The sequence below is a fragment of the Dendropsophus ebraccatus genome, chromosome 12, assembly GCF_027789765.1.
Source record: "Dendropsophus ebraccatus isolate aDenEbr1 chromosome 12, aDenEbr1.pat, whole genome shotgun sequence".
NCBI lineage: Eukaryota > Metazoa > Chordata > Amphibia > Anura > Hylidae > Dendropsophus > Dendropsophus ebraccatus.
The window spans coordinates 81,165,785-81,237,873 of NC_091465.1; the positions used below are offsets into that span (position 1 = coordinate 81,165,785).

The 72,089-nt window shown below is 44.1% G+C and overlaps 3 protein-coding genes across 5 annotated transcripts in view; all 3 read right to left on the reverse strand.

Moving 5' to 3' along the window:
- Positions 1–13,281: 13,281 nt before the first annotated feature.
- On the reverse strand, positions 13,282–40,017 carry LOC138768815 (myelin-associated glycoprotein-like). The gene is made up of 11 exons (XM_069946771.1): positions 40,004–40,017; positions 39,863–39,918; positions 37,438–37,794; positions 33,787–34,086; positions 30,003–30,272; positions 22,677–22,946; positions 20,242–20,511; positions 17,937–18,030; positions 16,646–16,745; positions 15,771–15,806; positions 13,282–13,700 (listed from the first exon to the last, which is right to left on the reverse strand). The coding sequence occupies exons 1-11, from the start codon at positions 40,015–40,017 to the stop codon at positions 13,632–13,634; spliced, it is 1,836 nt and encodes a 611-aa protein (XP_069802872.1). The 3' UTR covers positions 13,282–13,631.
- A 9,239-nt stretch (positions 40,018–49,256) lies between these two features.
- LOC138769602 (uncharacterized) lies at positions 49,257–55,233 on the reverse strand. Of its 2 annotated transcripts, none has more exons than XR_011359272.1 (4): positions 55,154–55,233; positions 51,451–51,582; positions 50,381–50,599; positions 49,257–49,448 (listed from the first exon to the last, which is right to left on the reverse strand). XR_011359272.1 is itself a non-coding variant. In XM_069948173.1 (4 exons), the coding sequence occupies exons 1-4, from the start codon at positions 54,693–54,695 to the stop codon at positions 49,414–49,416; spliced, it is 1,191 nt and encodes a 396-aa protein (XP_069804274.1). In that variant the 5' UTR covers positions 54,696–54,955; the 3' UTR covers positions 49,257–49,413. The 2 variants fall into 2 exon arrangements, 1 of the variants encoding a protein (XP_069804274.1); XM_069948173.1 differs by lacking the exon at positions 55,154–55,233 and adding an exon at positions 53,891–54,955.
- A 3,143-nt stretch (positions 55,234–58,376) lies between these two features.
- LOC138768571 (hemicentin-1-like) overlaps positions 58,377–72,089 on the reverse strand; it is a 54,612-nt gene continuing 40,899 nt past the window's right edge. For both annotated transcript variants that reach the window (XM_069946484.1, XM_069946483.1), the window contains exons 12-18: positions 69,854–70,219; positions 66,280–66,576; positions 65,399–65,428; positions 64,040–64,294; positions 62,899–63,004; positions 60,742–60,856; positions 58,377–58,990 (exon numbers count right to left, since the gene is read on the reverse strand). In XM_069946484.1, the coding sequence (XP_069802585.1) occupies positions 58,814–58,990; positions 60,742–60,856; positions 62,899–63,004; positions 64,040–64,294; positions 65,399–65,428; positions 66,280–66,576; positions 69,854–70,219 (1,346 nt within the window). In that variant the 3' untranslated portion in view covers positions 58,377–58,813. The remainder of the gene's footprint in view (positions 58,991–60,741; positions 60,857–62,898; positions 63,005–64,039; positions 64,295–65,398; positions 65,429–66,279; positions 66,577–69,853; positions 70,220–72,089) is intronic.

Genomic DNA, 72,089 nt, shown 5'->3' on the forward strand with positions numbered 1-72,089 from the left:
AGTGGGTCGTTTCCAAAATGGTTGACCAAATGGATAACAAAGCTAAATTTTGCAAGTAGGGTGCAAATGCGGCCATCAAGACTTTAGGGCAGTAACCATCATCCAATATCTAGGCATATATCTAGGTTCTTAGCTAACCATTTGTTCAAATAGAGTGTACCATCTCACCACGTTAAGGTGACCTCAGAGAGATGGTCTTAACACTGGCCTCTCTTGGCTTATGCTAAGACTACTGGGCATAAAAATCTAACTAAACTCTGTTTAAAACACCCACAGGAGATGGGTGGAGCGCAATAAAAAAAGAAAATGGCCAGCACTCCAATACAACTGTTCACACTGTGCAGGTTGCAATATACTGTATATAACATAATATAACCCATAATGTGATATTATACAATTCTTCTGAAACATGGTTGTCAGGGCCCCTGGGAACAAAGAGACAGGACAAGTGGGCCCTATGGCTAAGACCCCCCACACTGTCCCTACCTACTTGCCGCAATCCGCCTTAAAATGGTGGCGAGCAACTGGGCGGCGATCCCTGCACTCAAATAAGTGCAAAACACAGACAAGACACAGTACAGGAACAAGATACAATGACAGTAGACAAAGCAAAGTCACACAGAAGGACAGGACCAAGAAGGCAGCGAGGAACAGGGAACCAAACCAATTGAGGACAAAAGCCAGAGATGCAACAAGGTAATGGTGGAGCCGAAGCCAGAGATGCAACAAGGTAACTGTGGAGCTAAAGCCAGAAATACAACAAGGTAACGGTGGAGCCAAAGCCAGAGAATGTAGCAAGATGAACTGGGAACAGCACAAGGAACACAAAACCAAAAGACAAACACTGGAGAGAATCAGGCAAGGGGATAAGGAAACCAAGAAAACAGTCAGAATAGCAAAGGCTGGCTCTAGCAGTACAGACTAGCTGGACAAAGCTATCAAGAGCCCAGACTGAAGGGAGGGAGAAGCTTATAAGGGAGCAGAAGTCCCAGACTCCAAGCAGATAGGCTGAGCAGGAGAAACACACAAGAGAAACACAGAAAGCCAGAGGTGAAGAGACCTGTCAATCACAACACAGCAGAGACAATTAGTGAGGAAGCCACAGCAAAGGAAAGAGCAGGGAGAACTAAGAAAACATGGACCGGAACACAAAAGACATAGGCAAAGAACAGAAGAAAACCAGGCACGGACTTAATGCCAAAAGCGCAGTCTTTGGCGCAGAGGTCGGATTTTCACCACCGAGGGTGGCACTGATGCCTTTTTGGGCACGATCATGACAATGGTATTACAGGAAGTTCATCAATGAGACTCACAGTCATGTGATCAGAGGCTCTCAGAGGACTATGTGATTGGCTGCTCATAGTGCTGCCATTTGAGCACCTGGACAAACCCCTGGAGTTAGGGCAAGTTGCCACTGGAGAGTTCTGCCGCGGAATCCCGCCAGCCTCCGTGTCATACAGGCAATCTATGGGAGGGTTCACTCCTCCTCTTTCCGGGCGGAGGAATTGACATGTCAATTCTTCCGAGCAGAGAGGTACGGAAAGAGGAGGCACGAGCCCCCCCATAGATTGCCTGTAGACATGGAGGCTGGCGGAGTTCTGCTAGTTTTACTCTGTGTGAACTGGCCCTTAGGATTAGAAAGTGAGGTTAGGCTAAGCTTTGAGGGTTCCTGTTAGCCTGTTAGGGTGTTCTTATACCCTTTTCTAAACCCAGTTGATGTTTTTAGGCCGTATGTTGTCAGTGTTTGCCTCATGGAAGATCACACATTTTTACCCCAAAACTGATAAACAGTGCTAAAGTATCCAGAATCCAGATGAGTACCCTATAATCAATTCCAGACTGCCCCCCATAAACAATGCTATAGCTAAAAGACAATAAGAAAGAGAAAAGTGACAATGAGCCAAGATAATGATGGGAATGTGCCCGATAAATAATACAAGAAAAAAAGCTGAATAAAAAGGAAGAAAAGAGAAGGAAGTGATCCTATGTGAATATAGGGGAGCTCTGCGATATCTACCCCTGCTGCATAGGGACAAGACCTGATATGTCCAGGAAATACAAGTCAATTTCAGATTCAGAACAATAGCAAAGAGACAAACACTGAACCTGGAAACTATCTACCTGTTAAAGGAATGTGTCATCAGAAATTACCTATTGTTTGAGTCAAGTTGTTGTGTTAAATATATTTGTAAAGAATTTTTTTTCCCCCCAAAAAAAGTTTAATTTTACTATCTATATTTTAAAACAATGTTAAAATCTTGCAGTTTCTATTCCGGCCACTAGGACTAAAACTAAGCTGAGACTTCCTGTTCTATACTAAAAATTAGAATATAATTTCTCTGCAGTGCCCCCCTTATCATCACAGACAGGAGATCAGTGTCAAGTGACATCGGTATATAGAGGTGCACACAATATCTGCTGTTCACAACTCAGCCCCCCCCCTTCCCCAGTAGAATGACCTCTATAAAGGTCACCAAGCACACCCAGAAGCCTATCTATTGTACTGTCCATAGTTACCTATGGTCCGTTGGGCTTGCTGTAAAGCATGTCTTTAAATGCTGTTAAAAACTGCTCAGGTATGATGGCTGCCCCCATAATAATATAGTGACGAATAATAATAAAAAATTTAAAAACAGATTTTTATATATATATATATATATATATATATATATATTTATTACTTCTGTAAAATATCTACCTGAATGTTATGCACCGTACCTGCTTTTTCTCATCCTACAGACTGCAGCCGTAATACACAGCAGCAGGAAGGTGAGGATTCCTCCAATGATCAGAAGATATGCTGCCCAGTCCACTAGAAAATCCATGATTAGTTATTACAATTATTACATCAGATTGAATTAAATATTCTGGGCAAAAACTTTATAAATGATCAGAATCCTAACTGATGTAATATTGGCACAAAATGTAATGTATAAACAATAAAAACCTAACCCACGTGTGTGCCAACAACTGTCAGGCATGTTTTACTGATAATAAGACATTGGCATGTGACTGGCTTATCCAATGGCTGGACCATGGACAAATAAAGCACTTGTGCCTCGTGTCCCCCCAGTTGTAGTCTGTAACCTCCAGCAAGCAGGTCTTGTATTTTTATTTATTCTAATGATTTAATATTGTAATATGTGAATATTCTTAACTGACTGCCTAACAATTGTGAATCTAAGCCAAGAGTCTTTTTGTGCTATATGGTAATTTGAAGACTGTCATCACAGAACATTAAATTACAGATTTAGATCTGCTATATCTTTTTTACAATAGTGTATGTTACCATGGGCAGGTAGATTGTGAGTCACAGAGCCTTCTACGTTGCTGGCCGTACACCATAGACCTCCAGGAGGCATCTCAGAACCTTCCAGCATGGATACCGTCTTAGAGCCATCAGATGATGAAGTTAGGGAGAATCCAGATACCTTGGCAGCACTGCTATCAGGACTGTGCCAGGTGATATTGGCGGGAGGATTAGCCATTGCCGCACACTCACAGTATATACCACTCAGGTTCTTCTTGCAGTAAGATTCCTGGAGGATTTTCGGTTTTTCTAAACCTGTGGAATATTAAGAAAGTTCTTGGAAATTATTATAGAAAAAACTGAATGATCTAACAGGCAATAAAACTAAGTATACTGTAGAATCCCACTATTTGTTTTTGCTTTCTTCCCTTACACCTTGGTAAAAGTGTCTCACTCTAGTGCCACAGGTTAGGACAGGAGACTGCTGTACCTTACTGCAACCACTAGATGTCACACTCTCACACAGGAGAGCTGCAGCTAACCTTAGGTCTAGCTACACATACATTTCCGGAGCCCATAGTAATTGAGTGCCAAGATGGGCTCAGGGTCATTGCGGCATCCTACCTCACAGGTTTTCTCTATAGTTGGATGGGGAAGCAGGACTCACAAGGTTTTCTCTATGAGTGGGAGAGTAGGTGTAACAGGCTTTCTCTATAAATTGGCGGGGGAAGCAGGACTCATAGTTGTTTTTTTTTAAGTGTGAGAAATGAGTAATCACAGTATTTTCATATATTTGCTATATTCTGTTATAACTGCCTATATCCGCAACTAATGTGTAGCCTCCAGAAGATCGTTGGTTTTTAGACTCTTTTAGGAAACAACAATTAATCCCACCATATCATTTATTATTATGGTTATCACTTGTTACCATAAGTTGACAAGTTCTGGGACACTGAGCCTTCCAGGTTGCTGGCTGTACACCACACATTTCCTGGTTCCATCATGGCTCCTTCCAGCCTGGACACGGCCTTAGAGCCTTGAGATGATGACCTTATGGAGAATCCCAATACCTCAGTGATGTTGAATTCAGGACTGTGCCAGGTGATGTGTCCTGGAGGATTAGCAATGGCAGCACACTCGCAGTGTATTGCACTCAGGTTCCTTTTGCAGTGCGAATTCTGGAGGATTTCTGGCTTATCTAAAATATTCAGCAAAAAGGTAAAAGTTTTACGATAAGAGTCAAATAAACAACAGTAAAGGGGTATTCCTATCTTGTAAAGTAATGGCAATGATGTCATATTTATCTCTTATCAGTCGGCTGCCTTTAAACTCCATTCCGCACCACTCTGGGTGCCTGGAAAAGCTGAATCCAGTCCAAGGAAGCTTCTCCCAGTTTCCCAGGATTGGATCCAGCTTTTCCAGGCACCCAGAGGGGAGCGGCATGGAGTTCAAAGGCAGTCGGCTGCCGAGCTATAAAGAAGCGCTTCGTATAACGTAAACTCCCTCATCTCTAGTCATATTCCTACGATGTCATAACTGTATGTTTGTGGGAGTTGGACCTCTTGGCCCAACATGTTCTTACTAAAAGGGGACCTAGTGTAGCATTGTGTACACATCAGTAATCTTCCTGAAACACCAGTGATCTCAGAAACCAAGCTGTGCAGGGAAACTTAGAAATTGATGACCATTATGGCAAGGGTCCCGGAGGTTGGACTTCGATAATCATAATCTTAGTAACAGAAAGTCTATCTTTGACATAGAAGCATAGAAGATTGTCAACCTAATAACCCCCTGGTCCATCTAGTCTGCTGGAAGTTCCAAGCATCTACTTCTCTCCCCCCAAAAAGTAACCCTATCTGAGTGACATACTGTACGTAGAAGTGAGGGATCCAAAAGCAAACATTTACATGGGTTTTCCTTTGAGTGACAACTATCATTACATAATTTACATTACTCTAAACAGAGCCGGACTGGGGCTTAAAAGCAGCCCCGGCATACAAACCTTACCAGCCCATATACAATAACCACCTGTGAATGTATCCCAAAGGGGTTAATTCAGTGCTACAAAAACATGGCCACTTTCTTCCAGAGACAGCACCACTCATGTCTCCAGTTTGGGTGCAGGTTTTGTAAATCAGTTCCATTGAAGTGAATGGAGCTTAATTGCAAACTGCACCTGAACTGAAGACAAACGTGGTGCTGTCTCTGGAAGAAAGTGGCCATGTTTGTGATCCCTTTAACCCATAGCTGCACCAGGATGTTACTGAACGTCCTTGTGCCGCTATGGGAGTTCAGAGGGGGGTCGCACGGCGGCCAGGGATCGTGGCTATTAGCGGGCACAGTTCGATCGCCGTGCCCGCTAATTAAGTACTTTGAAGCAGCTGTCAAAGTTGACAGCTGCTTCTAAATACTTGCTCATCTCCATCCCTGTCGGTCTAGTGGGGGGATCGCCCCCCTACGGCGCAATTGCGGGGGGGCGATCCCCGCATCCATCCCGGGCCGGGGTGTGCGCCGTAATGGCGCTGATCCCATCCGGCATTCTATTGCTTTTGGCTGCAGCAGCCAAAAGCAATAGAACACCGATCTCATGGATTCATGCAGTATACTAGAAGTCCCCCGGGGGGGAATAACCCCAGGGGGGCTTCTAGTATATGTGTAAAGTAAAAGAAAAATGTATTTTTAATAACACAAAATTCCCTCCCCTAATAAAAGTCTGAATCACCCCCTTTCCCCATTTTATAAAAATAAATAAATAAATTAATAAACAAACATGTTTGGTATCGCCGCGTGCGTAATCGCCCGAACTATTAATTAATCACATTCCTGATCTCACACGGTAAACGGCGTCAGCGCAAAAAAAATAAGTTATAAGGATCTGTCCACACAATGTTGAAACTGAGTGGATGGCCGCCATATAACAGTAAATAACGGCCATTATTTCAATATAACAGCCGTTGTTCTAAAATAACAGCAAATATTTGCCATTAAATGGCGGCCATCCACTCAATTACAACATTGTGTGAACAGAGCCTTTCTGTGTTTTTAATCCACTCCGGGTTTTGGTTGCTATGATGACCTGACGTGAGGACCAAATACAGCCTGAAATGTACGTAGTGTGAACATAGCCTGAAGTTAAGTACCATGTAGACCGAGAAAGTGATCATAGTAAATATGGTATTTTCACCACTAGGTGGCACATCAGAGCGCTCCTCTATACTAACTTCCCTAAAAGTGCTTTGCTACAAGTCACCATTTGTGCTTTTTCTAAATGTTGAAGCTAAATGAAATGCTTCATGCAATAACTCCATTACACGTAAAGTACCATATGAAACAGTGCTGGCAAAGGGCTCCATGTAAGAAGTACCCAAGGGGGGCATGGCACATATTTAATGACAACAAAGTGCCCCCCAATATATAATACAGCCAGGGGAACACAGCTTATATATAGTGATAGGTATGCAGGGCCGCCGATAGGGCAGTACAAGTGGTACTGCCGTATGGGGCCCGGACCCTAAGATACATGGGGGGGGGGCGGCCAGTTATTTTAGGGGCACCTCTGGGGGCATTATTAGTATATGGGGGCACCTCTGGGGGCATTATTAGTATATGGGGGCACCTCTGGGGGCATTATTAGTTCATGGGGGCACCTCTGGGGGCATTATTAACTCATGGGGGCATCTCTGGGGGCATTATTAGTGTATGGGGGCACCTCTGGGGGCATTATTAGCTTATGGGGGCACCTCTGGGGGCATTATTAGCTTATGGGGGCACCTCTGGGGGCATTATTAGTTCATGGGGGCACAGCAGGGAATCCTACATACAGGGGGCACAGCAGGGGATCCTGCATAAAGGGGGCACAGCAGGGGATCCTACATACAGGGGGCACAGCAGGGGATCCTACATACAGGGGGCATCCCACACAGCGCAGTTACTTTGGGAGCCTACAGGAGGGAGAAAGGAAAGGAAGCTGCTAGAAATGTGCGGAGCCTAAATTGTTTGTCTCGCAGGTTCTGAAAAGATGAAACATATCTGGAAGGAATCATCCTGGAGGTCTGGGCCGGATGGAGAGGAAAAGGGAAAGTGACGCCTCAGATCAAAGAAGACGTCACCTGTGAGTCACTGTATGACACTTTTCTTATTTTGTAGAACATCATTTAGTAGGGGCGCCCCGAGGTGACAGCTACTACATTATCTGTACTCAGAGATATCACTGTGTTATCTGTAGTGTTACATAGGACTGCAGGTGACTACTACATTATCTGTACTCAGAGATATCGCAGTGTTATCTGTGGTGTTACATAGGACTGCAGGTGACAGCTACTACATTATCTGTACTCAGAGATATCACTGTGTTATATGTGCTGTTACATAGGACTGCAGGTGACTACTACATTATCTGTACTCAGAGATATTGCTGTGTTATCTGTGGTGTTACATAGGACTGCAGGTGACAGCTACTACATTATCTGTACTGAGAGATATCACTGTGTTATCTGTGCTGTTACATAGGACTGCAGGTGAAATCTACTACATTATCTGTACTCAGATATACCACTGTGTTATGTGGTGTTACATAGGACTGCAAGTGATATCAGGTGATTTCTCCAGGTTGCAGAAGTTCAAACTTCATCGTGCCCTGCTGACAGTTTATTATGGGAGTTGTAGTTTTGCAGCATGTGGCTCTTCAGGTTGCAGCACTACAACCCCCATCGTTTCCAACTGGCAGTTTATGATGAGAATTGTAGTTTTTCAGCTGGAGAGTCAAAGATTGGAATACAATGATTAGACAATGACACAGTACAGTCCATGAATGATAGGGGACAGTAGTGCAGTACATGAGGTGGAGGCAGTGACAGGGCATTAGAACATGGTGGCACATTAGAGTAATTGGATATAACGTTAGATAGGACTTTGCCTGATCGGGTGAGATGGGGGGGGCCCCAAGCTAACATTTTGCATCAGGGCTCATCAGCCTTTAGCTACGCCCCTGGGTACATCTGTCAGGGGCCCGAGCTCAAACAAGGATCCAGGGGGGCCCGGCCATCCAGCCTCCCTGCATACAGGCTCCTGACAGCTGTACCGCACAGGTAGGAAGCAGTAGAGACACAGGGCCCCCTCCCCCGCCCCTCACTATCTCCTCTTCCGGCTTTCACTTGTGCTGGGATGTCGGAGAAGGAGGGGGAGGGGCGGGGAGCTGCTGTGTGAGGAGAGGGACTGCAGCACCTGGGACCTGGAGCTTCCCTGGTCAGAGTAAGTGTGTGTCTGTGTGTTTATATATACATGTGTGCTGGTGTCTGTGTGTTTATATATACATGTGTACTAGTGTCTGTATACATGTGTGCTGGTGTCTGTATGTGTATATACATGTGTGCTGGTGTCTGTATGTGTGTATACATGTGTGCTGGTGTCTGTATTCATGTGTGTTGGTGTCTGTATTCATGTGTGCTGGTGTCTGTATACATGTGTGCTGGTGTCTGTATACATGTGTGCTGGTGTCTGTGTGTGAGATCAATTCTAGAGAACTGGCTCATATATCCCATTTTCCACAGTGGCTTAAAATGTAACCTCTGTTATACAGTTATAAAATTGTAGAAACTAAATGTGAACAAGGTGCAATTCAAATAGACACTTACTTGTATAGCTGTCTCTTGTGCTCTGTATGCAGTGCATTATATTCACCCTTGCAACGTACAATTTATAGCGTGTCTACAAGCCCAGCGGGGCTCATTATGATGGAGACTAAAACTTATACAAGAGTGGGGTAGGGGTTCCCCTGTATTCAGAATGCTGTTGAGTGCTAGGCAATGCCCCGTCTGGGATTATTGAATTTCGAGGGTCTATGCAGAGCAGGATAAAGACACCTCTGCTGCACAAACAGGATCTCCTAGAAAGCGTTCTCACCGCCATGTATTCGCTATCACTGTCTTGGGTGAGCTAAACTAGTCTGCCTGGGGGGGGGTGGGGGGATTTGTATATGCTCACTAACATGGAACAGCCTCAATATATTAGCCTTATCAACATATTCTATGTTAGTGAGCATACCGGGGGGGGGGGGGGGGTATTGGTGAACATATACAAATCAAACAGCCCCCCAGACCCTCGAAATTCAATAACCCCAGACGGGGCATTGCCTAGTATACTGTATAACAGAGAACAGAGGTTACATTTTAAGCCACTGGGGAAAATGGGGTATATGAGCCAGTTCTCTAGAATTGATCTGAACCAAATTATACCTCCCAGCAAGGCGTGGGTCAAACACACAATTTTTTTTTATTAATGTGGGGGGCCCAGACACTTTGGTTGTATGGGGCCCCGAAATTCCTGATGGCGGCCCTGTAGGTATGGGCCCCCAATATATAATACACCCAGGGGAACATAGCATATATATAGTGATAGGAATGGGCCCCCAATATATAATACACCCAGGGGAACACAGCACATAATAAATGACAACAAAATGCTCACAAATATATAATATGGCCAGGGGAGCAAAGCATGGAGAGAGAGATAGATAGGAGATAGATAGATAGATAGATAGATAGATAGATAGATAGGAGATAGATAGATAGATAGGAGATAGATAGATAGATAGATAGATAGATAGGAGATAGATAGATAGATAGATAGATAGATAGATAGATAGATAGATAGATAGATAGGAGATAGATAATAGATAGATAGATAGATAGGAGATAGATAGATAGATAGATAGATAGATAGATAGATAGATAGATAGGAGATAGATAGATAGATAGATAGATAGATAGATAGAGATAGATAGGAGATAGATAGATAGATAGATAGATAGATAGATAGATAGATAGATAGATAGATAGATAGGAGATAGATAGATAGATAGATAGATAGATAGATAGATAGATTGATTATAGGAGATAGATAGATAGATAGATAGATAGATAGATAGATAGATAGATAGGAGATAGATAGGAGATAGATAGACAGATAGATAGATAGATAGATAGATAGATAGATAGATAGGAGATAGATAGATAGGAGATAGATAGATAGGAGATAGATAGATAGGAGATAGATAGATAGATAGATAGGAGATAGATAGATAGATAGATAGATAGATATTATCAACAGCAATGAAAATCCCCCCCCCCCCCCCCCCCCCCCCCACACACACACACACAAAAAAAACAAAACAAAACAATAAACAATACAGCCAGGGGTGCACCGTATATACTGCATACAGTAATAGTAATGTACCCCCAGTAAACAATACAGCCAGGGGAGCATAGCACATATATAGTGATAGTAATGTGCCCCCAAAAGCAAAACAGCCAGGGGCGGAGATAGTGACACCTATACAAATATACCCACAACCACAAATGAGAAAATGCCAGAAAAGTGCCAGGGGGGGGGGGGGGAGACAAGAAACTGCTGCAATATTTGGAGAATTTTTTGTGGTTTTAGGGGAGCATTAAGCAACCCCAAAGTGCATATAAGCAACAACAAAGCTATTAATATATGATAAATATGTAAAAAAAACAAAAACAAACAAACAAAAAACAAAACACATATATACTCCATACTTGTAATCACTAGGATTGTGCCATCCATAAACTACCATGATGGTTATAGACACTCACCTTTAGTGCTGACCTTTAGTCAGCAGAATACAGGCTGGCAGGACAGTGCGGTCTTCGGCAGCTTGTATCACCATCCATAAGCGGTGCCCACCAGACAGTCAGCACCTAGACCTAGCTAAACCATGGAGCCCAGATAATTGTCCATCACCAAAACGCAAGGACAGTTTATTGCACAACCCTTTCCTCTTTCCCAGTCCTCACAATACAGAATAGTATGGCTTCTGATTCTGGGTCCTGAGATAGCTGAAATGATGGCCGTGTGCATCCATGGAACGTCGTCTTCTTTGCATTTGTCTAAACAGAGGAACCATTGTCAGTCGCACAAGTGACACAGGAAGTCACAGGTTTCTAAACTCTACCTGACCACAGCAGAACTGAAAACCTGACTGTGTAAAGTAGAAAAAATACGTAGACCTTAAGGCTATATTCACACTACGTAAAAGTACGGCCGTTCTTGCCATCGGCAACACTGGCCGTACTTTGTACGCCTGTGAACACTGCCTATTGATCTATGGGATCCCGGCCGGAGCGTATACACATCGTATATGCTCCAGCCGGGATCCTGTGAGGACTCGCAAATAACTGACAGTCAGTTTTCTTTGGCCGCAATTCAAATAATTGCGGCCGTAGGAAACCTTGTCAGTTCTCACAATAAAGGGAGTGGCTCCGGCCACTTGCTTCATTGTGTGCAGTGGGAAGTTCTGATGCGGGCGCGAGCTGATGCGCCTGCATCAGAACCCTGCGGCCGGAAACATCATCCGGCCGGTATTTAAGTAAAGGCCGGGATGATATGGGCAGAGATCGCCCGTTCCTTAACCCGGCCGGGATCACGGAACGGACGGTCGTTCACGTTGTGTGAACATAGCCTAAAGTTGTGTTCTAATTTTTTTAGTATCCTTTTGTGCTAGACAGTGACATCTACAGTGCTGGACAAAAGTATTGGCACCCCTGCAATTCTGTCAGATAATACTCCATTTCTTCCAGAAAATGATTGCAATCATAAATGCTTTGGTATTAATATCTTCATTTATTTTGCTTGCAATGAAAAAACACAAAAGAGAATGAAAAAAATGTCAAATCATTGGTCATTTTACACAAAACTGCAAAAATGGGCCAGACAAAAGTATTGGCACCCTCAGCCTAATACTTGGTAGCACAACCTTTATACAACATAACTGCGAACAACCGCTTTCAGTAACCATCAGTGAGTTTCTTACAATGCTCTGCTGGAATTTTAGACCATTCTTCTTTGGCAAATTGCTCCAGGTCCCTGAGATATTAAGGGCGCCTTCGCCAAACGTCCATCTCTATGTTCTATGGAATTCAGGTCTGGACTCATTGCTGGCCACTTTAGAAGTCTCCAGTGCTTTCTCTCACCACCATTTTCTAGTGCTTTTTGAAGTATGTTTTGGGTCATTGTCCTGCTGGAAGACCTCTGAGAGAGACCCATGACCTCTGAGGGAGACCCATGACCTCTGAGGGAGACCCATGACCTCTTAGGGAGACCCATGACCTCTGAGGGAGACCAAGCTTTCTCACACTGGGCCCTACATTATGCTGCAAAACTTATTTGTAGTCTTCAGACTTCATAATGCCATGCACACGGTCAGGCAGTCCAGTGCCAGAGGCAGCAAAGCTACCCCAAAACATCAGGGAACCTCCGCCATGTTTGACAATAGGGACTGTGTTCTTTGAAGGCCTCATTTTTTTCTCCCTGTAAACTCTATGTTGATGCCTTTTCCCAAAAAGCTCTACTTTTGTCTCATCTGACCAGAGAACATTCTTCCAAAAAGTTTTTGGCTTTCTCAGGTAAGTTTTGGCAAACTCCTTGCTAGTTTTTTATGTCTCTGGGTCAGAAGTGGGGTCTTACTGGGTATCCTACCATAGAGTCCCTGATCGTGGTTTACCAAGACAGCATAGCCTGGTGTTTCCCTGTGTTCCTAGGGTCAATACTCCACTAACATATCTGTTTCCAGTTCACCCCCCCCCCACACACACACCCACCCCCCCACACCCATCCCTAGAACGTTTTGTGGAAAATGAATGGAGATCCAGGCGGCTGATAACAGTCACTATTGGTTTAAGAAAGGAGTCACAAGTGTAGCCGATGTAAACCAAACAATGGCTTTTATTTGTGTACCAAATAATTTACAGGAATTGTTCACAAATAATTTCTGTACAATTCTAAACATGCTTAAGGGGGTTGTCAAGGGACAAAGTATATTTAACAAAGGGCCCCAGGTGCTGTAAAAATCTAAAATGAAGCATACTCACCTGCCCTGACCACCCTCCACTGCTGTCCAAATGGCTTCTGATCCCTGGCCTTCTCATCTTTTTGCTTCTGCTGACATGCTGACCCTGCAAGAACTACCTTCTTAAATAATCACTGGTCACATTTCCTACAGGGCTGGCACATGATTGGAAGCAATAAACAAGTTGAGAAAACCAGAAACCGGGACCTTCGGAACAGCAGTAGCGCAGAATCAGGGGAGGCGAGTAAGCTTGAAGCGAGTCTATACCCACCGTGACCCCTCCAAACCCCTAAATGGTGCTGTTATTTAGCTTGCAAGAAATCATGTTCCATTCTGGGATCCAAATCCAAGGCAAAATAAACATTCTCCTACAATCGGTAATCACAAAAAGAATAACAGCATAAAACATAATGTAATACTCAAATGTGTGTAATGCAAATGTGCTGTTTTTTTAGGGATAATGGGCAAAATGTACAAGGACAATGTTTAGAAAATCAGTTCCCTCCTTTTTGGTTACATTTTTCTTTTTCCTTTTGCTGCCGTTTTTTCTTTTTCCATGTTGGTGTAGACATTTTTTTCATTCTGCACAATAAAGATATTGACATTGTAAGAGTCAAAATTAACCTCAACGGTGAGATTCTGGTTCAGTGCTTCAGCTTCCGGTTAACCATATACTCCACCAGCCATCTATTAGCCTCACAACATTTACAGAAAGTCTCACATCCCTTTTTAAACCTCTCTAAAGAATATTTTCTATATATCATATCTACTGAGGTCCATCTTCATGTTGTTGACTTCCATTAAGTCCTAAGCAATCCCTTTAATTTCTTCTTTATGCTACAACCCTCTAAATCCAGACCTGACTAAGTCTCATTTAGGCTTCAAGCAAGACATACCATACTGTCTTCTGTTGTAAGATCTCCTTCTGGTGTTAGTTAGGGGTTGGAAGGCTCACACTGTCCCACCAGGGCACCAGAAGATCTCCTGAGCTTCCACTTAGTTATATCATACATGTTCCAGCAGAAACCACCACCAACTTTGTGGAAATCACAAGCTCGACAAAGTTTTATGGTCCTTTTTGACGGAGCAATGATTTTGAATGAACAATGTGTTTTTTTATAACGATCAGCGTTTAGACGGAACGATACATCGTACGGAAAAATCGTTTTGCGATCGCTTAAAGAGAACCAATCATGGGCGGAAATTAAAAATTTTTTTTTCGATAATTAGATTAAAATTGTTATTTTATTAATGTTTGTAATTTGAATTAATTACTTTTAGGGCCGCGTTTTCGCAATATACCTATTTTCTTTTCGTGTCTCGCGCCGGCTCTTTTGAAAAGAGCCGGCGCGCGACAGGAAGCTCCCAGCATGCCGAGCGGCAGGAAGGGCTCCCATGAGCCTTTGCCACCGCTCTGTAAGTACACAGTGATCCCGCGCTATACAGCGCGAGATCGCTGTGTATGAATATCCTAACTGGGCCTATTAGTCTATTCCTGAAGATACAGACTGCCTGTGCAGTCTGTATCTTATTCTTTTACCTATAGCTGTATAGCGGAGCGGAGCGGAGCAGTAAGGCCGGGGGCGGCCATCTTGATGACGTCAGTGGTGCGTTCCAGCGCTGGAACGCAAGGGATGTAATCAAGATGGCGCCCGGCTTTACTGCACCGCTACAGAGGAGTGGGTAAAGTATAAGATACAGACTGCACAGGCAGTCTGTATCTTCAGAAATAAACTTCATGAAGATACAGACTGCCTTTGCAGTCTGTATCTTATACTTTACCTACTCCTCTGTAGCGGTGCAGTAAAGCCGGACGCCATCTTGATTACGTCCCTTGCATTCCAGCGTTGGAACGCACCACTGTGACGTCATCAAGATGGCCGCCCCCGGCCTTACTGCTCCGCTATACTGGATTAGGTAAAAGCATAAGATACAGACTGCACAGGCAGTCTGTATCTTCAGGAATAGACTTATGGACAGAGAATCTTTTATTATAGGGACAGTTAATTTCAGGTGATTGGTTCTCTTTAAGCCTATCTCACACATAGGTGAAATCGTTGAAAGACCGTTTACATGGAACGATCTGCGAATTTTATGCGAACGATCAACGACAATTTGAGAACATGTTGAAAGATCAAATGAACGATTTCTCGCTCGTCGCTTGATCGTTCGCTGTGTTTACACGGAACGATTATCGCTGAAATGCGATCGTTATTGTGCAAATTCGAACGATAATCGTTCCGTCTAAAAGGACCATAAGATAGGATTCCTTTCTACATGGGAAGCTCCACTACGAGTCTCTGTTGCAAATTCCAGTGAAAAAATTGGACAAAATGTACTATGCACTCTTTGTCTGGTAAAATGCCAGTTACTGTGAAGCAAACCCAATGGGCCCAAAGTCTGGCATTAAAGCTGATGAGGGCCATGCTGGGCCAAAACGTGTACTGCTGTAATATTGATTAATTCTGTACTAAATAAATGAAGCATAAGATTTGGTGAGTGCCGAGCTTTTCTTTACATATTGCTGGTTATTGCCTCCTCGAGTACCGCCGGAGTGCTGTCCTCTCTTTCCTACTAGGGAAAATCTGACTTCCCGTAAATTATATCCTCATGTCTAGACAAGAATAAATTTATTGTCTAGTAATACAGTACCTGAAAGATCGAATTTGCATAAATGTTTTCTGAATCCTGTGTTGGAGGAAAACATGAGAGAATATTAGAAATACAGTAAGTACAAAGATTAAAGGGGTTATCCAGGCTTACAAGTAATCACAGAAAATGATCTATTGTTTCAATCAATTTTTTATTATAAAATAATCCTGCAATCTTGCAGTTTTCATTCTCACCACTAGTTCTTAAACTAAGCTAAGACTTCCTGTTCTACATGTGATGATAAGGAGGAGGCTGCTAAAAAGTGATCTGTACAGCATTACAAAAGTCATTTGACACCAGTGGATAGAGAAGACAGTAGCAGCTTCCTGTGGAATAACCTCTTTTCTGGTCACAGATTATGTTTTACATTAATCTCAAGGGGACAGGTCCTGTCTATTGTCGTCTATGTCCATGAGGTTTGCTGTAAAGCATGTCACTAAATGCTGTTAAACAGGGCTAAGATAAGATGGCCGCTCCCATAACATTGTACAAAAAGTGAAACAAGTAAAAGAACAGTCATAAAATAGTTTAAAAACAACATGTTTTAGTAGCTGACTCATGCCATGTGGGATTCAGACATGCGTAAACATTCATGAGCCAAGTAAGAACGCGATGGTGCCCATATAAGATAAAGGAGACCGAACGATGGATCTGTAACACAGTATAACCCTATTATGTGATATCACATAGTTATTCTAGAACTGGAAACTAAAGGTTCACGCATTTTTATTTATTTATTTTTTTTTTTCATTTTCAATCATCTCTATTCATGAAACACAAGAACTCAATACATAGTTCTGCAATCCTAAAAAAAGCCACAAATACTTCATCTCATATGAAAAAGCATCAGATACATCCCTAGAGCATTTACTTACACAAGTATTCTTCATCTGATCCTTGCCAATGAAATCATTTTGGTATATTGCATCAATCGCTATGTTACTGTCTGGTGTTGGTGGGTTCTCTTCCTCTGATCTAGAAAAAGTATAAAAACAATAAAAGTATAAGTATAATACATAGCACAGTCTATAATTCCACATAAAAAAATTAAAAACAGACAGTTAGGGTGTCCAGATAAACAATGCAATCGATATCATACAAAACCATATAAGGCTGAGGCGAATTTTCTCACGATCTTTCCTGATCTTGCCGTTCAGTAGGGAGAGTGACACGAGCAGGGACAGCATCTGAATTTAGTTAAGCAGCAATATTCACAGTGGTAGTTAGTCAGTGTAGCTGACCGAGTTGTGAAATTGTCAGTGTAGGGAGGGTGACGGAATCCACTATAGCACTGTAAGGATTCATTTCTTAACCCTATAGTGACCGGGCGTCCATCATAGTCCATCCTGTCCATTATCTTCCCAATATATTTGAGTTCTCAGAGGCCTAAAGGCGAGGCTCGCTGGGACATCTTAACTTGCTGAGCTGACTGTAGGCTGCGGCCTAGCATTCCTCGCACGTGTTGCGTGAATCATGTATGTATGTCATTGTGTATATACGCATGGGCAAATACAAGATACGGTAATGCTACTCAGCTCGTAATTGCTCCACTATTACCTATTTTACGCTTTGCATCTGATGATCTGTGCGCACCAAAAGATACGCTTCTAGTGTATGCTCATTATTTGTTTGTGAATGTGCGGCGAACACGAACTGAACCGATCCCAATCATTTTTTTCTTATGTTCATGTTCGGGATCTGAACCAAGCATCAGAATGTTCGCTCATCACTATTTAGGACACACCCAAAAAGTGCCAATGTGCCAAGATATATTGTGAGAATGTGTCCTGAAAAAGTGTCAGAACATCCCAGAACCAATGCCAATGTACCCATTTAATGCTGCAAGAAAACAGTGAATTTGTAATACAATCCCAGAGAATTAGAGAGTAACAAGCCTCTGTGTGCCAAGATACATGGTGAGGATGAGCCCAGATAAGTAGTACAGTCAGGAGAATGTAGAATAAGAACTATAAGAGTATGAAGTGACCCAATGTAATTATAGAGGAACTCAACACCCATACTGCATAGGAACTGGATCTTACACTGAAGTCAAGAGAACATCAAAATCTAAGTTCAAATCCAAAGTAATGAAGTTGAGGCAAATACGGCCCCTATACCTTATATATTAAGATAAACTATAAAAATATTCATCAGGATGGCATATACCTGTATTTTCTGATCACAAAGATTGCAGCGGTAATACACAGCCCCAGGAAGGCGAGGATTCCTCCAGCGATCAGGAGAGGTGCCATCCTGTCCACTAGAAAAGAAAATGTAATTGGTTTTACATTGGTTACCAGGTGTGACTACGTCTCCTCTTTATCTATGTGCATGTGCAGTGTCCCAGAGCCGGTGTGGCCTCTGCTATGTTCTTGCCCACTTGTAGTAAGGTACCTTCTTATAGGACCCTTTGGGTGAAGGGAATCTGCACTCTACCTATATTTCCTATTAATACCTGTATTTCCTATTTCTGCATGCACTTCCTATTTTCTACCACTAGATGTCAATGTATTTTGTGTACTGTATGCACAGCTGAAGGAAAGGATTAACTGTCCAACTGCCTGACGGTATTTTTATGGGGTGTATGGGGTTATTTCCCCTGAACAATCCCTGAGCTGGGTACCTCATGTTATCCCAACAATCACTGGCCAGCGTTAAGGCCTTCCAGTTGTTTTTGCCCATTAAAGAGTAGTTTATTCCCTGAGGGAGATCTAGTCAGTTGTTCCAGTTAGTTGATCCAGTCAGCATTTCTGTGAGGGAGCTGCTGCTATGGCTTCCATAGACAGAACTCCATGCCACGGATGTCTTCTTTATTTCTTCTCAAGGAACCCCATGTTGGCTATAGCTGGCTAAAAGGACACAAAGGAGGAGGCCAAGGTGAACAGGGGCTCAAGGTAAGCAGATAAAGCTAAAAGACTCCACTGTTGTTACTAGGTTTCCTTATGCATTCCCCCAACAGCTAGCTCTGCTCATGAGGTGGGACCTACATTCCTGTTTTTATGTCACTCTGTGCCCATAGACAGCAAAAGGTAGAAATTCATACCCATGGGCATAGGTACTCTTTATTTAAACACCCCCACAGCTGAGTACCTTAGGGTCTAGGAAGGGGCCCCTCAATATCCCTGAAGTAGCCTTCAGTCTACTCCTCTCCTCCTAAAGCCAGCCTACTAAACTAAGTTCAAGCTAAAGTAACACAGCGACTTTTCAAATAAATAAACTATTGTTCCTACAGCGAGAAGCTGTGTTCAATTATATTCAATATTATATTATATTATATACAATATGTCCAAGTACCCAGCTCAAGGAATTGATTTTTATCTATTGCACTTCTACTAAAAAGAGAGAACTGTATACTCTGTACTGCACTTTTAAGGATCTACAGTAAATTGGTTCCTGTTTAGTTGATCAGAGACTATGTGATTTCTTCACACTACACCTACACCTGTACTAACTAAAAAGTGTATGTTGATACATCCAGGGGTTGGCGCATGCCACTCCTGGCCACCATGACAAGTGCCTCAGGGGTACACCACCATCTTGCCCAGCTATACACCACCTGGCTCTCCTAGGTTACCACACATGGACTGGCCGAAAATGTTTTTCTTCATTAGGAAGCAGATGAAGAGAGACAATAGGAGGGAAAAACATATTGTGTCAGGGACATGATGGAGGGAGAAGAGCTCAATTTTTTTTTGCGTAGCTTGTTACTTGAGAAGGAGACCAAGGCTGAAGCTTCATATAATATAATAGCTATTGGCAATGATTGGAAATCTCATGTTGAGCGTATGGTGCAGTGGAGAAGCAGGGGTGCAGTCACTGCATTGGTTGGTGGAATCCCCCATTGATCAGAGACTTATATCCACAATAGGTAATAGGTGATACAGGAGAGGTAATACATTTCCATGTTGGCATAATCCCAAACTTAGGCCAGAGATTAGTTATGTATTGGGCTCATTTAGGGCCATCTATAATTGTAGTGACCCCTCAGATGTGAGAAGTATTAAATCTCAATAGGTTTTCAGTCTCTGGGTGTAAACATGAGGGTTCCCATTTATTTACATTAGGAAAGGTTTTGAACTACAGAAGAAATGAAACACAAGGGGGGAAATTTGTTGAAATCTACACTGACCGATAAAGAGTTACAAATGTCTGCCCAAAGCACCGGCTTAGGCAAGAACTTAGTAACTTTTCACTCTGAACCTCACTCGCCAGGGGGACAGGAAGGGGGCATGGTGTTGCACATAGGGAGGCGGGACCTCCTGTGCTCTTGGTCTGTTACAATTTAAAGTAAATTATAGATAATTCTACACCAGTCGAAACGTGCTTCTCTGTAAATCCAGTGAATTCATTTGTACAATTTTATCATTGGGTATCCACTGGATTCTCAGCGATATCACTAAGCTTAGACACTACAGCCATGAAGAACATGAAAACATGCATTTACATCTGCTACATCTATAGTCTATATTACCATGGACAGGTAGGTTGTGAGTCATGGAGCCATCCACATTGCTGGCCGTACACGATAGACCTCCAGGAGGCATCTCAGCACCTTCCAGCCTGGATACCGTCTTAGAGCCATAAGATGATGAAGTTATGGAGAATCCAGGAACCTTGGTAGCATTGCTATCAGAGCTGTGCCAGGTGATATTGGCGGGGGGATTACCAATTGCCGCACACTCACAGTATATACCACTTAGTTTCTTCATGCAGTCAGATGCCTGTAGGATTCGAGGGTTTTCTAAAGTTGTAAAACATTAAAATACTACATAAAGTGTTACTGTCATTTAAATTAACTTTTCATGGGTGCTAAAAGTTAGGATTAGTTACTTGTAGATGGGTGAAGTGCCCAGCAGAAGGCTTCATTTTCCAGCATGAAGTCTCACTGAGTACAGAAGACAGACTCCATTGACTATAATGGAACATGTCTCCTGTAATCAGTCAAACTAAGTACTTCCCAGGCTATAAGTAAAGGCCAGGGATGGATTTGGGTGGAGGGGTTGGTTTGGGGTAGCTTCAGACCCATCATAACCTTTGACGTGTCCATGCAACACATTAATCTAAGTGGCACTAATACTTTAAGTGCAATATTACAAAAATATCTCATTGATGATCGGCGTAATGAAAAACCCAGCTCTGCTACATCATTCTACTGCCTCCAGCTTTAGCCTATTCTGCTAAATCTGAGTGCCTTGACATCTGATAAACTTGTGTCAGCTGCATCTGACAAACTCCACCTTAGGGGCAACACATGTAGGGGTTTCGGTAATTTGATTTAATTATATCATTACAGATGAACTAACCGAATCTTACTTCCACTGTCCCCCAGTGTCCTCCTACGGGTCTCTGCTGTCTTCAGCCTCTTCCAGCCCACTCAGCCAATCACTGACTGAATTTGGACAGCACCGCGGCCACTAATTGGCTGACCAAGCTGTCACTCTCATCCGGACTGACAGCCCGCTCAGCCAATTAGTAGCACCAGCGCTGTCCTGTGTTAGTCAGTGATTGGCTGAGCTGGTTGGTGGAGCCTGTGGGGACCACTAGAGAAGGAGGACACCAGGGAAACATGGACAGGTAAGTAGAGATGAGCAAACAGCTGAACCGCACTAAAACAATGAAATGCCTGCAACTGTATAGCTGTTTAGTGCGGTTTGTTTAGTTTCTCTCATCTCTATTTTTCATGGAAACAGTTATTTAACTGCTGCCGCTGCTTCCTTTCCCACATCTAGAGAAAGCCCCCTTGTCTCGCTGTACTAGTTCCTTACTTATTGATACAGAAAGTGAGTCCTGTTTCCTCCACCCACCTGTAGAGAAGGCCTAAACTCACATACACATAGAATAAGCAGTCCTACCTTCCTGAGGCCATAGTTATTAACTGAGTAAGCGAGTGATGGTCCAGTAGACCCATGCTTGCCTACGGCCTATTATATGGCTCTATTATCGCACAGCTGGCATATTTAAAAAATAATAAAAGTGGTGCTTACCTTTCCGCACTCCCCCTGGGTCCTCCTGGCTTGCTTCTGGATTTCCTGCTCACTGCAACCACGGTTGTCACTTTAGACGGCCAATCACTGGCCCAGGTGCTGTCTCTTCTCGGTCAGTAATTGGCTAAGCAGGCTGTCACTGTAGAGATTGGGTCAGGGGTGGCTGTGGTGAGTGAGGAATCCCAGAAGCAAGTAAGGAGGACAAAGCTGCTGGTAAGCAGCATTTTTTGTTATTTTTTTACACTTTCATCAGCTGTCGGCTGGGCATCAGCTGATGATTTTCTAACATATTGGAAAACAACGATCGGCTTCTTGGTTGATCGTCGTCTTTATTACACAAGACAATTGCCCCTTGTATTAGGGCCCCCTACCCACAGTCAAATAAGCCTGTGGTATCTGCTTACCTGTCAGTACCCTGTTGATTAACCGTTTCTGATAAAGCAGGAGTCCCAGGCTTTCTCTATGACTCAGTGGAGGAAGCAGGACTCACAGGCTTTCTATATGAGTGGTGAAGGAGCAGGACTCACACAATTTCTCTGAGTGGTGAGGGAGCAGGACTCACAGGCTTTCTATATGAATGGGAGGGGGAAGCAGAACTCCCAGGCTTTGTTTATACATGGGAGGGTGGAGAAAACAGAACTCACAGGCTTTCTTTATGTGTAACCAGAGAAAGCTGGATTCAAAAGTTTGAGTTTGAGTTTGAGTAAGTAGAGGATGCAGGACTCGCGGGTTGGCTCTATGAGTTAGTGACACTCTGATAACAAAATATAATTTTCATATTGCCCATACTGTGTACCAATAAACATACATGGCCCAGCTATTCTCACTAATGTCCACAACTTGTATGCAGTTTCTTTGAGAAGATGACTGGGGGAAACTCTTATGGTAAAGAACTACATGTCAGAGTAACCTGACTTGTTACCGTAAATTGTCAGGTTCTGAGACTCGGAGCCTTCCATGTTGCTGGCTGTACACCACACAATTCCTGGTAGTGTCATTGATCCTTCCAGCCTGGACGCTATGAAAGGGCCGTGAGACAATGAATTTATGAAGAATCTAGGTGTCTCGGTGACTATAATATCAGGGCTGTGCCAAGTGATGTTTGCTGGAGGTTTGGCAATGGCCGCACATTCACAGTATATTGCACTCAGGTTTTTTCTGCAGTACGAATTCTGGAGGATTTCTGGCTTATCTAAAACAATAGGCAAACAAATAGCTTTATACCAAGGATAAAATACACAGTTAAAGGGGTTTTCCCATCTGGTAAATTGTGGCAATGAGGACATATTACTGCAATATGGCCTAGCTTTTCATTTTGGGGGGTCGAAGTCTGAGCCCCCATGCTTCTGAAAACAAAGCTTTGACACTATCTTACAGTTTGTGAAGGCCGATGGAGTGGTGAAGCTGAGCTACATATTGTATTAATAATAATAAAATGAGACGCCGTAATTCAAAAATAAAAAAAAGTCAGTAGCTATCTTTACAACATGAAACCTCCCCTAAAGGTGGCCATACACCATCAATAACTGTGGCCGACAGTTATCTCTCCCATCCTCCCCATACACATGAACTGGGTTCCTTTGTGCTCCATGGGGTAGGAAGGGAAAGAAGCAGCCAGACTGCTCTGAGGGTGACATCCCTCTGAGAACAAAGAGGTCAGGCAGTGAAATGAAACTCCATTACACCCGACCCCTATCTCCACCGACATATTCTGCACTGGGCTGGGCCAATATAAGTATAACATTTATGGGAACCTTAAGAGAGTCTCTTTATAGGCATGATCAATAGGGGGCATATTGTACATAGACGTGAGGGGCTCCAGGGCAAACATGAAAATGGGCCTCTTTTAGGACAGGAAATGTTATCTGTTGGTTTCCATTAAAGATGAGTGAACATGTTTGTTAGAGTTCACTATTCACTCAAGTACTCGATACTTGAATGAATACAGAATTCCTATGCATAATCTGCTGATAACACAAAACATGGGCAAGACTAGCGGAGAGGGATGAGGAGGAGGATGTGGGTAGTGATGAGGGTGCAGGCAGAAGTCATAGGCCTGAACGTGTTGAATCAGAGCCTGCTGCTGAGGCCCAACAACATCACGGTTTATGCAGGATCCCTGGCCACCACTCCCTGTTAGCAGAGGCACGTAGTATGCCACTACAGGATGCAGAGGAGCACAAACAGATGTTGGCATTGATGGCAGATAATGTGGCTGTCAGAATCGTGCCTGAAAAGGCATCAGTGCCACCCTCTGCGGTGAAGATCCGACATCTGCGCCAAAGACTGCGCTTTTGGCATTAAGTCCGTGTCTGATTTTGTGATCTGGTCTATGTTTTCTCAGTTCTCCCTGCACTTTCCTTGCTGTGGTCTATTTACTAATTGTCTCTGCTGTGTTCTGATTGACAGGTCGTTTCACCTCTGGCTTTCTCTGATTCTCTTGTGTTTTTCTCCTGCTCTACCTATCAGCTTGGAGTCCAGGACTTCTGGTCCCTCAAATGCTTCTCTCTCCCTTCAGTCTGGGCTCTTGATAGTCTTGTGCAGCTTGTCTGCCTAGCTAGATCCAGCCTTTATGCTATTTTTTGTCTTTTGGTTCTGTCTTGCTTTGTCCTCAGGGTATGTTGCTTAGTCTTCAGTTTACCTCGCTTAGCCCTTAGTGTGCCTCGCTTAGTCCTCAGTGTTTCTTGCTTTGTCCTTATCTCATCTTGTTACTACCTCTGGCTTTTGGTTCTCTGTTTACCTTGTTGCATCTCTGGCTTTCTTCCTCCGTTGGTTTGGTCCCCTGTTCTTCGCTGCCTTCTTGGTCCTGTCCTTCTGTGTGACTTTGCCTTGTCTACTGTCATTGTACCTTGTTTGATTGTACTGTGTCTTGTCTGTGTTTAGTACTTATATAAGTGCAGGGACTGACGCCCAGTTGTGGACAGTGAGAGGGTTTCACTCTCATCTGGACTGACAGCCCGTTCAGCTAATTAGTAGCACCAGTGCTGTCATGTCCGGACTTCCGGATTTTTTCGGAAAGTTCGGTTCGACCGACTTTCTTCAGATTTCATAGTTTAAAGCATCTATATGATACGGGGGTAGTGTATTAGGTTGAATTTAGGGCTCTACATGTCAGTAACATCATTATCTTTTCGATATCACAAAGTCCATTCTTCAATATTTACCATTACAGGGTCTATGCAGGAAATTCGCCATTACAGGGTCTATGCAGGAAAAAGGTCACACATGCAGTGAAGGAGCAGCAGTAGTCATTGGAGGCCAGTGGAGGTCCAGCAATAGTCATTTGAGGCCATTAAAGAGTAACAGTAGTCAACATGGAGGCCAGGCATCAGCAACCGTAGTAAACATGGAGGCAAGGCAGGAGCAACAGTAGCCAACAGGGAGGCCAGGCAGTAGCAGCAGTAGTCAACATGGAGGCCAGGCAGGAGCAACAGTAGTCAACATGAAGGCCAGGCAGGCGCAGCAGTAGTCAACATGGAGGAAAGGGCATGCACAGCAGTAGTCACCATGGATGCCAGTTAAGGTCCAGCAGTAGCCAACAAGGAAGCAAGGGCAGGCACACCAGTAGTCAACCTAGATACCAGTTAAGGCCCAGCAGTAGCCAACATGGAGCCAGGGGGCCGGAGCAACAGCAGTCAACATGAAGGCCAGGCAGGAGCAGCAGGAGCCAACATGGAGCCAAGGGCAGGAGGAACAGTAGTCAACATGGAGGCCAGGCAGGGGCAACAGTAGCCAACATGGAGGCTAGGCAGGAGCAGCAGTAGTCAACATGGATGCCAGTTAAGGCCCAGCAGTAGCCAATATGGAGGCCAGTGAAGGCACAGCAGTAGCCAAGATGGAGGCCAGGGCAGGAGTAGCAGTTGTAATGGAGTGACATGAGCAGCAGAAGCGGAATAATGAGGTCCATGGACAGGCGAGAGGTAGCAGGGCAGCAGCAGCAGCAGGAATGGTGAAATGACCAGTAAGGTCTAGTTCACATATAGGCCATAATAGATGCAGAAAAGGTCCTACATCTTGGTGACAACAGGACCAAATCCTACTCTGTGGTATCAGGAGCAGGTGTCACAAAGTCCTTATCTATCCATGTGGCTTTCATTTTGAAGAAAGTCAGACGCTCCACACTTTCACAGGCCAATCTGGTTCTCCTGGGACTGACAATATGACCTGGTGCGCTGAAAACTCTCTCGGATGACACACTGCTGGCCGGACAGGAGAGTATGTCCATAGCAAATTCTGCGAGTTGTCGCCAGACATCTAATTTTCCCACCCAGTAGTCCAGGGGTTCAGGGATGTTAGGTGGCAACATAGAGTGCAAAAACACCTGGACTTGCTGTTTTAGCTGTGCCACCATGTCCTGCTGCTGTGCGGGTGCTCCTGTTACCCCGGCCTGTGGCTGCATGAAAGCGTGCATCATGGACATCAGGCTCAGACTGGTGCCGCTGCTCGTGCCACCCAAACTGCTAGAGGAGGATGTGGAGAAGGCAGCGCTGCTGGTGTGGCCCTGGTGGGAATGGCGTGAATGAGAGCGCCCAGCTCCTCTCTATAATAATTCATTTTTTCCTCCCATTGGGAAGGGTGAATGAATTCACACAGCTTGTTGCGATACTGTGGGTCCAGTAGTGTGGCCAGCCAGAACTTGTCCCATTGACGAATCCTTTGCACGAGTCCCCACCTCCGTCTCCATAGCATACTGCCATTGTTTACTTCCTCTATCCTCCTCATAGCCCTGCATATCCTCCTCTGTCCCCCCTCTAGTCTGGCAGGAAGGCTCATCTCCTTCTCCTCCACTCGTCTCCCCTAAGAGTTCCTGTGCGTTCAGGTCCTCCTCCTCCTCAACTTTCTCTCCCTCCTCTTCCGCCAAGCCTTCCTTCAGCAACTCAGGCTGCAACAGTGGCAAGACCTCTTCCCCCTCGCCACTGAGTCGCATCAACATCAGCTCCAGTACATGAAGCATGGGTATGATGGCGCTCAGTCCTGTGTCTTGCCCACTGACCAGAAAGGTGACCTTCTCAAAGGGTCGTAGCAAGCGGCAGGTGTCGCGCATGAGCTGCTACTGCCCGAGCTCCAGGTTACACAGGGGAGTCACCGTGTCCGCCTGCATCAAGAGGAAATCAGTCAAAGCCTTTCTCTGCTCATCGAGCCGGTCCAGCATGTGGAGGGTGGATTTCCACCGCGTGGCTACATCGCAAATGAGACGATGGTTGGGAAGACCATTCCTCCGCTGCAGGTGGTCGAGGAGGATGTGGTGAGAGCGACTTGAATGGCTTTTGAGCCATTGACAGCACAGTCTGTATATGGGATGAAGACTTTAGAATCTGTGTAACTATTAGGTTTAAAACATGTGCCATACACGGGGCGTGCCTCATACCTTCTTGACGTAGCGTTGAGAGAATGTTGCTCCCAATGTCACTCACCACTGTCCCCACTTTAAGATGGCGTGGAGTCAGCCACGGATTTCCGTCTCGAGCAGGCGGTGCAGCTCTTCCTCTGTGTGTCTCCTTTCCCCAGGCAGGATAGATGCAGCACAGCGTGACACCTCTGTGCTACACCCAAGTGGTACAAGGGAGGAACACTGGCGGTTGAGGAGGTTTTGGACCTACTGGAGGAGGTGGAGGAGGACCGCGACATAGGAACCCTGCTGTGACAAAGGGGTGGTGTCATCGCCCTTCCCTGGCCAAGTTGCTGGGGGTCCGCCAGCCATATTACATTTACCCACTGAGCAGGAATGGACATATACTGCCCATAATTACAGCTCCAGATGTCTGTGGTTAAATGTACGTCTGCTCACTGAATGGCTCAGCGAGTCAGCAACCTTTTCGCGAACATAGCTATACATGGCCGGGATAGCTGTGTTGGAAAAGTAGTGTCGACTCGGCACCTTCCACCGTGGCTCCACAAATGACATCAGTTCACGGAAAGGTGCCGAGTCGACAACTTTAAATGGCAGAGCCTGGAGCAGCAGCAACTTGGCCAGGTGGGTGTTCAGCTTGACTTCTGCAGGATTGCTGGGTGCATATGTCTGCCTCCGGTATAGGGACTCCATGATGCCAGGCTGCCTACTGCTAGCAACACAGCCACACTCCCTTCCACAGAGGAGGTCTGACTCTGTGAAAGGCCGTTGTGACTACTGCTGTTTCCTGCTGCTGTTGACCGCGGGTGTGCCTGGGCCTGCTGTGACCCACTATCACCCCGTTTCTCCCAGGCGGTAAGGTGGTGGCGCTTCATATGGGCAGCCATGGCGCTGGTGCCAGGATGGCAACTCTTGCCTCTTTAAATGTGCTTGTCGCACAGGCGACAGATGACCACATAGGTATCCTCTGGGCACTTTTAAAAAAACTGCCACACAGGCGAGGTGTAGAGTCTAGTACCAACAGGCTGCGAGGATGGGCGGGCGCTGCCGATATTAGGACCTGCAGTGGAGGAGGTTTCCCCAGTGGTCATCTGCTTGTCCCGGCTATGCTTTTGACTTCCGATGTAGCATCATCCTGTTCCAGAATGATGCTATCATCCTCTCGTCTACTGCCTACTTCTCTCCTGCCAGGCCTAACATGGGCCTGCTCTGATATCGCCTTCGACACAGCTATGCCCTGCACTTGATTGTCCCCTGTCTCTTCCCCCACGTGCTTATCATCATCAACGAGCAGTTGGCTGCTCATAGATGCCAACAGTACCCTTGCAGGCGGTGGGTCAAAAGTTAGCGGGATGTTGCTGAGGATGTCAGATGGAGGACGTGGGGAAATTGCTGCGTGCCCGTGCCAAGTCAGGGTCGTGTCCGAGTTACCCACAGATACTGTTCCTGGCTGGCTGTCTCACTAATTATCCTTGTGGACGTCGAAGTGTGAGCCAGCCACTCCAGGACTGTGGAATTAGATGTGTGGACACGACCCTGGTGTGACAAAGGAAGCTCAGGCCTGCCACTGGACCCTCTTCCTGCGCTACTTCCTCTTCTGCCCCTTGAGCCAGACTCTCTGCCCTGCCCTCTGCCTGAAACGCTTTGTGAGGTTTCCTGCTGCCGCTGTGCCATGACTTTATATTCAAATTCTGATTTCTACACTTGGTAGATGAGAACAATATTTTCTGTAATATATAGGACAAGTATAGAAATTGTCTATATATGTAGCACTTTTTTTTAAGACTTTTGTGCTCTACACCTGCACCAGGTATTTTTGTCTCACAGGATAAGACGGATGTGATATACACACTATCAGAAGGGTCCAAGTATAGAAATTGTCTATATATACTGTATATAGCACTTTTTTTAAGATTTTTGTGCTATACACCTGCACCAGGTATTTTTGTCTCTTAGGATAAGACGGATGTGATATACACACTAGAAGTATAGGACTTGTATATCTGTACAGCACGTTTTTGTTCTGTGCACCCTTTGCTGTCCTATGCCTAATCTATCTATCTTTCGCCTTCTCTATATTTCTCTCTCAATCACTGGATGTTTCTACTCTCTGCTTTCCTAATCTTTCCTTTCCTTTGCTACAATATCTTCTCACTAGTCTGTAGTACACCACAGCAGCAACAGCAGCAGCAGCTTTATGTCAATGACGAGCTCTGTGCACCGCTAACAGTATGCTTCCTCTTTCTCTCTCTCTCTGTCTCTCTCAGAACACTGCCTCATGCGGTCATGTGACCACTCCTCTTAAAGCAATACCGACATCACACAGTGGGTGGGCTAGTGCAAGATCCCTGCTGATTGGATGTGTTCCGGGCATCATGGGAAAGCGCTTTTCCCGCCCGGAACACTTCCTGCTTTCTAGAATGGTGGCTGCCATTTTAGAAAGAAAAAAAAAACAGAGCGGATTTAGAAAAATCCGAATCCGATCGGACTCAGATTTTTGGAAAAATCTGAACCGGATCCCATGCCAGCCGAACCGTTTCACTCATCTCTACTCACAGGCTCTCTATGAGTGAGTGGAGGAAGCAGGAGTCACAGGCTTTGTCTACATATGGGTGGGTGGAGAAAACAGGACTCACAGGCTTTCTTTATGTGTAACCAGAGAAAGCTGGATTCACAAGTTTGAGTGAGTGGAGGATGCAGGATTCATAGGTTAGCTCTATGATTTAGGGAAACTCTGATAACAAAATATAATTTTGATATTGCCCGTATTGTGTACCAATATACATGGCCCAGCTATTCTCACTAATGTCCACAACTTGTATGCAGTTTCTTTGAGAAGATGACTGGGGGAAACTCTTATCGTAAAGAACAACATGTCAGAGTAACATGACTTGTTACCGTAAATTGTCAGGTTCTGAGACTCGGAGCCTTCCATGTTGCTGGCTGTACACCACACAATTCCTGGTAGTGTCATTGATCCTTCCAGCCTGGACACTATAAAAGAGCCGTGAGACGATGAATTTATGAAGAATCCAGGTGTCTCGGTGACTATGATATCAGGGCTGTGCCAAGTGATGTTTGCTGGAGGTTTGGCAATGGCCGCACATTCGCAGTATATTGCACTCAGGTTTTTTCTGCAGTGCGAATTCCGGAGGATTTCTGGCTTATCTAAAACAATAGGCAAACAAATAGCTTTATACCAAGGATAAAATAAAAAGTTAACATATTACTGCAATATGGCCTAACTTTTCAGTTTGGGCGTCGAACATCTGAGCCCCCATGCCTCTGAAAACAAAGCTTTGACACTATCTAACAGTTTGTAAAGGCCGATGGAGTGGTGAAGCCGAGCTACATACTGTATTAATAATAATACAATGAGACTACATAATTAAAAAAAAAAAAAAGTCAGTAGCTATCTTTACAATATGAAACCTCACCTAAAGGTGGCCATACACCATCAATAACTGTGGCCGACAGTTATCTCTCCCATCCTCCCCATACACATGAACAGGGTTCTTGTGTTCTCCATGGGGTATGGAGGGAAAGGGTGACATCCCTCTGAGAACAAAGACGTCAGGCAGTAAAACCTTATTACACCCGACCCCTATCTCCACCGACATATTCTGAACTGGGCTCGGCCAACATAAGTATAACATGTATGGGAACCTTAAGAGAGTCTCTTTATAGGCATGAGAAATCAGGGGCATATTGTACATAGACTTGAGGGGCTCCATTGCCAACATGAAAATGGACCTCTTTTAGGACAGGACATGGTATCCATTTCTTTCCATTAAAGATGAGTGAACATGGTTGTTCGAGCTCACTATTCACTCGATACTTAAATGAATACCAAATGATAATGCACAAAACATGGGCAAGACTAGTGGAGAGGAATGAGGAGGAGGACGTGGGTAGTGATGAGGGTGCAGGCAGAAGTCATAGGCCTGAACGTGTTGAATCAGAGCCTGCTGCTGAGGTCCAACAACATCACGGCTTTTGCAGGATCCCTGGCCACCACACCCTGTTAGCAGGGGCACGTAGTATGCCACTACAGGATGCAGAGGAGCGCAAACAGATGTTGACTTTGATGGCAGATAATGTGGCCAGTCAGTTTTCCACCACACAGTTTGAAATAATAGTTCTGGAGGCACCGTAGGTCATGTTCACTGATGCCGAAAGTGTTCACTATTCACTGTTTCGGGGTAGTGAGGAGGGGGTGGATAGCGAAGTGACTGGTCCAACAAGTGAGCGACTGGTCCCAGCGTTTCAGAGGGGAAAAAATCTGCAGCACCGGACAAAAGAGGCAGTGATGTGGCCAAAGGGAGAAAGCGGGCCATACTATGTGGTCCCGCAAGTGTTCCCTGGAGCACCCGCTCATGGAGGAGGAGGTCTTCCGCCATCTGGCATTATTTTGAATAAAGGGCCAAGGACAAACCATTTGTCTTTTGCAAACTATGCCGTGCAACGATCAGCAGAGGAGCCACCAATATCAGGCTGACCACCACCAGTAAGCGTCGGCACATGTTAGCTGGAATTTTTAAAATATAGTCCAGAACTTTATAAGAGGATCACACAAGGCTTTCACCCATAATTTTTTAGAGAATCCCAATAGGCTCTCACTCACAATTTTTAACAGGGTCACAAGTGACTCTCACCCACAATTTCTGAGAGGGTCACAACAGGCTCCATCCTCCAAAATTTTAACATGGGTCTGACCGCACATGCAATGACAGTTACCCAGGGGGGTTGTTGTCTATGGTATCTATAGTTGTTAGAGATGACGGGAACTAAGGTTAGAGATGAGTCAGCTTTTAAGGGTTATAAGAAGTTTTTTTCTCCTTTACCTTTTTTGGTTTATCTACAAGTAAACGTACAGGAGAGTGTTATCTAATTTTTTCCCCACTGTCAGTCTGTAAAAGTGGCGTAATTCAAGTGTTTCCATCACATTTTGAGGTTTTTAGGTGCACCAGAAACCCTCCCCTCTGCTGAATAGGAGGGACCTGTAAAAATGCTTGAGTCTCCCACTGAACTAAATGGGGTTTGTTACTTTAATCGAGCACTCAAGCATTGGAAAATACTTGATTCGAGTAACAAACATTCAAGGATTTTAGTACTTGTTCATCTCTAGTTCCCACGCCTCTTCACCCTTGCACCCTTAGGCTATGTTCACACTACGTAAAAGTACGGCCGTACTTTTACCGCGGTGGAACAATGCCTGTTGTTCTATGGGATCCCAGCTGGAGCGTACACACATACGCCGCCGCAAACAACTGACATGTCAGAAAGACCTTTCAGTTCACACAGTGAAGCGAGCGGCTCCGGCCACTTGCTTCACTGGGGGCTATGGAAAGCTCTGATGCGGGCGCGTGCTGATACGCCCGCATCAGAGCTCTGCGGCCAGAAGGATCATCCGGCCGGTACTTAAGTACCGGCTGAGATGATCCGGCCAGAGACCGGCCGTTCCGTGACCCAGCCAGGGTCACGGAACGGCCAGTCTCTTACTTAGTGTGAACATAGCCTAAGGCTATGTTCACACAAAGTAAGTTGTGTAATAATCACCGCTGTTGTTGCCGATGTGCAATCACGGCTAAAGTATATACACATAGTATACACTCCGGCAGGGATCGCTAGTGGGGTAGCAAAATAACTGACATCAGTTCACACAATGGAGCAGGCAGCTCCGGCCGCACACTCCATTATGTGCAGTGGGGAATTCAGATGTGGGCGCACAGTTGTGCGCCCGCATATGAATTCATTAGTAGTGCAGTACTGGCCAGGTCACAAAATGGCCGGGTAGATACGCCATGTGAACATGGTCTTAGGCTGGGTTCACGCACAGTATGGCCATGTTCACACGTCATAAGAGACTGGCCGTTCCATCATCCGGCTGGTCCATTTTTATGGCCACAGAGTTCTGATGCGGGCACATCTGTGAGCGCCCGCATCAGAACTCCCCACAGCACACTATGGAGTGAGCGGCCGGAGCTGCCCGATCCATAACGTGCATTGACAAGGTTTTGCGTGCATGTCAGTTGTTTGCAGTGCCGCTAGCGATCCCGGCTGGAGCGTATACTATGTGTATACGCTCCAGCCAGGATCCCATAAACAGCAATGTAACGTATATTCTCGTAATAATCACGGCCGTTGTAAAACAGCCGTGATTTTATGAAAATATACGTTGTGTGAACATAGCCCATTTGTGCTCAGTATTTGGTTCTCATATTGCAACCAAAGCCAGGAGTGGATTGAAAACACAGATAGGCTATGTTCACATACTGTTGAAATTTAAGGGATGGCTGTCTTTTTATGACAAATAATGGCCGTTATTTCATAACAACGGACAATGGTGCAAACTGCCCACAGCAACCAATCACAGCTCAGCTTCCAGCTCTGGTGAAAGGAAAGAGGAGCTGTGATTGGTTGCTGTAGCCAGTTTGCACCAGTCTAAATTTTACACCCTTTGATAAATCTCCCCCAATGTTTTAAATAACGCCAATTATTTCCCATTAAATGACGGCCATCCACTAAATTTCAACAATGTGTGAACATAGCCTTTCTGTGTTTTTAAGTCACTCCTGGTTTTGGTTGCAATATGAGGACCAAAATACTGAGCAAAAATACTGTGTGTGAACATAGCATTAGGTGTTACTTTATAACATAAATTACAATTGTGTACTCTTACAGCCAATCCATAGATTTCTTTTTACGACTTGTGACTTGGCTCCTGAGCGGTAGATCGCATGGCAGCTGACGGTCATCCCATCATGGTTCCTGGACATCTGAAATGTAATATTAGATTCCACTTTCCACACTCCTTCCCCCTCATAGTTACGTGAAACAATAACATGTCCTCCAGGAGCAGACCAGACCAGATCCACAACGTCCGCTAAACATGTGAAGGTCGTGGAACATTGTAGAGTAACATTTGTAGTCTCTGGGATTGTCTTATTAGGAAAGACCAATGTGGGAATTGGAGGGTTATCTGAGGCCAAATAACAAAAACAAAATCATTAGTTTATTGTTTAAAAAGGTTTTTCTCTGAATGACCATAAATACACAAAAGATCAAACCTACAGTGAACTAAATATAGGGAAAAAAGCCTTAGGTGTGAAGGATAGCATAACTCATAGCTGTCCCCCTTCCTGTATCCATTCCCTCCTTGGTTGAACTTGATGGACATGTGTATTTTTTTTTTTTAACTGTATTAACTATGTAACTATGTAACCTATTGGTTATTGATATCAATTGATAGAATAAAATGTTTCATCAATAATAATAATAATAATAATAATAATAATAATAATAATAATAATAAAACCTTTTACACGTTACAGAAACATGATCAGTAGGTATCTCTATGCTGAAATCCCCACTGATCAGTAGAATGAGCTGGAAGAAGCAAGCACTTAAAGCGACTATGTACCCACAATCAGCCCCCCACCCCCCAACCGATTGTACCATCGCATAGCTTCTTTTAATCCAATATCCCCCCTTGGGTCCATTCAGCAGGTGATGCAGTTATTGCCCTAAAACAGTTTTTAAACTTTTAAACTTGCAGCCCTGTGTCAAATTGGCATGGCCTAGGACAGGGGTACTCAACAACTTTTAGTGAAGGTCCACTTACCGGGGTCAGGTGAAGGTCCGAGCTGAACATCAGTAGTAAACATATTTTGTTACTTTTCCCAAAGTTGTTGAACTATTTACATACAGAATTGATGCTTATTAGTGGAAAAACTGGCATTTTCTCTCTCACCGGCCCTTTGAAATTAGGTACAAAGGGGGTGACTGCCCCCAGTAGTATATAGCCCCCTTGTTGTTCCCTCAGTAGTAAATAGACACCTGTGCGCTCCCCCAGTAGTATGTAGCCCCTGTGCACTCCCCCGGTAGTATATAGCCTCCCTGTGCGCTCCCCCAGTAGTATATAGCCCCCTTTTGCTCTCCAGTAGTATATAGACCCCTGTGTGCTCCCCCAGTAGTATATAGCCCCCCTGTTGTTCCCCTAGTAGTATATAAACCCCTGTGTGCTCCCCAATAGTATATAGCCCCCTGTGTGCTTCCTAAGTGGTATATAGCCCCCCTGTGCTCTCCCCCCGTAGTATACAGCCCCCTGTGCACTCCCTCAGTAGTATATAGAAACCTGTTCTCTTCCCCAGTAGTATATAGCCCCCCTGTGCTCTCCCCAGTAGTATATAGCCCCCTGTGCACTCCCCCAGTAGTATATAGCCCCCCCTCTGCACTCCCAGTAGTATATAGCCCCGTGTACTCCCCGATCGTATATAGCACCCTTGTACACTCTCCAGTAGTATATAGCCCCCCTGTGCGCTCCCCCAGTAGTATATAGACTCCCGCTGTGTGCTCCCTTAATTATATAGATTTCCTGTGCTTCCCCCTCCCATCTGGCATATAACATAAAAAAAACACTTATACTCACCTGGGTCCGAGCTTCTCCTCTTCCCTTCCCCTCTTGTGGCCGCCATGATGGGGAGAGCACCACACCACCCTGATAGGTAGCCCCTTAAGTCCCACTCGGTTGTGAGTATTCGAACATAAGTAGGGAAACAACAGGGTGTCCCCTTTTACGTCAAAGTCTAACTCAAAGTGAGAGTATTGCAACATGACAAGGGCTTGCCAAGAAAGGCATCCATCCACAGACAGCTGTTTCTGAGATATTGGCTCCTCGTCAGTGTGGAGCAGGATTCTGGCTAGTTGGGGCAATGACAAATAAACCAACAAAACACAGTAATCACTGAACTCAAGGAGATCAGTGAAAAAATTCCAATAAAGTACTCAACCAAGAGTCTCCACTGATGCCCCCCAAAATTTTAATTTAAGCAAAACTCCATGGAGCCTCGGTTGCGAGTCTCAAAGCACGGGAATAGCCAGATATCCCTAGCCTGTTGCCACGGGTTGCCTCCTTGATGGGGAGAGCACCACACCACCCCTTGGCAAGCCCTTGTCATTTCGCAATACTCACACCTTGAGTTAGACTTTGACATAAAAGGGGCCACCCTGTTGTTTCAATATTTATGTTCCAATACTCGCAACCGAGTGGGACTTAAGGGGCTACCTATCAGGGTGGTGTGGTGCTCTCCCCATTATGGAGGCACCCTCTGGCAACAGGCTAGGGATATCTGGCTATTTCTGTGTTTTGAGACTCGCAACCAAGGCTCCACGGACTCTTGTTTTGCATATTTACAATTTTAGGGTATCAGTGGAGACTCTTGATTGAGTACTTCATTGGAATTTATTCACTGATCTCCTTGAGTTCAGTGATAACTGTGTTTTGTCAGTATACAGGTATACTGAGCTGCAGCAGGGGACCGGACAGCTGGCCTCTGTGGTCCTGTTCGGACTGTGGTCCGCCAATTAACAACCCCTGACCTAGAATGTCTGTGCCCTAGGACTGCACCACCTCTCTGTCCCTCCTCCCCTCCCCCTTCCCCATTAGGAACGCCCCTGGCAGGATTTCTCCTATTCATCACTTGTCTGAACTCTGCACATGTGCTGGATAGCTAAGGCAGGGAGAAAGGATCTAATAGGTGATGATGTCATCTTGTAGTTCTTCGGGAAGTCAGCAGACCCAGGACAGACTACTTCCTCTAGAAAAAACAAAGGGCGACAGCGCTCCATGGCGAGGATCAGAAGGGCAAGGTGAAAAAGGGATAGGGGTGCACAGCAACCCTCACCTGATGTGGTTGTGCAAAGGGAGGCACAACACTCTGCAGCGTATATATCAAGGACCGCAGCCACTCCCGATATCCAACAGGAAACAATGATGCAAACAACCTCCAACTCCAGACTACACGGATTATGGGGCGCAGGTCCAACTTGAGATCGAGGCACAGTGAGTAATAAAAATATATATTTTATTGTGGAGACTCAACGCGTTTCGGAACCGCACCGGTTCCTTTCTCAAGAGTCATGATACTGATAAAACAGAACAGCACTGTGCTGTTCTGTTTTATCAGTGCTGTTCTGTTTTATCAGTATCATGACTCTTGAGAAAGGAACCGGTGCGGTTCCGAAACGCGTTGAGTCTCCACAATAAAATATATATTTTTATTACTCACTGTGCCTCGATCTCAAGTTGGACCTGCGCCCCATAATCCGTGTAGTCTGGAGTTGGAGGTTGTTTGCATCAGACTACTTCCTCTGACACATTAAACACTTTGATTTTCTGTGGGTCAGGCTGGTGAGCACATGACCTAGTTACAGTAATGAAATGTATGGATGCAGCAGAGCTAGAATAAAACAGATGGACTGGAGGACTAGTGAGCACTAGCGATGACAAGTAATTTATATATTTTTTACCTATATTTTTATATAAATTTACCTAAAACAGTCAGCTGGACAATAGCCATGTATGAAAACCTAAAGTGTTCCATTTCGACTCGAAACTTGTAGATCTGCGAGTTGTAAAGTCGGACTTTATGGATTTTTATGGAGCAGTCACCATCGCCCAGGTCTCCTATGAAAGACGCTTCTGGATATTTCTTGGGAAATTTACTTTCAATAAACCTGTCATCTTTCCCATGTATGTTACTGGCGTTATACCAGATTCCCAAAATTTTCTCACTTGATAGTTTAGGATTTAAATAGTTATAACTGCAGGGAATAACCACACAGGAACCTCTGACCGCCCATAGTGTCTTGGGAGTTTCAATGTCATATGCATTGCTGTACTGAAGATCTAGAAAAAGAGAAGACATATGAAAAAAAACATACAAAAGTAAAGAGAAAAAAAATAATTTGATCACATCTACCAGGTTAAGAGGTTGTCCATGATTAGATTAACCAGGCACCTGCCTTCCAAAAACAACACCACACCTGAGCACAATATAGCAGATCAGTCCTATCCAGTGTTGAAGGAACTTGTCAAACTGTGTGGGTTCAGCAATATTTTCCGAACCCGAACACTCGGCATTTGACTCCCAGTGGAGTCTTGTAAAACATGGATATAGCCATGGGCTTTGTTCATGTTTTCCTGGCAGCCATATGGTGGCATCCAACTTCTCCAGCCCCTGGAAGTCAAATTTCAGAGAACATTGCCAGATACGAGCAAATTCACTTAACACCAGTCCTATTCACTTCGCGGAGGCTGCAATATTTAGCCAAAATGGTTTTCCAAAATGGTAACCCCACTGATCATAAGAATGGTCCGTTTCTGGTTCTAGCTCTCCGTTAACCACTGGGAAACGTCTAAAACCCCCATTAATCTCAATGCAGATTTGCAGCATTTGAAAGATTTGAAGAGATACATTGGCAGATTTCATATTGTAGCATAACTAGGTACATTTCCTGCTCAGAATTCAAGGGAAGTTTAGTAAAAACGTTGTCTTCCTAATGTAGTTGGGTTCCCCATTCACTACTGGCCCAGGCTGCTCCACCAATCTAGATCCACCACCTCCCATTCAAATGAGATGGCTTCATGGAGTCCTCAAGCATATCCTATGTCTTTCCTCTTTCTGAACCCATGAAGTACACGAACATCATGGTTCAAGTAAAATAATATGGTGCAGATTTGGGCACCACATTCAGCAGGTGTCATCTGCTATCTATGGCTGACACCCACTGGTAATAATTGAAATTGAAGATCACTCTGACCACTACGCTATTTAGCTGCTACGATCTATAGTGATAACAATTGTTACCTCGTCTCTGATGTTTAGGAGGTCCAATTCGCAACCCAGTGATGTAATTGTAAGTGTTGATCTGCAAGGCCTTGATGGCTACTGTGACAAGATCTGCTGACAGAGCCTGTGGCAAGCTCTACCGGCAGATCACCGCTTGAACAATGCACTTCATGTACAACTATACAAATGGACACAAAGGGGGGATTTTACCATTGTGTGCCCTTTGCATATGCCATGAAAAAGGGGTAGATTGGCCCCTCTTTTGTGACGAACACCAGCTGTCTGTTTGTGTGTGTGGGGGGAGGGCGGTGGACAAGGTAGGGAAAATCCGGATTGGAAAAAAGGTTGGGGCTTTCATTAAGACTGACGTACCCGCCGGTTTTAACGACAGCCAGTCTTCATAAATGCCCCCCACACAGCTTCATAGGGAAAAAAAAAATCTATTAGAAAAGATTAGATTTTTTTTAAATAGTAGAACAAAATGTACAGTATACAAAAAGATATTATTAGATTATATAGCGTAAGGATGGTCCGAACCTGCCGAGGTTCGGGTTCGTATGAACCCGAACGCTCGGCATCAGATTCCCGCTGTCTGCCCGCTCCGTGCAGCGGTCGGATACAGCGGGAGGACTGCCTGGAAAACTGGGATACAGCCTATGGTTATGGCTGTATCCCAGTTTTCCAGGCGGTCCTCCTGCTGTATCCCCCCTCTCCACGGAGCGCGCAGACAGCGAGAATCATTGCCGAGAGTTCGGGTTCGTACGAACCCGAACCTCGGCCGGTTTGGACCATCCCTAATATAGAGTAAGCTTAGTCACTTTTACTATCCAGTAACCTTAACCCATAAAATTGCACAATTTCAGTTTTGTTTTTTATATCGCCCCATGTGGTTTTTTTCTCCATTTTTTTTATATTTTACACTTTGGGGTAAAATGAAGGGTACAACGTGTCCCTCTTGCAAAAAATAAGGCCCCATATGATTGTAAGCCAAAATGTTAAATTTATCAGACTGAATATATATCTATTTGCATATGGTCAGGAAGGGGTTAATAAGACATTATAGAAAGTGGTAGTCCAGATAGAATAACCCATTTACTTTCTTATAGAATACATGAAGTTTGGTACCTTTTGTAATGAACAAAATGAGTGCAATGAAAACACTTTTCTGATCCATTGAAGAACTAGGGAGAAAACAGAGACACACATGAACACATATAACAGGGTTTTAATCTATATACTCAGCTTACTTAGCTACTTTATTATTACCTTGTTGCCTCCATATTCTTACATTCCAATAGAACCTAAATACCGTTTTGTAGTTAGTTAGGGATGAGTGAATTTACAGTAGAAAGGGAAGAGAAGCCCTTTGTTAGGATTGGTCGCCAGCTTGCCAGGCTGCTGAATTTGGAGTCTGTGCCGCTCCTCCCCGGGTGCCTCAGGGCTAGATCCAGCTTTTCCTGAGAACCGGATAATTTGCACACTTTAAAAAAATAATTCTGGCAAGTATGACGTTTTCACCACTAGGTGGCACTTCACAACATTCTTCAATTCTTCAATTAAAAGCCATGTTGCATGCTTTTTTTTTTTTTTTTCCTAGATCTTTTTTTGAAAAATATTTTCACAATTGAAAAACTGATGATGTCCGAGACAACAAAGTTCCTCCAAATGCTACCAACAAAGTGATTGTAATAAACAGCACCAACAAAGTGATCCCAATAAACAGTAATTCCAGCATGTCAGAGTATGTCATATACACAGTGCCAACTTAGTGCTTCCTATCATTTAGCCTTAAAAAAGGTATTCTATTAGTATCTACATGGTCAGTGAAAGTAGGACTGCACCATTCATTCATTCTAGTTTTTATATAAAAATAATAAATAAATTAACAGCACCAACAAAATACCAAAGTACCAACAAAGTGTCCCCAATAAACACTATGGTGGGAACTTACTGATATCAGTGATTCACTCTCTGGTGTGAGCTGCTATCAGCCGACCTCGTCTTCTCACAAATTGCTGATTAATAAAATTTTTTTAAAGGGGCAAGTCATTTTATACACTTCATTAAGTGGACAAAATAAGACTCCATCACCCACTATCCATATGGCACTTTCTACATTTTCTAAATTTCTTTAAATTTTTTTAAAAAAATTACTTCTGCACTAACTGGATAAGACGTCACACTTCAGCCTTTCAGCATAGCCCTTTGTCATTGTTACATAGATACCTGTATGACTACACGGGTAAGCAAGTCAACAAAAGGATATAAATGTGACATCAATGAGATGGAAGGGAGTCACCAGACGTCAAAAAATATTCATATATACTGTAAATGCATAATTACATATAATAAAAACTGTATACAAAATGTACATGTGAAAAAGAAACCCAAATGGGACAAGAGAAAAAAAAATGCCTATACAAAAACATAGTAGCTAAGAAATTGCAGAAAACTTTAGCGGAGCTCAGCTGGTGTGGGACATATACAGGGAAACGAGACCTTCTGGTGCTCAGCTGTAGCTGCACTCCCCTCTGCACTGGTCTTTGTGACAGGTACCCTTTAGAGAGTTTGAGAAAGTTATAGAGATTAGTAATTTACTTCTATTTTAAAATCTTAAGTCTTCCCATACTTATGAGCTGCTGTATGTCCTGCAGGAAGTGGTGTATTCTTTCCAGTCTGACACAGCGCTCTCTGCTGCCACCTCTGTCCATGTCAGGAACTGTCCAGAGCTGCAGCAAATCTCCATAGAAAACCTCTCCTGCTCTGGACAGTTCCTGACATGGACAGAGGTGGCAGCAGAGAGCACTGTGTCAGACTGGAAAGAATACACCACTTCCTGCAGGAAGTAAATAAGAAGTAAATTACAAACCTATATAACTTACTGACTAGTTAATTTGAAAGAGAAAATGTTTATGTAGGAGTAGCATTAATATCATATTTTGTTTCTCTGTATAAAAACAAATAGTTTTTATATGGTAGCGATATGCTGGATACCGAGAGAGCTGGTATTGGGTACAACCTTATCGCTAAGTATTTGCTATAGGAATCTGAATAGAGGCTTGGTGCCAGTAAAATATCTAAGTTGCCTTTTCTAGCTATGATATTGTCAGAGTTCAGAAGGTTACCTGCAAGATTGTCTTCTAGATATATAATAAATGATTCTGTGTCCCTTCCTTACAGTATATTGAGCACAAAACTATCTTATATTTTGAGAACATCTTTAAAACAATTTTCTTTTACTTCTTTTTCTTTTACTAACAGCCCATACAAGTGCCTATACAGCACCCATACAGCACCCATACAAGTGCGCATACAGCACCCATACAAGTGCGCATACAGCACCCATACAAGTGCGCATACAGCACCCATACAAGTGCCCATACAGCACCCATACAAGCGCTCATACAGTGCCCATACAAGTGCTCATACAATGTTCATACAGTGCCCATACAGTGCTCATACAGTGCCCATACAGTGCTCATACAGTGCCCATACAAGTGCTCATACAATGATCATACAGTGCTCATACAGTGCCCATACAGCACCCATACAGTGCTCATACAGTGCCTATAAAGTACCCAGTGCCTATACAGTGCCCATACCGGGCTCACACAGTGCCCACACCATACCTATACAGTACCCATACAGTGCTAACAAAGTGCCCTTACAGTGCTCATACTTACAGCCCATACAAGTGCCCACACAGTGTCCATACAGTGCCCAAATAGTACCCATACCATGCCCATACAGTACCATACAGTGCCTACACAGTGCCCATACAGTGCTCATAGAGTACCTATACAGTGCCCATACAGTACCCGTACTGTGCTCATACAGTGTTCATACAGTAACCATACAGTGCTCATACAGTGCCCACAAAGTGCCCTTATAGTGCTCATTCTTACTAACAGCCCATACAAGTGCCCACACAGTAGTCATACAGTGCTAATACAGTGCCCATACAGTGGTCATTTAGTGCCCATACAGTATCCATATCGTGCCCATACCATGCCCATACAGTACCCATACAGTGCTAACAAAGTGCCCTTACAGTGCTCATACTTACAGCCCATACACGTTCCCACACAGTGTCCATACAGTGCCCAAATAGTACCCATACCATGCCCATACAGTACCATACAGTGCCCATACCACGCCCATACAGTGCTCATAGAGTACCCATACAGTACCCGTACCGTGCTCTTACAGTGTTCATACAGTAACCATACAGTGCTCATACAGTACCCATACAGTGCCCACAAAGTGCCCTTATAGGGCTCATACTTACTAACAGCCCATACAAGTGCCCACACAGTAGTCATACAGTGCTAATACAGTGCCCATACAGTAGTCATATAGTGCCCATACAGTATCCATACCGTGCCCATACCATGCCCATGCAGTGCTCATACCATACCCATACAGTGCCCACAAAGTGCCCTTACAGTGCTCATACAGTACCCATACAGTGCTTATATAGTACCCATACAGTGCCTATATAGTACCCATACAGTGCCTATACAATACCCATAAGTGCTCATACAGTACCCATACACTGCTCATACAGTGGTAGATTCTAGTATTATACAGGGACTTCACAGCCCATATAAGAAATTACAGTTATATCCAGTCCCTCACCATTTACATCTTCTCTGATCGAATTGTTCTCTTTCCATTTCCATCTGACTCAGACGGCCATGACAACTGCTTCCAACTCTACAGAGTTTGGTACCCCCATTACGATACTGTATGCTATATAATGCACTTACTAATAATGACCATCAACTGTGGCCCCTACTCACAAATAATGTTCCTACTGTGATCCCATTCACAAATAATGCAAAATGGCATCCCCACTGATTAGTAATGCCCCCTGTACCCCTGTGTAATGTCCCCTGTACCCCTGTGTAATGTCCCCTGTACCCCTGTGTACTGTCCCCTGTAACTCATACAATCGTGATGTCCCCTGTGCCTCCATATAGTAATAATACCTCCCTGCCCTGTGCCTCCATATAGTAATAACACCTCCCTGCCCTGTGCCTCCATATAGTAGTAATACCTCCCTTGTTACTCCATGTAGTAATAATACCTCCCTGCCCTGTGCCTGCATATAGTAATAATACCTCCCTGCCCTGTGCCTCCATATAGTAATAATACCTCCCTGCCCTGTGCCTCCATATAGTAATAATACCTCCCTGCCCTGTGCCTCCATATAGTAATAAAACCTCCCTGCCCTGTGCCTCCATATAGTAATAATACCTCCCTGCCCTGTGCCACCATATAGTAATAATACCTCCCCTGTGCCTCCATATAGTAATAATACCTCCCCTGTGCCTCCATATAGTAATAATACCTCCCCTGTGCCTCCAAATAGTAATAACACCTCCCTGCCCTGTGCCTCCATATAGTAATAATACCTCCCTTGTGCCTCCATATAGTAATAATACCTCCCTGCCCTGTGCCTCCATATAGTAATAATACCTCCCTGCCCTGTGCCTCCATATAGTAATAATACCTCCCTGCCCTGTGCCTCCATATAGTAATAATACCTCCCTGCCCTGTGCCTCCATATAGTAATAACACCTCCCTGCCCTGTGCCTCCATATAGTAATAACACCTCCCTGCCCTGTGCCTCCATATAGTAATAATACCTCCCTGCCCTGTGCCTCCATATAGTAATAACACCTCCCTGACCTGTGCCTCCATATATTAATAATACCTCCCTTGTGCCTCCATATAGTAATAATACCTCCCTGCCCTGTGCCTCCATATAGTAATAATACCTCCCTGCCCTGTGCCTCCATATAGTAATAATACCTCCCTGCCCTGTGCCACCATATAGTAATAATACCTCCCCTGTGCCTCCATATAGTAATAATACCTCCCCTGTGCCTCCATATAGTAATAACACCTCCCTGCCCTGTGCCTCCATATAGTAATAATACCTCCCTGCCCCTCCATGTAGTAATAATACCTCCCTGCCCCACCATATAGTAATAATACCTCCCTGCCCTGTGCCTCCATATAGTAATAATACCTCCCTGCCCCTCCATATAGTAATAATACCTCCCTGCCCCTTCATATAGTAATAATACCTCCCTGCCCTGTGCCTCCATATAGTAATAATACCTCCCTGCCCCTCCATATAGTAATAATACCTCCCTGCCCCTTCATATAGTAATAATACCTCCCTGTTCTGTGCTCTCATATAGTAATAATACCTCCCCTATACCTCCATATAGTAATAATACCTCCCCTGTGTATCCATATAGTAATACCTTCCCTGTGTATCCATTTAGTAATACCTCCACTGTGCCACCATACATTAATATTGTTCCCAACGCTTCAATATAGTAATAATGCCTCTGCTGTGCCCCACAAAACAGTGCCACCATACTATAGAACCTATCACCATAGAACCTATCCATGTTTTCCAGGTGCTCCGCGGCTATATCCACCTTCTCCATGGAGGGGGCAGTCATTTAAAAGCTGATCGTTCCATTTTGTTTGAACCCTAACAGATCCTGCTTTGGTCTTCTCTAGTGCTCCCCTTCTGTACCTCTATAGTAGTTAGGCCTCTGTGCATCCATTAGTAGTTAGGCCTCTCTGTGTCCCCATATACACCCTCTCCCAGGGTCACAGATGTTATCGCCACTCGTGGAGCCTCCACCAAGGTGAACAAAATGAGTTTTCCTTTTCTATTCCAGGTGTCCAATAACTTCCTGGTAGATACTGTGTAATATGTACTGATGATAGTCGTCAGCAGAGATGTTGATTGCTTTGACATCGCAAGAGTTTTGTGTACTTAAAGGGGTTATCCACCATTAGAAAAACATGGCCACTTTCTTCCAGGAACAGCACCACTCTTATCTCCAGTTTTGGTGTAGGTTTTGTAACTTATTCCCATTGAAGTGAATGGAGCTAAATTGCAAACCACACCTGACCTGGTACTGTCTGTGAAAGAAAGTGGTGATTTTTTTAAAATGCTGGATAACCCCTTTAAATCAATGTGAACAGTAATACAACTTATCACTGACAAAAAAACTATAACCATATTATAAATACATAAAACTCATATAAACTCTATACATGACACATGGCACTGACCTCTGGATGAGCAGGATGAAAGAAAACAGGACGGAGCGATCTTCTGCAGCAACTAAGTACTTGTATCACCATCCGTAAGCCGTGTCCACCGGACAGCCACCACCCACAGTTATCCAAACCATAGAACACCCAAACACTCCCACCAAATCTATATAGTACTGACCAGGCGACACGAGACCTGTAAGCCTGACAACTGCACAGCCCCCTCCCCCATTCCTCAGCCCTCTGCATACATGATAATATGTCTGGGAAAGTCACATCATCTACATTAGTCTACCATTGTAAATGAGCACATGAGAAGTAGCACAGGAAGCCATGGGTATCTATAAATGGAGCAGAGATGAAACTGTGACTTCTGTGTGAGATAAACACTGACTCAATCTCCCCCAAAAGTGTGAAGAAGAGATGTGTGACCTAAATAGTTGTATTCAAGTCTTTCAGGATCCATCACTGCCAAACACTGACATCCATAAAGAAAAGAGGGGCTCTTAGTAAATGACCCAGATAATGGTTACTAAGAGAGAAGAGCCTGGTGGGTGCTTCCTCCTCCAAATCCTTTGTCACCTCCTTGTTTGCTTATCGGTCATACAAAGGAGATGGCACCAACCATGACTGTAACCCATGTATGCCCCAGGGTGGATAACTGCATTGGGGGCCAGTAGTCAGTGGCGTAGCTACCATAGATGCAGGGTAGGCAGTTGCTATGGGGCCCATGCAGGAGGGGGGCCCGGGGTAGAAGGTAAGAGCGTGTGTCATCTGCTTAACCCCTTATGTACTGCAGTGTGTAAGTGACCCAGTGTTTACTTACATGCGGCAACACAAAAAGGGTTAACAAGCAAAAGACAGATCTCTGCTTCACTGCACTGATAACCTTTGACCTCTGTTCTCCAGCTGCGCAATCAAGTAGGAAAGGAAAATGTGCAGGAAGGAAACTTTGGGTCACTTACACACGGCAGTAAATAAGACATCAAGCCGAAGGTAGTCTGCTCCTGCACTTATGTATTTAACCATAAGGCTCCTAATGGGCCCTTATAGGTAAAAACAGTGGACTGTTATAGAAAGCAGCCATTGGCTCCCTGTCCTGCCAGTAACACATACACATACATATATATATATATATATATATATATATATATATATATATATATACACACACATGCAGTGCTTTGTGTTGTGCATAGGGGAGCCCCTTAAAATTTTTTGCTATGGGACCCCGTGAATCCTAGCTACACCCCTGCCAGTAGTCCCACCACCAGTGCACCAAAACCACATTGTATAGGGATTAAACTCCTAATATTGCAGAAACAGAGCCAAGGATATAGGTAAGAGACATAGCTGACATACCTTCATCCTCAGCGCCGGGCACTATAGGGAACTATAGATAGATTCTTCTAACCTGCTGATAGTTTCCCTTTAATGTAGTTGGCATGGTGCTCAATTTATTATGTAGTTTATACTATATGTATTTATAGTATATGACATATTAGGTGAACATTGACTCCATGGTTACATTGGCGGGGGGCATGGTTTGGCATCGGTCATCAAACTGCCTCTATATTTCATCACCTCTACAATGAAATAAATCTTCTTTTACATCCTAATAATGAAGTGGGAATAAATAAGATTAACATTACGGCTAATAATACGCTACCTGATACTCAGAATTCATGTAAAGGTTTGCTAAATCCTGTGTAGGAGAAAGACAAGATGGAGGATTAGAAATATGTTCATTACAAAGATAAACAAGAATAAACTCAATGTCATCTCCAGATATGTGTCCATTCACCACACAAATGCATAGTCTTGCTTTCAGGAAACCCTTTTTCTAACCAGCTAGTATACACAAGTTATACAGATTAATAAATTACTTCTTTTTTAAAATTTCAAGCCTTCCAGTACTTATCAGCTGCTGTATGTCCTGCAGAAAGTGGTGTTTTCTTTCCAGTCTGACACAGTGCTCTCTGCTGCCACCTCTGTCCATGTCAGGAACTGTCCAGAGCAGGAGAGGTTTCTGTGGAGATTTGCTATGGTTCTGGACAGTTTCTGACATGGACAGTTCCAGAGACATTAACTATTCTTACTCCCCAGCGCTCCATTTCTGTTTCAGAAGGTATGTCCATGGTTTTGCCACAAAACTTTATGCAGTCATTGCAGAATGATAGGGGGGAAATATGGCTGAAACTACCACCACCTTTATGCGGTGTCCAATGGCTACACAATCTCGCCATAACATCAATCTTGCATTTGGGCATCATATGATACCAATTCACGTTGCCCATGTCGGAGTGTACCTTCTCAGATGACAAGGTGGCCAAATACTGCACCACTGGGGAACAAGAACAGATGATATTGCCCTTTGATGGTACATTCACTTTAATTTGCCAATTTTCTGCCCAAGCCTCCAACTTCTCCAAATCCCTTTGTAATATGATAATTTCCTCTTGAATTAATCTCTTAGTTTCTCTGCACAGATTTTTCATCACTTCTCTTCATTAACTTTTTCTTGTTTTCACGTTTTTCTTTATATGTTCTATGTTAACATTACTGGATGGAAACCATCAACAAGTATGTCCTTAGCTGTGGGTAAATCTTATTATGAGTGGTGGGAGCTGAGCATTTCTGTGTTTAGTACTGAGCATGCAAGGGTGTGCTATCATGTCTAGGCTCTGGCTTTTATTCATTATTATCATAGGGCTGTTCATATGACATTTTTGAGGGATGGCTTGTAGGTCATATACATGTAAATGTAAAGCATGTACAAGTACAAACCTACAAGGGTAAAACCTACATAAACAATGACCAGGCTGCAGCACTCTATGCTATGAACCAATTAAACCCTACATAGTGCAATACCATGATCACTATTATTACCACCACCACAAAATATATAGACCCTATAAGAGATTACAGTACATCAAGTGACTCACAGGGGGCATCTTCTTTGATTGGAGTCATTCACCTTCACATTTGTTATCTATCCTACCAAGATGATTTCTTCTACTCACAACTCATCTCTTAAGCGTCACATTCTTCAAGCTCCCCCCATTACCATTACGCACATATAGCGCCCCAAATGGTAATAATGTCCCCATTGGTGTTTTGTACTTTAAAGTGTTGTGCAGGTGCACAGCCTGCAGGTGTTTAGCCCCCAAGACAGTTGCACCACCTGCCCCGTGCTAGAAATGGTCCTGTTTGTTGTGTAGGTGCTAACAATGATCAGAGAGTTAAAGAGCCTAACGGTGGCCAAAGGTATGGAACAGCACATTCTTTGATGCTCCATCTTGCATAGTATAAAGTGAACAGTGCGCCATGCGGATGTAACCTTAGGGAGTCCTGGAAGACTGCCAGGATAACACTTAACCCTACAATCCCCTAGTCCCGTGATATAACCCATAATAAAACACAGACATAATAACTTTTGTTGGGCGGTCTCGGGCCACAGCTTTTATTTCTCTTATAACCTTTTCTTTTAACCATTTATAAGTGCCAGAAAACGGAGGTCTCCACTCAGGGTATGCCAGCCGCCGCTCCCGGCGGGCACTACCACCTTCACCTCGTGGCTTAGCTTCTCATAACCGCCAACAGCTGTGACTTAACTTCAAATCTAGTAACAGAAAACATATGTTAGAATTCCAACCATAACAGGGTGGGAGGGAGGGACGTCCTCTTCCTCGCTTGTCTGAACCGAAAGAGAAAGCTCACTGGCAGGAAGGAGCTAAACGAGCAGAAGCCTCTGCTGATTGGACCAGGGCTTAACTACCACCCCTTAACAACCAAACCTCCAATAGAACTGAGAGGGGAGGGAACACAGGCACGGGACTGTTAACTCCTCACTACCCAAACAAATTAACCCCTGGCAGTCCCTGTACACCTCACTTAAGCAGATCGCTGTCCACCAGACTGCCAGGATAACACTTAACCCTACAATCTCCTAGTCCCGTGATATAACCCATAATAAAACACAGACATAATAACTTTTGTTGGGCGGTCTCGGGCCACAGCTTTTATTTCTCTTATAACCTTTTCTTTTAACCATTTATAAGTGCCAGAAAACGGAGGTCTCCACTCAGGGTATGCCAGCCGCCGCTCCCGGCGGGCACTACCACCTTCACCTCGTGGCTTAGCTTCTCATAACCGCCAAGGAGTAGCTCATGTATCACTACACTGAGCTGCGACCCCCACCCAACAAAAAGAGGGCCTGCTCCACCCCATCTTGTAAGCCTGAAAGAAATATATCGAGCCCAATTTCATTTAAATGGACCCCATCGGGGCGCATCAACCTCCTGTTGTCCCCTTCCAGCTGCCTGTGCCTCACCACCACCCCTGACCTGGAACGTACAAAACGTGACGTTCGGGCATTAACTGTCCTCCTAGCTTTTTCGACTGCCCCTGCGTCTCTGGCTCCTTGCCATGATACTCGAGGGACTATCTCGGACCACACTACCACTACGTTCCTGAAGAAGCCTGGTATTCTTTCTATGTCTGCCCTAATGATGGAAAGCAAATCTGCTAGTCTTAGAAAACAGAGGTCATTACCTCCGGCGTGTATGACCAGGACAACTGGCGTCAGAGCGGATTGACCAATTTCCATAACGTGTTTAAGGACATCCGACCACCGAAGACCCTTGATTCCCCTCCAATAGGCGTCCACCGTATGGAAACCCAGGGTTCTTCCGCCCGGCCTGCTGGCTGCTCTGCGTGCCGCATGGTGGATGTAGGAATGGCCGATAAACCAAACGGCCGGACGTCTGGCATCTGCAAAAAAATCAGTCCAACAGTTCAGGTCTAACATAAGAAGAATAACATGCTGACTTCCACCTGCCAATTCGCTTAACTTGATCCTCTGATAGGCCAGCCCTAGCAGCCTCCGTGGCTGCCCTATCCGAAAGGAATGTGTACCGTAGTGATTAGGGTTCACCCCCACTCCCCCCAAAACTTTTTTTTTTTTTTTTTTATTATGGACTGAAACTGATACCGAGTTAGGGGGGAACAGTCTTGATGAGACAGAAAATTAACACTTACCGGGCGGGCGGAGGCATAATTTGTAATTATACTGACTGGACATAAGGGGCCGGGGACCTCCCGTATGGGCAACCATGCGCCTCTGCCAAAAATATCAGTTTTTGAGTGTCGTACTCTTACTCGCAGTGAATTATTAGCTATCACCACATCTTCCGCCTGTAATCCTCCAGGGCGGGAGGCTGAGGGGGCCACCAACTCACCAATACGAAGGGCACCAAAGAATGCCAAGCAGAATGCCGCTGAAAAAAGGGAAGACTCGTGTTCTGATGAACAAACTAGAGGGAGTTGGGACACCATTTTACCCAATAGTGAGTGGGAAATAGGACGTCTTGTATCCGTACTAATGTGTTCTTTGCGCCAACCTTTAAGTGCTTGTCTAACCATGAAAGTGTTGGCTACATTTGACCATCCCCTTAATTTAAAATGGAAACTTATGCCCGCTAATTTGCGCTTGGCCATAGCGTTAGAACAGCCCCTTTGTCGGAGCCCCAACAAATAAGATATGGTGACTGATAACCTGGCCTGCTCGTCAGTGTCTACTGGAAGATGTCCTACCATTGACAGCCATTCACTCCACGCCTTACCATAACCGTCCCACGTGGCTGTAGACACCGAAGCCTGTATCAGGGGAAGGAGTCTGGCATCGGTAAGTCCCACAGATGGTGTGGGCAGACAGCACCCTCCTGCGCCGCATCTGGACAGAGGGCACGGAACTCCTGCCAATTGAAACGAGATAAAGCGTCAGCTATACAGTTCGATGTGCCTGGGACATGCTGAGCCCGAAAGGAAATGTTATGTTGCAAACATTTTAAAACCAGATAACGTAATAATGATAATACCGGGAGAGAGGAAGAAGACAACCTATTGATGCAATGAACTACGCTCAAGTTGTCTGTCCAAAAAACAGACTTGGCGGTTGGCTAACTGGTCGCCCCAGAGTTCTATAGCCACAATTATTGGGAACAGTTCTAAAAGTGTTAAATTACGGCAGAGGCCTGATTCCTGCCATACCGTAGGCCAGGGGGCTGAACACCAGCAAGAGCCCAGAATGGCCCCGAAACCGCAGGATCCCGCTGCATCCGTGAATAGGAAAAGTTCTTTATTCGTGGCTTCTTTAACCTGTACACAGGTGCGACCATTATAGGTGGCTAGGAATTTTTTCCAGACTCCAAGGTCAGCCTTTAATGACTTAGTGAGGCGTATGTAGTGCCCAGGGTGGCGAGCCCCTTTTGTTGCCAACGATAGGCGCCTGGAAAAAACTCGGCCCATAGGCATAATTCTGCATGCAAATACCAGAAGGCCTAACAAGGACTGCAGCTGTTGGAGGGTGACCTTTTTTACAGATAAGAACCCTTTTACCAGTGAATTTAGTTCGGTCAATTTTTCTTCTGGAAGCTTAAAAACCATGAGGACGGAGTCCAATTCTATGCCTAGAAATGAAAGTGATGTGGTCGGGCCTTCTGTTTTCTCATCAGCAATGGGCACCCCAAACTTCTTCATAAAAAACAAGAAGGTAGAAAGCATAAATTGACAAATGTTACCATCGCCAGGGGCCACAAAAAGGAAGTCGTCTAAGTAATGAATGATTGCGTTGCTGCCAGCTTCATATCTTACCACCCATTCGAGGAACGAACTAAAAAGCTCAAAATAGTGGCATGATATGGAGCAGCCCATAGGCAAGCAAGTGTCAAAATAGATTGACCCGTCCAGCTGCAGGCCTAGCAAATGGTAACATTCGGGGTGAACCGGGAGGAGTCTGAAAGCAGATTGGATATCTGACTTGGCTAAGAGAGCTTCTGGGCCAGCTGCCCTCAACAGTGTAACCGCCCTGTCAAATGAAACGTATGATACGGTAGCATCCTCTTTTGATATCCCATCATTGACCGAGCTGCCCTTGGGATGGGATAGATGGTGAATTAATCTATATTTACCCAACTCCTTTTTAGGGACAACACCTAATGGGGATATCCTGAGGTTAGGAATTGGAAGATAACTGAAGGGGCCTTCCATCCTACCCAATGTTACCTCCTGATTGATTTTCTCAGTCAAAACTTGTGGATACTGCTTAGCCGACTTTAAGTTGTCAGACCATGTGGGTGATGATGATAAGGTAAAGGGGATAAAGAAACCATCTGTAAAACCATCCAATAACATTTTAGCTGCTTGTCTATTGTGATACCTGTTTAGCCAGGGACGCATCTCGTCCACGTTCACCGGGGTTCTGTCCTTCGGCTGGCGGGACCACCCTGCCTGACTTTGTGATTCTCTGGCATCTAGCTGCGGCATGAGGGCCCCCACATGTGGAGCACTCATGCTTGAACTTGCAGAGACCGAAGAATCTGCAATGCCCTTCGTTATATAGCCAGCATGTACCCGGTCTCCTGATGGCCACTGCCCCTGGAGTGTTATGTGAGGCAGCGGCACCTGTCTGAAAGGGGGGGTATCTTTGAGACATCATGAGCCTTATCCATACATCCGTTGCTTTGACCCCCCATCCAATATCAGGCTGCAGTGCTAGGCGGCGACGAAACTCCTCGTCATATTTCCACCAAGCACTGCCGCCGTATGATTTAAATGCGGTGTATACTGAATCCTGATAAATAAAGAGCTCGGAGCAACGCTCCGGGTGTTTCTCACCCATTACGCAGCCTAAAACTGCGAATGCCTGCAGCCAGTTGTTAATAGTCTTGGCTACCCGGGGTCTGCGTTCAAAGGATGACCTTTCAGTAGGCATACGCCTCTCCCTGTCCACTGTATTCTGATCAACGGTTACCAGTGACCAGATATCTATGTACTGGTTGTCCCATATTTTTTCTTTAACGTCTTGCGCAAGATGAGCCCCTAATGGGCTGATAGCACAGAAAAAGGCCTCCTTATAAATACCGGCTTTATTAGGTTTGTCAAGAGGTGTTACTATATCTTTTGGATTGTAACTATGTTCTAATTTCTCAAGCAAGGCCTTAAGGGCTGGTACAATTTCCTCCCTGTTCTCCGCTGACCATGCTTTGGTAAAATCAAACTCACCGGATCTCGCTGAAGCACCAGTAGATGAACCCGCAACTTCTACTCCCATCGATGGGGTACTGGGAGTTTCAGGAACTGGAACTGGAACCACGGGGGGAGGGGGCTGAGGTGATGGAATTCCGACCGCGCTGGCCCAACTGGCCCCGCGAAGCGACCTACTGGCCGAACTCCTAGGCTCCTGCCTCTTGCTGCGGTTGTGTAACTCTCTGTCCGACAATGGGCTGCGGGAAGATGAGTTGGAAAGAGAGGGGGAACGCCACCTAGAGGAGCGTGACCTCCGGGACCGGTGACTCTTACTAGGCTCCCTAGAATATCGGTGGGAGCGGTGGCGGTGATAATCAGATGTTCTGTGGCGTCTTCGCCTGTAAGAACCATGTGATGAGCATGAAGACGAGCGGCTGCGACTTCGTCTTCTAAGGGGGATGCTCTCAACATGAGTGGCATATGCAACAGGCAGCCGCTCCATAGAGGAGGCCTGGTCCATGCTGGTTAACATAATCATTTGAGGCGGCATGGACGCCATTGTCCCTGAAGGGTTAACTGCTGGGACCATCACAGGAGGTGAGGCTGTGGTGCTGGTGTTCTGCTGAGCTAAGTTGGCTGTGGCAGAATTGCTGGCAGCAGGCAAAGCAATGACTGGAGGGTTACTGATGCTAGGTGCAGGAGCAGGCAGTGAGGGGTTAATCTGATCCTGTTCCTCTGCAGCCACCTGTGCTGACTGCACATTATTCTCCTGAACTGTGGTAACTGCACTGTCTGCCTGGTCTTGGGAAGTGGAGCTGGAGGATCCTGGGCGATTTCCCATGTCACAGACTGGAGGGAGCAACTGCAGTGCAATGGAAGCAGGGGCAGGAGGAGCACAGCGTGCTGCTGGACGTGTGGCTTGACCGGAAGTGCAGGGAAGACTGGTCAAGAAGAGGTGAGGAGGAGGGGGAGGGGGAAGGGAGGAGGAGGGGGGGGGAGGGAGGAGGAGGGAGGGGGCAGAAGCACGCTGCTACCTGATGAAGTGGGACACAGATCAGGCTGCCTAGCTACAACTCCCCTTGCTCTCCTTACATGTGTTTGGGTGGGGGGACTGGGACTTAAGCGGACCGGTGGGCGGATGCGCCGTGCGGACCGCCTGCCACCTACCGCAGCTAACGCTGGGTGATCTGCACTGACAGCATCACCCAGCCCAGACACCAGCCTAGACAGAAAGCCAGCATCTCCCTGTATTTGTGAGCGTAGGGCTGCAATCAGAGCTGCCTCATCCGACATACTTACGGCAGGTTTTATCTACTAGCAGACGTCCTCTTCCTCGCTTGTCTGAACCGAAAGAGAAAGCTCACTGGCAGGAAGGAGCTAAACGAGCAGAAGCCTCTGCTGATTGGACCAGGGCTTAACTACCACCCCTTAACAACCAAACCTCCAATAGAACTGAGAGGGGAGGGAACACAGGCACTGGACTGTTAACTCCTCACTACCCAAACAAATTAACCCCTGGCAGTCCCTGTACACCTCACTTAAGCAGATCGCTGTCCACCAAACATGGACACTCCCTAGGCTGTATCAATGCTTTCCAGGACTCCAGGACTCAACTTCAGCTACCAGTATTCAAATGCCGAATGATCCAATCGCGCTCATCTCTACAGATAAACACAAAAGAGGAACTTACTGAGAGCGGCATCTCAGACGCGTGTGTCGCTATCACACGTGGCGGCAGCGGGCGGGTGAGTATAGGGGGCCCTATGGGAAATGTGGGGGTTGGGGGCTTTCCGGGTGATCGGCCGATAATCGTTTGGTGTAATAGGGCCTTTAGGCCTCACTACACATTGTAATATCTCGGGCTCCTCCTTTTGGCTTGTACATATTCCTGGATGATTTCAATCTCTACATTTGCTTTAAACGAGAAACCAATGTAGGGGAGAGAGAAAACCACAAGTTTCTGGAATCTGCTCTACTATAGCAAAAACGAAAAGGCGACTTGTACTCGAGTGATAATTTAAACACCGATTCTACAATGAGCAAAAAAGTGCAAGTAGATTAACTCTGCATTATGTGATGGCCAGAGAACCGGAAGATTAAGCGAATGTCTAGGGTATGCCGTTACTTTATAATCAGTTGGACGTCTACCTCCGAGACCCCTGGAAGGGGGAGAACTACAAGTGGTTTAAATTGGCTACTTGTATTGCTATACTCTGGACTCTGGATAATATTGTGTTGTAATGGGCTGTATGTAGACACGAGACAAATGCTCGGGCTTGGAGGGATCACAGCATGCTCGAGTAGCGCTCATCTCTAGTTGTATGTAACTATATGTCTTCAAAGCACTTAAAGTGAATCCGTCGCCCCTTGACTACCGACCAAGCTGATGGCACCACTGGATAGATATAAGTAAGAACATTCAGACCGTTGTTGTTTGTGTCAGCTTTTATTTGAGCTGTGAATAGTGTCAAGGAGGTGGGCCTATAGTACCCTGGGCCATAGCTGTGTGTTGCATGTACAATGCTCAGTTCTGATTATGCTAAGTGATGGCCATATAGGACAGTATGGTGTAGTGGTGCTAGGGCCCACGGAACTATAGGCTTAACCTCCTTGATGCTATTCACAGCCCAAATTAAAGCCCTTGTTGATTAAAATAAAAAATATAGACAGGAAACAAGCCATGTTCTGAATGTTTTTAATGTCTATCTAGCAGTTCCGCTAGCTCTGTAGGTAGTCAAGGGGGGGAGGGGGGGCAGTGTCACTTTAAAAGGTTTGCCAATATTATTACCTATCCATGGAAAAAGGATGATATTTGGCAGAATGATGACACCTGATACTCTTTGGAGATTCCATTGCGTTGGCATCATACGCAGGGAATAGTGCTGGAAGTCCTGCACCATCTACTATGTAATGGTGACATATGTTATAGCATCAGCTGCTACTGAATTGAGCAGGAGCAGAGCTGCAATAAACTGCATGAACAAGTCCCTCGAAAAGCTGGTAAGAAGGATCGACACCCTGCCAATCAGTCATTGATTTTGTATACCGTCCATTAAGGCTATGTTCACACTGTGTACAATTCCGTCCGCAGTTCTTACACCGCCGTACATGTGCGGCTGAAACTACGGACGTGGGAAAAATAAACATGCGGCCGGATGCGTACGAACCGCGAACATACGCCCGCAGTACAGTTATACTTCCCTAGCTTGTTTCGAAGCGATCTGAAACAGGTCATTTACTTGGAAATCTTCGCCCAGCCCCGTAAACCACACAGAACTTTTTGGATCGAAAAATCAAGGTTAATTTGGCTGAAATAAGTACTCCGTACGGGACCGCATGGAAATCCACGGCCGTGAGTTTCAACATTTCCGTCCTCAAACAATGGTCTTGTTCATTTTTCACGGCGCCGTATACGATCCGGCCGTAAGCTCATACGTAGTGTGCATTGTGCGGGCGTATATCATATACTTTCAAGCGAACGCATCAACCTCATAACTATGTGCGTATATTCGCAGTTCGCACTACGGACGGATTCATACGCAGTGTGAACATAGCCCTATGCTGTAAACCTAGACGACCACTTTATCCCCCTGTTAATGGTTGCCACCAGATACCAATACAGAACCTATACAGAGTCTATAATATATAAAAGGTTTTAATCAAGAGAACAACAAAAAAAGACCGTAAATCAAGTGCAATGTGATGCAACGCAGGACTGTAAGCGTGGTGTACTGTGTATGATAAATGGTAATAAAGATAGGTTGTGCCGTTTCTTTCAGACCATAAACCATCAGAACAATGTATCGGTAATAAATACAAGTTTATGCACTGACTGTATCACTGATAAAAGCCTCATATAATGAAGAGGAAGATTCTCCCGCTCCAATGCCCTGGACGACATATTGTACAGTTCTGGTCCTGGATATTTGCTATTCCTCGAAAATGATATGGTTTCCTGGGTTTCTGTTTTAGTGATGACCATGTCCAGGTAGACCCACTGTTCAGAGGTGAACCGCGGCCTGTCTGGGTGGTTCGGCAATGGAGTATTGGTCACAGACAGCTGAGCAGGAAATGGTGCAACTCTCCAAATAACATCTGGAAGGACCTGCTGTGGTAAGGGGAAGTGGAAAGAAGCCAACAGCCATCATGAGTTCCCATGGCCCCTTCTTTAACAGAGTAAGATTCTTTATGCACCTTAGGGCTGGGTTCACACTTCGTATATTTCAGTCAGTATTGTGGTCCTCATATTGCAACCAAAACCAGGAGTGGATTGAAAACACAGAAAGGCTCTGTTCACACAATGTTGAGATTGAGTGGATGGCCGCCATTTAATGGCAAATATTTGCTGTTATTTTAAAACAACGGCTGTTATATTGAGATAATGGCCGTTATTTACTGTTATATGGCGGCCATCCACTCAATTTCAACATTGTGTGGACAGAGCCTTTTTGTGTTTTTAATCCACTCCTGGTTTTGGTTGCAATATGAGGACCACAATACTGACTGAAATATATGTAGTGTAAACCCAGCCTAGAGGAGAAGACCGGCCACGGAAATTTGTTTGGAAACTGTAGGGTCATTAAGAAACATAAACATTAACTTACCTCTCCCCGTGCCTCTCCAGTGCTGGATGGCCGCTCTGAGACCCCATGGGACTCTGAGATACCCAGCAGAGCTGGCGTGGCTGATGGACTGGCCGTGGCTGATGGACTGCCGAAGCAGTCACTGACTGGCTGAGCGTGCAATCCATTAGCCGAGACAGGTATCTTCCCCTGAGTAGTAACAACTCAGGGGAAAATGACTTCCGGCAGAGATCCGGGAGCCAGTCACACAGCACATCATGGGTATAGGGAGAGGTAAGCAATGCTTGGCTGTTATTCCTTTCCCTGCCAATGCCACTTGTGTGACTTAACATATGGCTAGACTTCTCCTTTAAATAAGTCTTGTAACTCTGTGATATTATGTTTTCCTTATTTCTGAGTATTCCGTCTGTTCATATTTTTGGACTGCATTAGGTTTCGGTCGTTTGGAAAATGCGATGCTTGAATACTGCACTTCATCAGGATCCGCATACACCAAGTCACCTGAAGAAAACTGAGGGGCTTCTCCTAAGGTCTCTTCTGGTGGGTTCACATCCTAGATGGGATCAATAAAATAGAATTCTCATAGAATAGAAAAACATTTATGTCCATTACATTTGACTTATTGCATAACAATCTACTTTTAGACCAGGGCTACACTGTGACTTTTGTGGTGCTACAGAATGGACTTTAACTTCCCTAAGAAGCGCTAGAAGTGCAAAACTGTCATAGGAGACACACCCGCACCTGCCGCCATCTTCTCCCTCCCTGTGTCCATGGTCTGAATAAACCTGCTGAAGACCGAGATACTGGAAAGTGCAAGGACATCTTTCTTCCCTACTGATTATAGTAGTTATATTCTTCTGCATAGGGGGCAGTATTATAGTAGTTATATTAATGTACTGTACACATGAAGCAGAATTACATAGTAGCTATTCATGTAAAGTTCATAGGGGCCATTTTAGAGTAGTTAACAAGTTTTTCTTGTCGGGGCAGTGACTGTATGGGCTTAAAGTGTCCCTGTTGTTATAACTTTCAAAATCTAAAATCAGCAGTAGATGGGATATAAAGCAAGTTTGCAATATATATTTAATATTTTTTGTTGTTATCATGCTGCAAAACAAAGCTAAACTTACCAGAAATCCAGGTCCAGTCTCCTGATGACTGCCATATAACAGCTATACTTACCAGAAATCCAGGTCCAGACTTCTGAAGGCAGATATATAACAGCTATACCTACTTGGATCCAGGTCCACTCTCCTGAAGGCAGCTATATAACAGCTATACTTACTGTATCCAGGTACAGTCTCCTAAAGGCTCCTATATAACAGCTATATTTACTGTATCCAGGTCCAGTCTCCAGAAGGCAGCGACATAACAGCTTTACTTACTGTATCCAGGTTCAGTCTCCAGAAGGCAGCGATATAACAGCTATACTTACTTATCCAGGTCCAGTCTCCAAAAGGCAGCAATATAACAGCTATACTTACTTATCCAGGTCCAGTTTCCTGAAGATTGCTATATAACAGCTATACTTACTGTATCCAGGTCCAGTCTCCTGAAGGCAGCTATATAACAGCTATACTTACTGTATCCAGGTCCAGTCTCCTGAAGGCAGCTATATAACAGCTATACTTACTGCATCCAGGTCCAGTCTCCTGAAGGCAGCTATATAACAGCTATACTTACTGTATCCAGGTCCAGTCTCCTGAAGGCAGCTATATAACAGCTATACTTACTGTATCCAGGTCCAGTCTCCTGAAGGCAGCAATATAAAAGCTATACTTACTGTATCCAGGTCCAGTCTCCAGAAGGGCAGTGATATAACAGCTATTGTTACTGTATCCAGGTCCAGTCTCCAGAAGGGCAGTGATATAACAGCTATACTTACTGTATCCAGGTCCAATATTCCCGTAGGCATATTTTTAGACTTGTGCTGGTTGTGAAAAACAGACTAAACACAGGAATTCTGACCAGTACAGAGAGTCACGGCTCAATATATCCATCAATCACATGCCTGCCTACTCTTTGTGAGCACTAAGATGGCCTGGGATACACAGGACTTCCTGTTTTCCGACTCAGAAAGCAGGAAGTGCCGTGTTTTCATTGATAATTTAAAAAAAAAAAAAAATGTAAATTGCAAACCTGCATCATATATCACATCTACTGCTGATTTAGATTTTGAAAGTTATATCGACAGGGACACTATAAAGACTGTCACCCATGGTACATGGTACCCTGACATCCTGTGGCAGCTCATACAGGGACATATATAGAATATTTTCTGCATTGATCAGAAACACTTACAGGTGCAGTAAACTCGGCATAGGTGTATATGGCATCTGTGTTATTTACACTCGTGTCTTTCTGGTTTCCTTGATTATTCCTTTGATTATTCCATTGAATATGCTGTTTCCTTTTTCTGTAAGGGAAATATTTATATGAGTTTTATACCTTTAGGCTATGTTCACACTACGTAAAATATTATTATATCAATTATTTTCGGCGGGTTATACAGCAACAAGGGCCGTGGATTTCAATGCGGCCGCGAACGTAAAACTTATATCTGCCGAATTAAACTTGATTTTGATGTAAAAAATTTTCTGAGTGGTTTCTCGGGCTGGGCGCAGTATTTAACCCCTAGACGACCCTGGGTTACGTCATGGAAGTCTGTCCCCAGACGACCCATGACGTAACTCTACGTCCTGGGTGTTTCTCCCGCTATGAAGCGCGCTCCGGAGCGGAGCGTGCTTCATAGGAGGTGGGGGCTGGCTGCAGTGAGCAGCCGGGACCTCACCGGTAATGACACGCTGTGACTGCGGCGTTTAAGTGTAAGTGACAGGGGGAGTCCCCTGTCACTTACCGATCGTTGAAACGGACCACCGGAGGTCTCTCACCTGCCTCCGTGTGGTCCGATCGGCGATCTGCTACACTGAGCCTGCACAGGCAGGCCCAATGAGCAGAGCGCTGATAACACTGATCAATGCTATGCCTATGGCATAGTAATCATCAGTGTAGAAATCAAAGTACTGTATGTAAGAGTCCCCCAAGGGGACTTCAAATGTGTAAAAAAAAAAAAAAAAAGTTCAAAACACTAACACACTACCCCAAAGCCCCTCCCCCAATAAAAGTTGAAATCACCCCCATTTCCTATTATATAAATAAAACATATAAAATAAATACATAGATAAACATATAATATACCGTAGCGTGCGTAATTGTCCGATCTATTAAAATATAACAAGCGTCATTGTGATCGGTGAACGGCGTACACGAAAAGAGGGAAAAAAGTGCACGGATTACCGATTTTATGTTACATTATATATTAAAAAAAATCTATAAAAAGTGATCAAAACGTCCGATCTTCACATATATGGTATTAATAAAAACTAGAGATCATGGCGGAAAAAATAACACCCCATACAGCCCCGTAGGTGAAAAAATAAAACCGTTATAAGCGTCACAATAGTCCCATTTTATTAATATTTAATTGCCAAAAAAAAGGATTTCATAAAAATACATATATAACATTAGAGAATCTGTGTAACCTGCATATGGTTGTGTTCGGACTGACCTATAGAATAATAGTGTCATGTCGCTTTTACCATATAGTGCATTACGTAGACACAGGAACCCCCCAAACGTTACCATATTGCATTCTTATTTACGATTTCACCTATTTATATCTTCATAAATAATATATTTGGGATTCCATCATACATGTTATGGTAAAATGAATGACGCCATTACACAGTACAACTATTCCTGTAACAAATAAGCCATTACATGGCCCTGTAGATAGAAAACTGAGAGTGCTGGAGCTCTTAGAAGGGGAGGAGGGAAAAACGGAAACACTAAGATCAAAATTTGCGCGGTCCACTGGGTCATTTTGGGCCTGGTCCTCAAAGGGTTAAAGTAAATTACCTGTTTCATCCCGTTTATAATCATGCTAGGAATCGAAATTAAACAACGGCCGTAGTTTCACAACTAGCCCGTACGATCGTAATTCTAAGGCCGCAGTTTTGGTCGCAAAAGTCCGGCAGGTGAAAACAAAGGCCGTTATTTTACGTAGTGTAAACATAGCCTAAATAAAAAATTATTAAAAATACATAGGTGTAATTGAAGTTAAAAATATCTCTATAACCAGTACATCCTAATCATAACATTCTGGTATTTTCAGCAATTCATTTTATCACGGATTTTCCCTCCAGGAAGCTGAGATATGAGGAGCTGTTTGACCTGAGATGTTTACTGTCAAGTTAGCATGTCTTTCTTTTTGTGCGTTTTTATTGTTCAGGTGCAGGTTGTGTGGTGTATAGGACTGTGGGACCTGTCAGGCTTATTTTTGACAAAAATTTCAACATTCTGGTCCTGGAGGGGGTCACCTTTGTGCGCCAGCATCAGGCGTAAACATCTGTGTCTCAGCAATCTGGACTTGTATGATGGCCGGGGTGTCAGACTTACTTTCTTAGGCTCGTGATTAGTAATACTCCTATAATCACTATCAGCACAAATATGACTACGCCACCAACTGCAGCCGCTATCTTAGCTCCTAACAGTAACATTGTACCTAAAAAGAGAAGAAAAAAAATATTTAAAATTTTTAAATACATAATTATTAGGAAAAATTAAAATTTAGTGTTACGTTTCTTAAAGTGACATATTCCTGATAACACACCCAGGCCTCCCATGCTTCTACTAAAAGGGGTACATTGCTGAAAATTTTTATTACAGATTTGTAAATTACTTTAATTAAAAAAAAAAAATCAAGACTTCCCGTACTTATCAGCTGCTGTATGTCCTGCAGGAAGTGGTGTAGTCTTTCCAGTCTGACATAGTGCTCTCTGCTGCCATCTCTGTCCATGTCAGGAACTGTCCAGAGCAGTAGGGGGTTTCTATGGGGATTTGCTACTGCTCTGGACAGTTTCTGACATGGACAGAGGTGGCAGAAGAGAGCAAAGATTTCTATACCAGTTAGAATAGATTTTTTTTTTTTTTAGGTATACAGCAGCATAGATTCTTAAAGGGGCTGTCTAGGCAAAATGAAATAAAAAATAGAGAGATAGAAATGGGGTGATGTGAACATAATAAACAAGTTATACTTACCTATCCTGTCCCCCAGAGTCGTTACTTCCAATCTTCTATCTCCTAGTTTCTGTGATGTTACCACATGGACTGCCAGTCAGTGTTTATACCACAACTGCTGACATTTTTTATTTTTTTTTCTTAGACAGCTTCTTTAAAAAATTTTCCCATCAGGTCGTGTATGGTATTACAATTTGACTCCCATATCTTAAATGGAACTAAGCTGCAATACCACTCACAACCCAGGAAACACTGTTGTTCTGGTCTTGGATAATCCCTTTAAAACACAGATACTATACACTGGTGTGCGGCCTACTCCACTCTCTAAGGGTCCATTTACACAGAAAGATTATCTGACAGATTATCTGCCAAAGATTTGGAGCCAAAGCCAGAAACAGACTATAAACAGAGATCAGGTCATATAGGAAAGCCTGAGATTTCTCCTTTTTTCAAATCCATTCCTGTCAGATAATCTTTCTGTGTAAATGGACCCCAAGCTATAAGGGTGTTTTACACTCACTTTCATATATGATTTCGACTGTCCTGTTTGTGACGCCATGTTCATTTATTGCAGAACACAGAAAACTTCCAGCATCAATTGGGTTAATGTTCGAGAGTTTCAGAATGACAGTCTGGTTACTTATATTCTGGTGGATCTCCGAGCCGTCTTTATACCACATGACTGCAGCATTCGGGTTACTGTCCACCATACACTTCATAGTTATAGAATCTCCGTCCTTCACAATCACAGAGGTTGTATTACTGCCATCCACACCTAGCAGAGACAGACATGAAAGGAATAATTTTATTAAATAATAATAATAATAATAATAATAATAATAATAATTTTATTGAACTTTTCTTTCATTATGAACTTTTTCATTTTCTTACTATGTTCTGTCCATTTCCAGTGTTTGCTTGGCTGAGCATCCTACTGGGCCCCCTACAACGGTATACTGTACGTCCAGGAAACTGACAGAATAGGTCAAGGTGTTGAATAATTTAGGGGGTATTGCATCAGTTATTTTTTGTGACCGTATGGCGCCTTGTACAATGTCCTTATTATTTTAAGGGTTTGGTCTGTTCTGGAGTCTAAATTAATTCTGTTTTCTGGGGTCTGAATAAATACACAAGGGACCGTAGGTGTCTGGGCAACAAACACAGCATTGTTTAGGAGAAGTCATTATGGTGACCTGAGCCAGATGGAGAAGAGAAGGAAAAAGAACCATCTACAACCAGAGAAGACGCCCCCTGTGAGTCACTGGATGTAATTATCATGTGATCTGCCTGTGACTGTCCGATCAGCGCTGTATTTTACTTTATATCCTGACCCCATCCCTGACCCTGGTTGACAGTCAGTTAGAAACCGAACCTTGTTTCTAGATCTCTGCATAATTTGTATGCACAGCCCCAAACCAAGATTAGGATGCAGGGTTTTGGACTAGAAGCTGTCAATCAAGCGGGGATAGGGATGGGAAGGGGAGCGAGGAGGTGTTACAACCTTCAGAGCTTCAGCATTTTCAGAAAGATATATGAGAGGTCCCATGTGTCTCCCCAATCTAACAGGGTCAGCAGTTTGGACATGAATCACAGCTGACAAATCCCCTTTAAAGAATAGCTTTTTCTACAATAAAATCTCTAGTAAGTCAGCGTTTCCTCTTTTGTCGAGTTCTTGACTGTTTTAGTGCATAAGTTCTAGTATTTTTAGTATTTGTGGAAAAGATAAATGACAACCACAATGTCCTCTGTGACCGCTCCCCAGTCATCCCTCAGCCTTCATGATGGTAAATATAACATTGATTCATCCTATGTCCTTAGTCATTGACTAGACCGAATTTCCACAGAATCAGCTTCATATGATCTGATATTATCGATTTACCTTCAATGATGATATTCATAGATGGAGAATCTGGGAAAGGTAAAAATAATAATAATAATAATAATAATAATAATAATAAAAATAATCAAACTTTTACATTGCTGCAATGCATATACCCCATATACCCGGACGTGCAGCATCACCCACCATCTTTATGACTGGCAACCCCAATAAAACTCTGTTTATTCTTTTTTTTTACTTAAAGGGGAACTTCATGGAATTAATTTTCTTTCTCTCTTTCTCTCTCTCTCTCTCTCTCTCTCTCTCTCTCTCTCTCTCTCTCTCTCTCTCTTCTCAAATTGACTGGTGTTAGAAAGTTATATAGATTTGTAATTTACTTCTATTTAAAAATCTTAAGTCTTCCAGTACTTATCAGCTGCTGTGTGTCCTGCATGAAGTGGTGTATTCTCTCCAGTCTGACACAGTGATCTCTGCTGCCACCTCTGTCCATGTCAGGAACTGTCCAGAGCAGAAGAGGTTTTCTATGGGGATTTGCTGCTGCTCTGGACAGTTCCTGACATGGACAGAGGTGGTAGCAGAGAGCACTGTGTCAGACTGGAGAGAATACACCAAGTCCAGTAGGACATACAGCAGCTGATAAGTACTAGAAGGCTTGAGATTTTAAAATAAAAGTATTTTACAAATCTGTATAACTTTCTATTTTTGTTTTCTAATTCAAACCTTAGCAAAGTAGAGAATGAAGGAGAAGCAGTAAGACAGGAAGAGGATGCTAAAGAGGATGTAGTAGTCACTTGACACATTAATTCCTCTGTAGGTTCCGTCTTATATATTGCACAGTCATACAGTGTATAAACCCATTGTATTACCCCTGTATTAGCTGTTAATCCCAGTAAAGTGATGTTATGATGCATCCGACTTACATTCAATATTCAGAGTCTTCTTCTCCGATGTTACCAGGTTATTTTTGAAGGTCACTATGCAGTTTAAAGGGGACTTGTTGTACGATTTCCTTGGTATAAAGGTGATATTGGAATGGAAGGTTCTGGTGCCATCTCCGTGCTTTATATCATACATCTTCTGTCTAGAACCAGTTATGGATCCTGCCCATGAAATCCGTGGGATTATATTCCGGCATCTACCAGGACTTGTGCAGGTCAGAGTCACCTCCTTCCCATCCTGGAGCCTTTTGGTAGAGATGGTTGGCTTATCTGTGAGAGCTACAGAAATTTAAAAGAAGGTCAAAATTCTTCCTATAGGTTTAAAGTGTTCACAAAAAATAAAATAAAATAAAAAAATAAATAAAGTTTTTATATATATATATATATATATATATATATATATATATATACCGTATATATCTCAAACCAACTGGTGTCAGGGAATTATAATTTACTATAAGTATTTATAATTTACTTTTATAAGTCTATAAGTCTTCCAGTAATTATCAGCTGTTGTATGTCATGCAGGAAGCGGTGTATTCTTTCCAGTCTGACACACTGTTCTCTGCTGCCACCTCTGTCCATGATAGGAACTGTCCCGAGCAGTAGCAAATCCTCATAGAAAACCTCCTGCTCTCCCGACTGGAAAGAATACCACTTCCTGCAGGACATAAAGCAGCTGATAAGTACTTGAACACAAGACTTTTTAATAGAAGGTTGTTTTTTTTTGTGATCTACCCCTTTAACCTTCATTCTGGGCTGAATATTCACTATAAGGCTTCTTTAGAAAGGATCCCTTTAAGAGGATCTGAAGAGGAATTGCTAGATGAGAAGCTGAAAACAGCAAGCGGGGCTCCATGTTTTTCACTAGGTAACAAGAAAGTCATGGGATGTAACACTAGCTGAGGCAGAGGCAGCATATCATCCATAAGGGAGGGATATTCCCATGTAGCTATTGAGAACCAACATGCCCTGTGCCAGATTGGGTTACATGATATCACATATGAACAGCTCAGTGTTTGGAGGTTCATTGGAGATTGAGCCTGACTGATATTCTAGAAGAAAGCGGAAATCAGCCACAAAGGTCTGGACATAGACAAGAGCATCAGAATCAGGACCTGTTCCACTCTATTAGGGCGGGTTCACACTACGGAATTCTCGTGGACAATGTCCGCGGAATTCCGTCAACTGTCCGCCCGCACATCTGGGCGCCTTTCCGCCGGCCCCATAGACATTATTCTATGGGCCAGCGTATTCCGCTATACGCTGAAAGAAGTGTCATGTCACTTCTTTTAGCGGATCGCGGAATACGCCGGCCCATAGAATGGTGTCTATGGAGCCGGCGGAAAGGCGCGTGCCCCTGCGGGCGGACAGCTGACGGAATTCCGCGGACATTGTCTGCGAGAATTCCGTAGTGTGAACCCGCCCTTAGTCAGAAAGAGTGAATATAGTTGGGTTCCTCCAGCTTAGTGACGGTGATAAGAGGAAGGATCCCTGTATTCACCTGCCACAGTGTTTGCCTCTAGGATATGTAAGCCTGGTTTTGGAGACTGTTACCAAATAATAGAGATTGTCACTATTGGTCCAACATCTGAACTACCTATAATACAATAAGTATATTTTAATCACATTTCTGTTTTTTGCCACTGTAATGTTTCAAAGGGTATTCCGCTCAAACATAACTTTTGATATGGCACAAGCAGGGAAGATAGGAAATGTGAAGCACTCCCCGATTTTGTAGTCTACAGCGGTTTATTTCAACACATTAACACAGGCAGGGTAATGGTGGAACAGGTGCGGGAGCATTTCTGCTTTTGATATGTTGCTGCTCGTAGTAAGGATAAGAATTCCTTCCATACCTGTTATTATCTATTCAGTCTCCTTCCCCCAGTTATGAGCTGCTGCTTTCTGCTGAAAACACTAAGATCTGTGTGTGAGCTTTTCTCTCAGTCTCCCCTTCCTCCCCCCCTCCCTTTTGAGACAGCTGATGTAAACGAGTCCCTATCTGAAACATTGTAGCTTCTTTGTAATGCCAGGAGGGATAATCACAATGAGTTCACCAGCAACATGACCTCAGATTAACCCTCCCGCCATTACAAAGAAGCTACAATGTTGCAGATACAGCCTGATAAGGACTTGTTTACATCAGCCTACTCATAAGGGAGAAGGGGGGGGGGGGCAGAGAGAAAGGCTCGCACACAGATTTGTGTGTCTTTAGCAGAAAGCAGAAACTACAAGAGATATTTTTCTTTTTATGAGTAGATTCTCATCTTATTTGCCTCTTCTAAGTGCTGGCATTGTGATGCCTTTAGTTGATCCGATGGTCGACAACACACGGACTCAAGGGACAAAATGGGTAAACCGCCCTCAGGAATACTTTCTTATTTTAATATCACCGGGGGTATCTCTTTGGCCAGCTATATGGCTTGGCTGTCCACCTGGAGGTTTTTTTTTATTCAGCTGTTATTTTTTATGTACTTACTAACATGTTATTTTAACTAATAAAGATAAATGTTCATTTCAGGACTTTATTCACTATGTCTGAATGGGAAACATTCTACATGTTACTAAATATGACCCATCTCAACAAGTACAGGTGAACACCCTGCAACTTTTTTTTTTTTTTTACTTATCCGTACTCTGTTCAGAAGTATTATGTAATGAAGAGCTCTTCCCTTCAAGCTCTATGTCAAATCTCTTTTTCTCTACGGTAGAATGTAAAGAAGTCCATGTTTTTCCCCCTTAAAGGGGTAGTGCGGTGTTTAACATTTATTCCCTAAAAAACACACATAATGTAATGTGTGTTATTTAAGTGAATGGCCCCCTTCCCTGTGTTTCCCCCCAACCCGGAAGTCTGGTGCGGTATACGTACGTATTTGCTGTTGACCCCGGCCGGCATCTTGGGTTGACGGCGTCATCTTCGGGAGGCTGGCCGGACCGCTCAAGCCGTCCCTCATGCCGCGTCATCAGCTGCTCAGCCGCGATTGGCTGAGCATAACTATGACGTCGAAGACCCAAGATGGCGGCCGGGGTCGACAGCAAATACGTAAGTATAAATGTTAAACTCCGCACTACCCCTTTAAGGAGCCCCAAAATATGACAGGATATTTAGTAAGATAACTTCCCCAGAAGGAAGTTCCTCCACATTGTACTGGTGAGAGATTAAAACCCTCAAAATAGCTGTCTATGTGTGGGTCGCTTCTTCTTTTGGGGAATTTTCTGGTTTAACTCATTAAATCCCTAGTTATGGTCTAAGGCTTTCTAAAGGAGCACAAGAACTTTGAAATTTGGAATTTCTTAATTCCAAATCAAGAAATTTGCAACAGCTACCTACCTGGAGCATATAAATGAGCCCTTTCCATCCAGAAACCATGGTAGACAATCTTGAAAAGGGAGTCAACACACAACTGTTATCTGATAGTTTTTTGGAAAAGTCCAGATCTATGGTCATTGACCGTCCACCATAGCCTCCAAGTTACTGAAGACACGTTGACATTATGGAAACATCTGTCACGTAATCCAGCATTTCACATACGAGCACAATAGTTACACTCACCTGTCACAACCACAGAAGGAAAGATGTCCGTATAGGTCAACTTTGTTGGAATATCCACCATTCTGAAAGCGTAGAGACTCTCATCTTCTTCCAGCGGTTCTTCTATGTAATATGAACAGTCTCCGCTAGTCACATCTCCTATCAGGTAGAAGCGTCTATTTGTGTAATATATACCATTTACTCGAGAGGCAACCACGATAGATGATTCTCTGCTTATTTTAAGCCAGTATCCATTAGCGTGTGTGGTTAGACTTATTTCTGTGGGCACAGAGAACGTGCAGGGAACGTGAACACATAGACCTTTCTGTACACGGATGGTTTCATTGACTTGGATTTTATATCCGGGAGGCAGTTGGCAATTGGCATCTGTATTAGGAATAGAGAACATACATAGACAAAGATATTTTGTTACACATCATGTTATAGATAAGTTGGGACAATCTTGGGAATTTCTATAGTTATGATGACAACTATAGGTAGAGCAAAGTTGAAGGTGCGCACTTAAAGTGTCACTGGGTCATGGAAAAATTTTTGACATGTCATAGAGATACGTAGAAAAAGAGATCCAACAGCATCCATTGATGAAATCAAGTGTTTTTATTCCCATATCAGGGTACATTGGAGCTACGTTTCGACCCTTGGGTCTTTATTAAGCATGCTTGACAAAGACCTAAGGGTCGAAACGTAGCTCCCATCAACAGATGCTGTTGGATCTCCTTTTCTACAGTACAAAACAACAGGTACACTTCAAAGAATAAGCGGTTCGATATGATTAACATGAACTTAACAAAGTTTAATTATATTGTACCTGTTATTTCAATTCATATAGGTCTCCATGGATTAACCCTTCAGAGTGGTGACAATGAGATGTTAATGTTCTATCGGAGTCACTTAGAGAAGTATTAGTCAATCATTTCTAGCCCAGTACCCCACATCACTAGATGTTCCAGTCAAACACCCCCAGTAATGTGATTGGTTATAAATAATGACTAAATAAAAATAAGATCACTCTGCCGCCATAGGCTCTGTATAAAGTCTCCGGCGATATTTGATTTCCAGACCAGATCCAAATAACAATGTGACTGATCTGTAGGTCCCAGTAATAATGTTCGAGTAATGTCAAAAACAAACGCCCTGTTAACTCGATAATAATAATAATAATAATAATAATACTTATAATCAGATACAGTGCCCTTTGTAGCCTGAAGCAGTACCTCCTGTTACCATTATTCTAGCCCTCTTCACCAATAATAATGTCCCCTACAGCCAGTAACAATGCCTCCTTCCCTAATAATGCCCCTTCTCCAGTAGCAATGCCCCCTGTAGCCATCAATGATGTTCCACTCCCCAGTATTAATGCCTTCCGTAGCCAGATAAAATGCTTCCTGTAACTGGGGATGCCTCCTGTTGCCACATACAATGCCCACTGTAACCATGTATGCCCCATGCAGCCAGGTATGCCCCCTACAGTCACATATGCCCCATGCAGCCAGGTATGCCCCCCACAGTCAGGAATATAACCTGCCACAAAGTATGCCCCCCCCCCAACCAGAAATATAATCTGCAACCAGAAATGTTCCCCCTACAACCAGATATGATTCCCTCTATAGCCAGGCATGTCCTTGTAGCCATCAATGCACCCTGTAACCAGTAGATCTATCAAATGCCCCTTTTAGCCGGGTATACTCTATGTAGGCAGGCATGCCCCTGTAGTCACATATGCCCCTGTACTCAGATAATAATGCAGGTTGAGAAATGCAGATAGCAAGGAGGCCACAATGAAATGTTTATACCTAGAGATGAGAGAACCTGGAGCATGCTTGAGTCCATCCGAACCCGAACTTTCGGCATTTGATTAGCGGTGGCTGCTGAACTTGGATAAAGCCCTAAGGCTATGTGGAAAACATGGATATAGTCATTGGCTGTATCCATGTTTTCCAGACAACCTTAGAGCTTTATCCAAGTTCAGCAGCCCCCGCTAATCAAATGCCGAATGTTCGGGTTCGGATGGACTCAAGCATGCTCCAGGTTCGCTTATCTCTATTTATATCCTGTGCTAGATATTGCTGTTATATGCTTGTGCTGGTGCCCCCTGCTGTTTGTTTCCTTCTCACAATGGCCACCTCCTGTCAGTGCTGATGGTCGCACATGCTCAGTAGATTACTCCTATTAAATTGATCCCTTTTTCTATACCAGTGGGGCACTGATTCCTGACACAGTGCAGCCAGCGCTCCAG

Coding starts and splice junctions, on each gene's coding strand:
- LOC138768815 (XM_069946771.1), bottom strand. Junction 30,273..33,786: donor AAGAAATCTATGGATTGGCT/GTAAGAGTACAC, acceptor CTATTGTTTTAG/ATAAGCCAGAAATCCTCCGG. Junction 15,807..16,645: donor ATCAGATGAAGAATACTTGT/GTAAGTAAATGC, acceptor CCTCCAACACAG/GATTCAGAAAACATTTATGC.
- LOC138769602 (XM_069948173.1), bottom strand. CDS start 54,695: ATGGGAAATCGCCCAGGATCCTCCAGCTCCACTTCCCAAGACCAGGCA. Junction 51,583..53,890: donor TGGTGCTTCAGCGAGATCCG/GTGAGTTTGATT, acceptor TTCAATTGGCAG/GAGTTCCGTGCCCTCTGTCC. Junction 50,600..51,450: donor AGCCACGTGGGACGGTTATG/GTAAGGCGTGGA, acceptor ATTTTTTTGCAG/ATGCCAGACGTCCGGCCGTT.